The sequence below is a fragment of the Nelumbo lutea genome, chromosome 5 (assembly GCF_056320005.1).
Source record: "Nelumbo lutea isolate HS-2025 chromosome 5, American lotus-T2T, whole genome shotgun sequence".
NCBI lineage: Eukaryota > Viridiplantae > Streptophyta > Magnoliopsida > Proteales > Nelumbonaceae > Nelumbo > Nelumbo lutea.
This window is the reverse complement of record NC_142688.1, coordinates 19575569-19645715: the sequence shown is the minus strand read 5'-3', so window position 1 is coordinate 19645715 and position 70147 is coordinate 19575569. Positions and strand designations below refer to the sequence as shown.

At 37.0% G+C, this 70147-nt stretch overlaps 6 protein-coding genes and 2 long non-coding RNA genes across 18 annotated transcripts in view; 2 read left to right on the top strand and 6 right to left on the bottom strand.

The window, feature by feature from the left end:
* The window catches only part of LOC148850794 (BEL1-like homeodomain protein 6), a 9057-nt gene extending 2277 nt beyond the window's left edge, over nt 1-6780 (bottom strand). Inside the window, exons 1-2 of the mRNA XM_088947925.1 lie at nt 6124-6780; nt 3979-5197 (exon numbers count right to left, since the gene is read on the bottom strand). Of these exons, the coding sequence (XP_088804051.1) occupies nt 3979-5091 (1113 nt within the window). The 5' untranslated portion in view covers nt 5092-5197; nt 6124-6780. The remainder of the gene's footprint in view (nt 1-3978; nt 5198-6123) is intronic.
* A 6795-nt stretch (nt 6781-13575) lies between these two features.
* FOLT1 (folate transporter 1) lies at nt 13576-27370 on the top strand. 2 transcript variants are annotated; one of them, XM_088944406.1, is made up of 11 exons: nt 13576-14017; nt 14159-14235; nt 19597-19673; nt 20363-20456; nt 20704-20797; nt 21698-21771; nt 23245-23358; nt 25852-25923; nt 26009-26029; nt 26267-26334; nt 27123-27370. In XM_088944406.1, the coding sequence occupies exons 1-11, from the start codon at nt 13897-13899 to the stop codon at nt 27253-27255; spliced, it is 945 nt and encodes a 314-aa protein (XP_088800532.1). In that variant the 5' UTR covers nt 13576-13896; the 3' UTR covers nt 27256-27370. The 2 variants fall into 2 exon arrangements, with proteins under 2 accessions (XP_088800532.1, XP_088800533.1); XM_088944407.1 differs by having other exon boundaries at nt 13688-14017; nt 23248-23358.
* A 1267-nt stretch (nt 27371-28637) lies between these two features.
* On the bottom strand, nt 28638-38115 carry LOC148850792 (Tetrapyrrole (Corrin/Porphyrin) Methylase). 10 transcript variants are annotated; one of them, XR_016099941.1, is made up of 12 exons: nt 37830-38114; nt 36656-36723; nt 34509-34605; nt 34291-34419; nt 33988-34096; nt 33737-33881; nt 32550-32592; nt 31565-31738; nt 30093-30217; nt 29935-29981; nt 29222-29273; nt 28638-29129 (listed from the first exon to the last, which is right to left on the bottom strand). XR_016099941.1 is itself a non-coding variant. In XM_088947766.1 (10 exons), the coding sequence occupies exons 1-9, from the start codon at nt 38061-38063 to the stop codon at nt 30105-30107; spliced, it is 1116 nt and encodes a 371-aa protein (XP_088803892.1). In that variant the 5' UTR covers nt 38064-38115; the 3' UTR covers nt 28638-29052; nt 30093-30104. The 10 variants fall into 10 exon arrangements, 2 of the variants coding, with proteins under 2 accessions (XP_088803892.1, XP_088803893.1); XR_016099935.1 differs by having other exon boundaries at nt 30093-30221; nt 37830-38113; XR_016099939.1 differs by having other exon boundaries at nt 28638-29052; nt 30093-30221; nt 37830-38113.
* A 2683-nt stretch (nt 38116-40798) lies between these two features.
* Nucleotides 40799-43681, bottom strand: LOC148850791 (epoxide hydrolase 1-like). The gene is made up of 4 exons (XM_088942937.1): nt 42925-43681; nt 42654-42836; nt 41258-41499; nt 40799-41141 (listed from the first exon to the last, which is right to left on the bottom strand). Exons 1-4 carry the CDS (start codon nt 43204-43206, stop codon nt 40892-40894), a joined length of 957 nt encoding a protein of 318 aa, XP_088799063.1. The 5' UTR covers nt 43207-43681; the 3' UTR covers nt 40799-40891.
* A 4529-nt stretch (nt 43682-48210) lies between these two features.
* On the bottom strand, nt 48211-51026 carry LOC148850790 (epoxide hydrolase 1-like). Its single transcript, XM_088942936.1, has 4 exons — nt 50177-51026; nt 49877-50056; nt 49395-49636; nt 48211-48708 (listed from the first exon to the last, which is right to left on the bottom strand). The coding sequence occupies exons 1-4, from the start codon at nt 50456-50458 to the stop codon at nt 48459-48461; spliced, it is 954 nt and encodes a 317-aa protein (XP_088799062.1). The 5' UTR covers nt 50459-51026; the 3' UTR covers nt 48211-48458.
* Nucleotides 51027-53861: 2835 nt separating this feature from the next.
* On the bottom strand, nt 53862-59607 carry LOC148850789 (putative ubiquitin-conjugating enzyme E2 16). The gene is made up of 6 exons (XM_088942935.1): nt 59296-59607; nt 59046-59149; nt 58788-58890; nt 58637-58700; nt 54385-54473; nt 53862-54294 (listed from the first exon to the last, which is right to left on the bottom strand). The coding sequence occupies exons 1-6, from the start codon at nt 59452-59454 to the stop codon at nt 54199-54201; spliced, it is 615 nt and encodes a 204-aa protein (XP_088799061.1). The 5' UTR covers nt 59455-59607; the 3' UTR covers nt 53862-54198.
* A 6147-nt stretch (nt 59608-65754) lies between these two features.
* Nucleotides 65755-66698, bottom strand: LOC148850788 (uncharacterized). Its single transcript, XR_016099151.1, has 2 exons — nt 66567-66698; nt 65755-66413 (listed from the first exon to the last, which is right to left on the bottom strand). It is a non-coding gene; the product is annotated as an uncharacterized LOC148850788 (long non-coding RNA).
* Nucleotides 65876-67217, top strand: LOC148850787 (uncharacterized). Its single transcript, XR_016099150.1, has 2 exons — nt 65876-66062; nt 66611-67217. It is a non-coding gene; the product is annotated as an uncharacterized LOC148850787 (long non-coding RNA).
* The last annotated feature ends 2930 nt before the right edge of the window (nt 67218-70147 follow it).

Below are 70147 nucleotides of genomic sequence, written 5' to 3'. Positions count from 1 at the left end.
AGCTTAAATTCAATATAGATAAAAAGGCTTTGTATCTTAGGCATGGGTGCATGGCCAAGTTAATCTTAGCAAATTCTGATGAAACGAAAGGAACCCTAAACATTGGTGTAGAAACATAATATTACTGAAAGATGCACTTATATAAGGTTTGTTAATTGGGTCAAATAGAAAATCCTCCCACGACAACTTCAACATTTTATGCCATGCAAAATCCTGTGGTCAATCAGATCTTTTGATAAGATAGGGGACACCAATAGGCCATGCACATCAACCCTAAACTCAACCTTGTATTGAAGTTTTTCCCATTTGATAAGTAATAATAGCCAGTCAAACTTTCAAATTTTTAAATTAAAAGATGCCCCTAAAAAAGGCTTATCTTGAACATGTGACAATATGTTTTGGGCCAAAATTTGTTCTATGAACGATAGATAAAAAAATGTTCCAAGAATAAAGGGTGGGGGCATGAATTATATAGGGTCCTTTTTGAACCCAAAGTTACCATGGAAGATTCCTTCACCAAAGAATACAACAACCATAACCATCCCCATCATAAAAATATTAATTTAAAAAATATATGAAATGCACCAAATCTACAAAATGTTTAACATGATGAATGCAACACATGTGACTTAACCTTTTTAAGTTCCTCTCAGCAGAACTCAGGGCTTTTATGAGTTGTCTTTTAAATTGGATTTGGCAGAGCGTTTAGGTTTAGAGTGGATTTGGAAATGGAAGCAGAACAAGATTTGTCAAATTCCACATATTTCCAGTTTCCATCATTTGGATGCACTTTCACACAATGGAATTTGGAAAAACGTGGAAAAGGGCAGTGAATTCAACACTCTAGTAGACCTTCAAGAAAAAAATTCGGGGGATATTCATTTCATTTCTTCACAATCAAGGCAGGAACAGATTTAATTTTTTTTCCTGCAATCCAAATGCAGCCTTAATAACAATTCCACCAACAACATGAAAAGTTCTTCTTTCTATGAATAGGATGATCGTTAATTATCAAAAAGAGAAATCAGAGGCCACATGGTGGTAGAGTCCTCCAATCAAACCACTCTACAATATTATTGATAGATCAGTAATCGCTAACAATTTATCTAGGCAGCTATGAAATCCTGAATATTTTGTAATTGGTAGAAAGAAACCATGAGTTATTTTCTCCATCTGAGGGTAATCTAGCATAACAGCTGCCAAGGAATGAGTAGAAGAATCATCATAATATGCTTTTTTCTAGGAAAATTATCTTTTAATATGTTTTGAATTAGTTAGTCAGAGAAATGTCAATGTAATTTTTACAAACACAAACAGAAGGATATTTTTTCTTCATTTTCCTTTTTCTTTTCAGCCCCTACTTACCTGCCAGGAAAGGGGGAGGGATTATTGAATCCTATGACTTATCTGTTGTAAAGAATACAAGGAATGCACATTTTATTTTTCGTGGTCTTAGCCTCCAAGGATTCTGACAAAAAATGAAACACTTGAATAATTCTAAAAAGAAAAGGTTTAAATTGATTTAAAGTCTAAACAACCATTCACATTTACTACAATCAGTTTTTAATAGTGTAACTAGCTAAATGATATAGTTGGGACAAGGCAGGGCTTAGTTAAGTTTTGAGTTGAAATGTCAATAGTGTACTTAAACTAGAAAATTGAAACATCATTAAACAGTTATTTATCCAAACTGTGGGTGATACCAGATATATGGAGGAGAAATTCAATATTCACCTAAGGATGAATTTTGTAGTGAAAAAGTGAATATTTCAGGGTGAATAAGGATTTTTTATATGTCTAGGATGGTATGTGAAGATAAATGTGAGAGAAGTAGTAACCAGATAGGGATACAAGGATGAAATACAACTGCAAAGGTTTATGGATGATCAAGTAACATGTCAGATAATATGGAAATTTTGAGCATAGAAACAATATTTATCTGATCAGATGACAGAATAGAAACAGGAAAGAAAAAGAAAAAGAAAATAGAAGACAATCAAGAAAAAAGAGGACATAAAGATCTTTAGAGAAATTTCTGACAAGAGAATTCACCAACACTAATCATTATTCAGCAGATCAACATGAAAACGCAATTATAATGCATTTTCCTTCGACTCTAAAGGCTTTAATTCCCTATAACTAAGAAGAACTATAACTATAAAGAAAAAATGCATATGGAAAATCCAATTTAAAATAAAATTTTATTACTTAATATTCTCAAAATTGATATTCTGTTTGTAAATAGCCATTTTTTCTAAATCACATCAGACATGCAATATCGTGTCCTTATTGTATAACTAACTGAAAAACCTTTCCATTAGAATAAAAACAAGCAAATTTGACCTTCAAAAATCAGGTCAGAAGTTTTTTTTTTATCAGAAAATCAGGTCAGAAGTTTTTTTTTTTATCAGAAAATCAGGTCAGAATTATTGAGCTTATAATTTCAATTGTCAACTTCTCTAAGAACAAATATTTACTATAATGAAATTCTCTTTTTCGGTAATATACTATAATAAAATTCTTAAAACCAAATATGATTCTTTAAACCAATTAAACCCATTCCTACAGTAATAATGAAATAAAGATCAACCCAAATGCATCAAAGAATAGAAAGTGGATAAATCAGTCTTTTTTTTTTTTTTTGATAAGTTGGATTTAAATCAATATTGATTTGATCTAGTTTGAGTTATGTTAAAACATCAGAAACCAGGAAATTCATCAGAATGTAACCACTATTTATCTTTCTATCTAGTGGACTTCAAGGCTTATAATGATATTAAGCATCAGTAATCATAGCAACTGAAGATGGATTCCAAGGAATTTAAATCTCAAACAGCTGATTTTTTGGCTACATCTGGTATAGACAGGGATTGTTTGTACGGTGCAAATAATCTTCCATCCTTTTGGTAGGGCTGTTGTTTATGTACTTTTTTTTGCTCTACTGATTTGTATGAGGGCTCCTCATGTACATCCCCTCCCCTTTTTGTTTTAGGACATATGTGGAATAACTTCAGCCAATAACAGCAGTGCAACAGTTGGTTTCCATTACCTAAAATAAATGTTTGACTGTTTGTTCCATTGGTAAACTTGAAAAGCACAAGATCTAGTACTAAAGGCAACGAACTTGTGCTTTCAGATTGAAAATGGTAAATTAATGCCTTACAAAGTCATCCCAAAGTGAATAATGGAGTCGGAATTAGATTCATAAACAAATGTTTACCTAGACTATGAGTCTATGACTACCTGAACATCTGAACTCCGGTTGAAATCTCAAATTCAGACACAAGAGATCAAAAAATAGAGATCATACCATTGAGTAATCACTTCCACTTTGGGTTTTCAGGGACACCAGTGTAACCTAAAATAAATTTAGCTGGCACTCTGATAATAAAACCATTGTTACTGTTGAAACTTTCAGATCTTTTCTTATCAGTAACTTTAACAACCTAATTTCATCATATTGTACTCGATTGGAGCAAATCATCCGCAAATTCTTTCTTATCAGTAACTAGTTCCATTTGCACCTCTAAACTTCTTTCCCCTGAAATAGAGCAGAAAATTTCTTGCCTGTTGTGTGCCTAATTTCTCGCAAAAGAAAATCAGAAACCACAGTTTTTATTTACTACCTAGATATAGAGCTTCTTGTACATATTTATTCTTTCCTAGAAAACTCAAAAAAAAAAAAAAAAAGAAATTTTATTCTCACTTAAGAGCCTGCACATGTGCAGGAAATTTACTGCTCTAAAAACAGATTTATTTTAGACAAGTGATAAGATGATACTGCTAATAAACATCTCCTCTTGTTAAATAAACCTGAAAAACTGTTTTCTATTAAATTTGCATCCTCAGTATTTATACAGTAGAATGTGTTGACATACATGAAAAGGAAATAAATAATAATATGAACTCAAGTGTCAAGCGAATGGAAATACTAAATAGGGAAGCCAGTAAATAGTAGAACAAAGGTGCTGGACTGACCTCATCCGACATTGCCAAAAGCTTTGTCATTTTGTTCTGCAAATCCTGCCTTTCAGCAGGTGAAAGGTCTGCAGAGGAGCTAGTAGATGACTCTTGAGGGTTTGAAGGAACCCCAGTTGTGGAAGGTAATGAAGCGCCACCCTTTGACTCACCTTCAGTCTCTTTGGATCCTTTTAAACCAAATTGATTTAAGCTTTGCTGTTTGTCAACCTCCGCCTGTTTCAAGGCCTTACGGACATTAACAACTTCATCAAGAAGTTGTTGCGCTGCTTTGAGGTATTTGGAGTTGGGAATGACACTTGCAAAGCCTGACATTCCATAAGGAGATGGATCGGAATTGATCAGTTTGGGGCCCATTAAGCATTGAAAGTTATTCAATCCTTCACCCTTGATAACATTGCTACTGCCTCCAGGAATACCGGGTTGCAAGTATTCAGCATTTCTTGATTGTTTGCTTTGAGAGTTCTCGTCATCTCTACACGAGCTGGTCCTGCTGCCGCCATCTCCTGATATTGACTGATGGGAACTCAACAGTGAAGACAAGGCCGGGTTATGATTCCGGTATTGGAATGAAGGCATTGGAATGGCAGATGGGATCTGCGTGCTGAGACTGAGGGACAATCCCTGTCCCTGTAAGTTCTGTCCACCAGGTATCATGCCTACCTGCTGGGTACGCATACCCATGTGAGGATCTTCAGTAACAGAGCTACGAACCAGATCATCTGCCCCACTGTTTAATTGCGCACCAAGAGATTGCATGTTTGTTGGACCACCCGCCGACTGCATGAATGGCATCTCATTCTTCCCATCCCTCCATACACCATACGTTTGCTCCCCAAATTGAGAACCAACAAAGTCCGACAGAGTTCCTTGCTGTGATGGGGTTGACTCAGAAGCTCCCACAGATGGGAGCTCAAGACAATTTTGCTGTGGCTGAGAATTTCCAGCCAAGGCATCCGTATAGGACCCAGCAGAAGAAGGATAGTTCAGATACATCATCATGTTACCAGGAAGAACAGGCGCATCAGGAAACGAAGCAGGCACAGGGTCCCTTAAATAAAGGCTCGGCATGACTTCTCTTTGATTGCTCGAACTGGGGAAATAAGTAGCCATCGTTCTACTTCCTCAACGTCGGAAACTTCCGAGTCGGGGAGCCAAAGATGAAGGATAGATCATTTACCAGCGTGCTGTGATAAGGACTTTGTTGTTGCTCCACGTCCTGATGATGATGATGTCCAAGAAAAATATTATCAGCTAAGAACAACTTCCAGAAAGATCTTCAGAAAATCAAACCATTTAAATCTTAAAAATTTGATTGAAAATGCTTAAGACTTGTTTTTGTCTTGGCTTTTTGAATAAAACCACCTAGAGTTTTATGAAAAAGAAAACATGATAAAAACATAAGAAAGAGAATGATTGAACACATGAGCAGCTACAGGGACCTTCCGGAGCTCTCACAAATATAGTTGGGGAGGATAATTATATCGATATAAACAAAAGAGATCACTCAAATATCAAAAGATAGGCCTCCAGCAAACCTTTTTTTATGATATTTTCTTTTTTTTATCTGCTTTTTTAAGGAATATATATCCGGGTCTCTGTCAGAAGAAGTTGTAAGATAAAAAGTATCCAGAGGGAGGGAAAACCCAGCTGCTATAACCCAGGAAACCCCTATTATGAACAAATGAAAGAAAAGAAAGAGAGAAAGGAGCAGATAAACCCATTTCTCGAATCTCCATCAAAGCAAAGAAAACTGAAATTTTAAACAAATATATAAAAGCAACAATCCATAATCCCCGCTATCCTGAACTTTAAAGGGTAATGAAGAAACCCAGAAACATTCAATCCAAATGCCAGATTCTAAATAATCCCAAAACAGAAAAATCACAGACAATCAAACTGAGCAGGATACCTAGCGTTTCCCCAAACCCAATATAGAGACGCGCAAACACAAAAATTTTTTAAAAGAATGCTAGAAACACACTAAAAGAACAATATTTTTTTCTGCCTTCCGATGATCATCAGCATCATCATGTCGTTAACCAGTAACCCACATCATAAACTCAGAAAAGAAAAGACATTTTCACGTAAACTATGAAACACAAAACGAAAATAACGAACAAAAATATTAAGGAAAAAAATTACCTGAAAACCCGAAAGCGTTGTGTCTCTCGTGGGGAGCAGGAAAACTCAAAATAACAACCGGTGCGCTGAAACAATCCTCCCAAACCGGAGACAACCCAATCCCGAGATTCAAAACAATAACCCCTTTTCATCGAACAGATACAACAATCAAAAGAAAAATATTTGAAACACAAAGAATTTTAAAAGAACAGACACACCAATTATGTTGATGTTCTCTTGCTTTAATTTCTCTTTTTAAAATTCATATATTCTCTGTCCATCATTCCATCTTTTCCACGTGAGCCAGCCAAGCCCCTCTCCCCACGAAAACAGAACACCCCCCCCCCCTAAAAATGCTCCCACATATCATAGACTCATAGAGCAGTAGAGCACCCGTAAATCAAAAACTTTCTTTTTGTTCTCTTTCCCTCTTATCTTTCTCTTCTCCGGTTGTTGTTGTTCTTGCCGTTGTTGGTGTTGAACTGTTGGTGTTGTTGCAGTTAATGTGTTCAATCTCTAACTACCAGTAGGTAGACCTAAACCTCTCTTAAACCTCCTTCCTCTCTCTCTCTCTCTCTCCCCGTTGCTTCTCTCTTCTTCAACCTCCCTCCTTTCTATCTCTCTCATCCTTAAAAGCATCGGAAGATCTGGAAGACCACAGTGTACACCATATAATATATTTTTTTCCTTTAATCTAAGCTTTAATATAAAGCATAGCTAATAATTGAGATTAGCACAATAATTAGTAATTAACCACTTGAATTAACTGTTGCCACTTGAGTCAGCCATCCCGTTTTGGCTTATTTGGATTGTGACGTCCTCACATACACACAATTAGTAAAATAGAAGCTGGAAGCAAACTCCACCTGAGTCTCAACTCAAAAAGAAATAATGGGTAAGATGGTAATTATACACTGGCCCGTAATAAAAGGAGAAGGGGAAAAAAAGGGTAGCCGTAGGAAATCATCTGATATACTGATATACCGTTGTTTTTTTAATGATAAGTTGCATCATCTGATACGCTTATATCCTAGGAAAATGACCTAATCAACATCACCATCACATTGTTACCGGAGGGTGTGATTAGACAGTGGGACCAGCAAACAAGGCAACAAGTACACATTTTGTGCCACCGCCGTTGCTTCTGTTGACCCAACTTTGTCAAACGATGACCGGCATCCGTGTCTTGTAATTGTATAATAATGTTTTGCTTGCAAGCTAAAACGATGGGGGTTAATTATTTATTTATTTTATTATCTGTAGGCTGTGTAGGTGTAGCTTGAAAACAAAAGAACCCAAGCGAGTGGCATTTTCGTAATAACGAACAGGAAGAGCAAATGCAAAAGTGGCTACAGAGGTAGCCTGACGAGGGGGGCTTTATCCAACACGCTAGGCAGAAGAGTTTCAGAGGTGGAGATGCGAGAAGAACAGGAGAGGCCTCGAGATAGGTAAGCCCCTAGCTTAATCAACGGCGGGATTTGATTGGATGGAGTACGAAACTTGGGCGAGAAAACCCAAGAAAAATCGACACGTGGATCTCGAAAGAGGTTTGGCTTTCTGACAACCATCCCCAGACGGCTGACTTACTCTGATTCCGATCGTTGTTCCATCTACAATCATTACCCTTCAATTAAAGTAATCCATTTTTCCTCATTTATTTATTTATTTTACCAATTACCGCTGTTTCAGCCTTCGCTCAGGGCCTCCGGTCTCCAGACCTATTATTTATTTATTTATACATTTAGATTTTATATTAAAATCCATACCAAATGATTATTTAATTAAGTCTGTTAGACTATAGTTTAATTTGCGAAATATGATAATGATTTGAATGACTAACACGTAGTCGGAGCCGGATATAGCTGGCACTATTGAAATAATGGCTGAAGTGACTTAATCGAATGGCTTATTTCGCTAAAATATCTTCGATGTATGATTAATCAATTTGTCCACTAAAAGACAAAGAACAAAAAGGTCGTTTAATTCAGCCACTGAAGTTGCTAAGAGTCTATGACTTATGAGAGAGGTCTCTAGTAAGAGTGTAAGACGACCCCCCCCCTGGCCCCTGCACTATGGGTCCATGCTTCTTACCTCATTTTCATAGCTGGGTTGAGTTTGAGTACACCAATAATTTGATTCTCGCCAAAGCTTTCGGTTTGCCACGTGTACATGAGACCCTGTTCTGAGTTCTCTCATTGGACTGAAAGGGAGATTGCTACTTGCTAGTATTGAAATGTGAAACTGACCATGATGACTGATGAGCGTTTTAATCCAGTATTGGCTGTTGCACAAACCGGACTGGACGTCGAACTGGAAAGCTGTAACAATCACTGGTTTGAGGTTTGAATGCCCAGTCAAACCATGCAAGAGCAGTAGCCAGAAAGCTGTCTGGTTCATAGGTTTGACCGCCCGGCCTGATCTGGCTTTTCCAACACCGATTGATTTTTAATCGCAAAGGACAAAGCTCCAGCAGTCTCTAAAATGCCTCTCTTCTGTTTAGCTTTTGTCTTTAGCTCTCAGCCTTACTTCAAATGGAAATAGTTACGACCTTCGGGAGAATTGATCAGAGTAATTATTTCGGTCCAATCCAATAAAGAGGACTGTAAATTTATATATACTATATTAAAAAGCAGTACTACGATATTTTGGCTGGGATTTGATTTTAGTACATGAGCAAACCCATCAATGCTGCTACCTCAAGCTTCTTGATTGATGGGGAGTGGGGACCAAGCCCAACTTAAGATAAAATGAGCTTTATCCCAAGATTTAAGTCTGGCATATAAACGAACTAGGCTTTGGCTTGAGGATGTTGGTCCTAGTGGTCCTATATCCTAAGGCTCTCATTCTGATTTTAGTATTCCAGCCTATAAGCTAATGAGATTAAGGGCCAGAACTGTCAACTGCCAAGTCTGGGAGGGCTGAACTAAAGATTCAGTAAGCTGCTTTTAATTAAGCATCCTGGATTGGATTCAAAGAGCCAGTCTGCCCCAATTTGGGCTGTCTGGATTTATCACCAAACATGATTTATAGGCAAGTTAGAAGTCCACCTTGGGAAGTTAGAAGCTGATACGCTTCAGTCCTCCCAAACAGGCACTAAGCCGGTTCACAATGTATAATCAATGTTTTTAAACTTTCGTTGATCCAGGCAACCGGAATATTCAACCCGGGAATCGTGTCCATTTCACTTTTAACCCATTTTTTGACCAAAAACTGTTGATTTAATTAATAATTCGTTAATTCAGGCGGTCCAATCATTAACATGTTTGACCCGAACAACAGTTTTAACCTTTTTTTTATTTTAATTGCTTTTTAATTTTTTAAATTAAAACGGGCTATTCATTTAAACCAAATGGTCAAAAAGCCAATGACTAAAACGATTCCAATTCCGGATCAATTTTTGAAACATTCTGTTATAGGTGATGGGCTGTCGCCTGTCATGAATTCAACCCAGGCAGGGACAAAGTGCAACCGCTAGCAGCTGGCGCTGGTGATTTCGTACATCCAACGCAGGTTACCAGGAACGCAAGTGTATTACAGCTTGAGGGTTGGATTGTAGGCCCCAAGTCACCGACCCTATAAAAGGATCTCACAACTGAAAAATGAAGGATCAAAGAATGAAAATTAATGGACTGAAGCAGCTGGTGACACAAATAAATAACGTAGAACTTAGTTGGTTACTACTTACTACATAGAATCACATCAACTTATCAAATAATCTATTGTTTCCCATGATAGGTCTTAGAAGCTAAGGCAACAACCATATCTCCGTGTTTTGTTGCTTCGTCGCTTACCCAAAAAACACGTTTGTTTATAGTATACAGTTTGGTGTGGCCTTTTGTACCATCTCAATTAAATAAACTGCGTGGCCCATATCCACGGCCGGCTCATAAATATGGAAACAAACCAACCAAAGAAAAAAATAGATCTTATTATTATATTATATATAACAAGATTATATGCGACAATTTATTAAATAATTATTTCACAATATATTGGTTAATTTAGAGTTTCTTGTAGTTTAAGCGAATCTTTAAAATATACCTGTTTCTTAATTCATATTTTTCGACTATTGTTTTAATATTAATAGGTCAGGATTAAGAGTTAAGCATCTAGAATAACCGGGAACAGGAATCAGAATTTGTCTAGTGGATGCAAAACAGGAATTTGAAAGGATATAATCCTAAAAGTAATAATTAATAAAAATGTTAGGTGCATTATTTGGACAGTTGATCGAATTCCCATCCAGTTGGCTAATGAGATAAATGGCGCTTAGGTTTTACGGAATATGCCTATTAAAATTATTTATTTATTTCTTAATTTTTGGACGGTGACGATGATTCTAAGCTGTTGCATGCATATGTATTGATTTCGTTTTAATTCAACTGCCGTGTGGAAAGTCTTCATTTTCCATCGTTGCACCTTTACTCAACTATATTAAAGTTTTTATTTTTAGGTTTTTTTTTGTGTGTGGGAATTGGATTATTTTGCTATGAAGTTGTTTTAAATGGAAAACTTTGAAGTTGCAGTTGCAACTGCAGAAATATATAAATGCCATTGGCTTACATGTGAATGTCCAGTGTCCACCTCATCAAATATAGTCTAGGGAATAGAGACCCGATTTGCTCCTTCACACCAATCTTACAGCATATTCCATATTAATTCTTACATTGGGAATATCTCCCTACATGTATTTTGTTTTTGTTATCAATCCGAAATTGTGATGTGATGTGAAAATGGCTTGAGGAATGCTCTATGGGAACTCCTCTTAGGTGTCTACACCCTGTTTTTGTACCCAAAGGCTACGTTTGGGTTGATACAAAATAATAGCAAAACACAAAGTTAGGGAAAGTTTTTTAAGAAATTTCAGTGTTTAGGCTGTATTTGGATAAGATGTAAATTAAGAATGGATGTAAAATTTATATCAATTTGGTTTTGTAGGCGTTTGAAAAGAGAGTGTAATTATTATCAACATAAAACATCACTCTGATTCAGTTTTGTATACGTTTGGATTGAATGGACCATTAGCTCTCAAGTTTTACATTGATAACGATGTAAAGACTATATTGATTTTCTCAATGTAAAACTTTACACTTTTACACCTATCGCCATTTTCAAAAAGTAACAGTTATTTTCATGGTTCAGTGTAAAATGTCATCATCGATGTATAGCCTTATGGACTAAGTCTCGATCTCTTGCAAATAAAAACTCTGCTTCCATAGAATCTATTCATACATTGGAAATATTTCCCATACATTTATCTTAAATTCATAGGAAGATATTCCCAATGTGCGATGAAATTCCCCTATTTTCATAACATGCATAGGGTTTTTGCCCGCAGAGAATCCCATTGCTTAAGGATCTTCATAAGCCACCAAATAGCAAAGAAAATTCTGTCATCCTTTGCACAGAGCTTTCTCTTAATCCAGTAAGTTAGAAATCATTTAAATCCCTTGTGATACCACCACAAGTCCATGAAGAAAGGTATCAATGGTTATAAAGATGTCTCGGCATTAAAGTTGTGCAATTTAATTTTTCAAAAAGGTATTAATCGATATGGAGGACATTGGATTGGACCAACCTAAATCTAACTCCATGCAACCCCAAAAATTAGGTTAGGTTGAGTTAGGATCATGGTTGAAAAATGCCAACCCAATGTATAGTAGGGTTTGATTAAAAAGAATGTATAGTAGGTTAAATTAGGGTTAATGCCTTGGGGAATCCCCCCTGAGCCTCATTGTTGCACTTATACATAAAGGTGGTTTATTGTAAAATATTATTATAATATGATGTTTATGTATTATTTTCACATGCAATATGTATTGTATGAATAACATAATGCAAATTCATGCATGTATATATAAATTTGGTTGACAAAGTTTCAACTCAAATTTAAATACGAATCTGATCCAAAATATGATATATATCCTTTTATTGTCTTAAAAAAAATTAAAAGTTGTAAATAAATTAATTACTTTTTAACTTAGGAAAAATCTATGACACCAGAAAAGAAAGAAACGGTATCAAGAAAAGATTTGACCAATCAAAGCACTCCCATAAATTCGATGAATACCACATAATTGGTCACCTCTTTTATGCCGCCCATTGATTGGTTGCAAGTTTTTCTAATATTATGTCTTTCCAGTATAATAATCAAACCATTTAACTTTATACGTATGTGATAAAATTTATTATTTATGAACTTTATATAAATATATTCATGCATAATAAATTTTAACTGGGCTTAAATCTTAATCAGATTGGACGGGGTCATATCTACATCTGATCTAGTCATTAAGTAAATGCATGTTTTAAGATGTGAATCTGGCATGATTGGATCGACTTTTGAGCTTTTAGAGTCCATTGACAGTCCCTGGTTATTATCAACACATTGAGTTGGTCTATGGTTGACCTTAGTGTGAAAATAATCCTGCATGTACAGTTGAACTGTGCAAATACAAGGGTTAGGAATACATAATACATGGTTTTACACTATACCCAAGGCTGTGTTTGGTTGCAATGCAATTTTATTTGTACTAGTACAAATGCATGGGAGTAAAAGTGAAGAAAATGTAAATTCTCATTTAATTTTGTTACCTTATTCTATTTCATGTCTTAATTTACTTTATTTTTACTGCAATCAAACAAAATAAACTAAAATTTAAAACAAAATTAGGTCAGAATTTACAATCAAACCATTTGCATTGCCATAGTTTTGCATCAATACAATTTTGAATCTATCAAAATGTTCTTGAACTTGTGTTCAAAAACATGCTTTTTACTTGTGTTTCCATACTATATTTTACAAATACAAGATAGAGATTCTAATTGAATGGATATTAGCTGTTTTTTTTTTATTTTTATTTATACCTTAATCATCCATAATTTAATAATTGATATAGCATTGAATATAACATAATGATGAAACAAGATTCCTGTAACCGACCCATATGATTGAGATGAGACTTAGATGGATTCATATAGCAATTGTACCTTCGTCCCCGTCCCAAATTCATTTAGGCTGTGTTTAGTTTGAAGTAAAATGTAAAGAAAGGTAAAGATTTGTAAAGGTTTCCTTTCCTTTCTCTACCTTTTCCTTCAAACCAAACATAGCATTAAAATTTTAAACATGAGACTTAGATGATCATGATGATGAATTGTACCTTCGTCCCAAATTCATTTAAAGTTTTAAACTTGAGTTGGCGGGACCCGTATAAGCTTTAATGTAGCAATCGTAAGAGATTGATAGGAGATTTTGGTTTATTATGTTTACCATACGCGAAATATTAATTGTTCATAATTTCATATTAGATTATCAGGTTACAGGCTTACTGCTCAAAGCTGGGCTTGCGCTGGAGTCAGGTTTTTGGGTTGGGCCTCTGTTGTCTCTAACCCGCTTTAGTCCAAGTTGCACCGCCCCTGAAGAGTAGGATTAAGAGTATAATCGTAAGTGGGAACGTCCTGTAACTTTGCCCTCCCAAACGGAAATCGGATTCAGTCCTCCCAAACGTGGTGCTTGACGCTTGAGACTTGAGAGAGAACGTTGGTTGTGCCACACAAATCTCAATCATCTGTCCGTTCATTGAGCATCCATAATAGAAAAGCTCGTATCTACGACAGAAGATCTTACATCCATTGATACCACCTATTTTAAGACGGTGTCCCACGAGATACCAAAATCTTCAGTCTTCACTGCATGTTTCCTTCCTCAAATTTCGCGGGGAGACATCAGCTCCCTCCCTCTACTGTCTCTGTTCTGTACACGCACACGCGCCCGCGTCAGTGTGCGGGAGGCAAATGTCCGGTGCGTTAGATAGAGGACAGTGGCAATGGGAGAACGCGACGGCAGGCGCTGTTGCTGGATTCGCCACTGTAGCTGCTCTGTATCCCCTCGACGTCGTCCGTACAAGGTTTCAAGGTTTATTACCTCTTGCTTACCTTTATGTTTTAATTTGTAGTTTGAATTTACTCATGGAGGATTCGTGTTCCAATTCTGTAAGTTCGTGATCGATGTTCTCACTTCCTTTTTCCCCCTATTGATTGTTTAATTAATTATTAGTTAACGATGGCCAAGTCACCGGACTGCCACTATACAAGAATACTGGACATGCAATCTTCACGATAGCTCGAACGGAGGTTAGTTCTTTTCCCTGTTTTGCATTTTTCCGTTATCTCCCTTCTTGATTTTAGGGTTTACGTAAGCCTTCCGTATTCAGGTTTGGTTATTTATACTGAATTCAGTTAGATAAACATATAAATCCTAGATATTTCAGCTTGTTGTCAATGAATTGTAAGATCACACCCTTAATCAAATTTGAGAGATTGAGTTCACGTTTGCCAAGTACAAGGGCATCAAATAATCTTGCTGTACCTCAAATTATTTTTAGTGTTCTTAGTCACCCAAGTGATAAATACCTAAGTGGCTCTACTTTGGAAATCTATGTTAAGCATTATATAACCGAATTCTCTTTTTTCTGAACATGATGTCTTATAAATTGTTGGAAAGTGGAAATACTCAGGTAAACATTACTACCTTGGTCCATAGGGAGTCGAATGCTAGGGCTGCTTACATCTAAAATTATTGCATGCAAGACCTTTTGATGTTTATAGTTTAAGTCAAGCTATATCTTGCATTTTCAAGCAAATGCAATTTTACCTGGTCAATATTTAAAGACAAACAGCGTAGAGGTTTTTGCCTTTATTAGATAATTTAGATGCATTAAGTGCTAACTTATTCACGTGAAAATTGAAAAGTAGAATGAAACGTGATAAAGATTTAACAGTTGAGTTAGACTGAACCTTAGCCATTAATGTTAAGATTAACACAACTATTGATTTTAGAGAAAAAGATTAGGCAATAAATGGCTAAAAGGGCAGCCCAGTGCATGAGGTTGTCATTCTTTAATAAAGATTAATAAATAATCAAAGGCTGGGCTAGTCAAGATAAAATCTGAGCCATTAATGCTGGGTTTATTATAGAGATTGAGTTGCCAAAGGAGTTCTCTCAATGTCATCTATAGTAAAAATAGAATTTCCCGCTGCAAGGTACCCCTGAATCTAACTTCTCAACAAGATCCTTTTTTTTTTTGTTTCCTAGATTTCTTGCCTTATTGCTTTCTACTTCTTGGATTTTTAGAATTTTTTCCTCCATAGTAGCAGTTAAGAGCTATTAGTGTTCATTTTCAATCAATGGAGTTCAATGCTTTCTTTGTAATTAACAAGTATTCTGTTGTGACCAGTGGTACATTGTGATTTAGTTAATTATAGCATTGAATCTATTTGGTTAACATTACTTTCTATCACTAATGCTATTTGGAATTAGTTTGGTTATTGAACCTATCCTGAGAAGAACCCCAACTTTCAACGTTAACTGCTTGATACTCAAATTACAGTGATTGAAAGCTTTCTTGGCTACATGTTTAAAGAATAGAATTGGAACTATCACTGATTAAAGGCCTATGGGTTCCCAGGTTGACCACATTAAGGATTAGTTGCACCCACATGACTTGACACTGACCTGAAATGAATCCTGATCAAAGGCTCATGGGGGTCTAGGTCAACCAGACCAAGGATTAGTTATGTCCACATTACTTGGCATATGACCTCACCTAATTTTTTTGGTTAATATCAAGGTTCAAAGTATTGACACGTATCAGCCCGTATTGGCCGATACGTATCGTTCTGGGACCTCTCTGATACGCCCCTACAGTGGGTGTATCGGGGTCTGACCGGTTCAGGGGGTGGAGGAGCTCTAAACCGGCCCCCCTGAACCGGTTTTGAAAAAGATAAAAAAAGCAAAAAAAAGGTTTCGATTCGCTCGATACGCCCCTACCGGCGTATCGGGCGTATTGATATTTTGAACAATGGTTAACATTATATTTTTTTATCAAAAATAGTTGTTGATTGGATTTTGTGATAGTGTCACATGATCACCACCTCTTCATGCATTGGTAAGGCTATTGATCGAGGATAGAAGGATGAAAACTCCTTATCTAAGTCAATCATCACTTAATAAGGAGTTTGGGTAAATTATTTCAAGTTGGGTCTAGACAAAATAATTGGGGATGGACAATGCAGGTAAAGATGTTTAAATGCTTCAGGAACAGCAGGGGGAACTCTAGTAGTATGGAATTCCAATACTGTCATGATCAGTGACTCCATGGTTGGAAATTACTCGGTCTCCATTGAAGTTGTATGGACAGGAGATTTCAAGGGGACAATTACTGGGGTGTATGGCCCAAATGATGATGCTGAAAGGCAGAACTTCTGGGAGGAGCTGGGCAGAATAAGGAGTAGGGGTAATATTCCCTGGTGTATAGGTGGAGATTTTAACATTATGAGATTCCCACAGGAGAAAAGTAGAGGTGTGAGAAGGACTACGGGGATGCGGTCTTTTGGTGAGTTTGTTTACAGACATGGTCTGGTGGACTTGCTGTTGTCTGGTGCTAAGTTCACTTGGACTAATAACCAAGGCGATCCTACTTTAGTTCAGCTTGACAGATTTTTGGTGTCAACAGAGTGGGAGGAAAGTTTCCCTAACTTGTTTCAGGAAGCCCTACCAAGACCTGTGTCTGATCATAGGCCTATTCTTCTTAGGGGGAGGGCCTGAGGAGGAAGCCAGGTCTTTTTCGGTTTGAACACTTGTGGTTTCAGGAGGCTGAGTTTGAAGAGAAGTTGAAGGAGCGGTGGTTATCTTTTGAGGTAGAAGGCTCAGGATCTCATATTCTTGCAAGGAAGCTACAGATGTTGAAAGAGAAAATTCTAGACTGGAAGAAAAACAATTTTAAGGCAGTAGAACTAAAAAAAGGAGAGTTGTTAAGCACCATTGAAGAGCTGGATAGGAAAGAAGAGCTGGTGAACCTATCTGAAGAAGAGAAGGCAGCTAGGACTGAGTTAAAATTGTGTTCTGACAAAGTAGCATATCAGGAAGAGATTAAATGGAGACAACGGGCTAAAATCTCTTGGCTGAAGGCGGGAGACAAAAATACAAAGTATTTCCATGCAGTGGCTAATTGTCGAACAAGGGAGAATACTTTGAAGAAGCTGCAGGTGGGAGACAGGATTATTGAGGAGGAATCTTCTATTAAAAGGGAGGTAGTGAAATTCTTCAAGAACCTGTATAAGGAGGTGTGGCTGGTACGTCCAGGTCTGAATGGGAGCTTGTTTGAAGCCCTCTCCAACAATCAAAGAGAAGACTTAGAGAAACCTTTCTCAGAAGAGGAAGTTTGGGGGGTTATTAAAAGTCTAGAGGGAGAGAAGACCCCTGGACACAATGGGTTCACAATGCTATTCTTCAAGAAATGTTGGAGTTTCTGGTTGTATCTTATGTATCTATTTTAATAAAAGTGTTGTTATTGATAAAAAAAACAAAAAAAGAAAGAAGAAAAAAGAAACGTTGAAGTTTCATAAAGCCAGAGGTGATGAAGGCTATGTCGGATTTCCACGAAAGAGAATCCTTAGAGCGTAGCTTAAATGCTACGTTTATAACTTTGATTCCAAAGGTTCAGAATCCGATGCGTATTTCTGATTACAGACCCATAAGTTTGGTAGGAGGTTTCTACAAAATTCTGGCGAAAACCCTTGCTAATAGAATGAGGAAGGTACTTCCTGAGATCATTTCAGAGGTGCAGGGGGCTTTCTTGCCCAGTTGACTATTACTGGAGGGTGTTCTTATTGCTAATGAGCTGGTAGACTCGAAGTTAAGGAGTGGCAGCAATGGGGTGGTATGCAAAATTGACTTAGAGAAGGCTTACGATCATGTAAACTGGAGGTTTCTTGACTTGGTGTTGCAGAAAATGAACTTTGGCCAGAAATGGAGAAGTTATGTCAGAGTGTGCATATCCACTGCTAAGTTTTCTGTACTTGTGAATGGGTCATCTTCTGGTTTCTTTAGAAGTTCGAGGGGTCTTCGACAGGAAGACCCCCTCTCTCCCTTGCTGTTTATCTGTGTGGTGGAGGCCTTAGCTGGATTAGCTAAAAGAGCAGTGGCTGAAGGTTGTGTGGAAGGTTTTAGAGTGGCAGAGGAAGGAACCGTGGTCCCTTTACTACAGTATGCAGATGATACTTTGTTCTTTGTTCGGGCAGAAAAGGAGCAGTTAAGTAATCTTTGGATGATTCTGGTTTGGTTCAAGGTGATCTCTGGATTACGGGTGAATTTTCAGAAAAGTGAAATTATCCCAGTTGGGGAGGTCAATAACATCCAGGATCTTGCTGTGGAGCTTGGGTGTAAAGTGGGAAAACTCCCTTTCAGGTTCCTGGGTCTTCCAGTTGGAGCAAAATGTCACTCCAAATCCATGTGGGACCCAGTGATTGAAAGGATAGAGAAGTTGGGGGGTTTGAAGTCCAGGTATTTGTCCAAGGGAGTTAAGATTACTCTGTTGAAAAGTGTCCTAGCAAATCTACCTATCCACTTTTTATCTCTGTTTCCAATACACAGGTGGCTGAAAGGATGGAAAAGCTAGAAAGGAAGTACCTATGGTGTGGGAAGGATGGTGAACAAAAGATCTATCAGGTTAAGTGGGATTCCATATGCAAACCTGTCTCAGCAGGGGGTTTAGGAGTGAGAAATTTTAGGCAGATAAATACTGCTCTCCTAGGTAGATGGTTGTGTCTCTTTAATTCTAGCCCCCAAGCACTCTGGAAGCGGATAATTGCAGAAAAGTTTGAAACTAGAAACTATGGATGGGACCCTGGACCTGCACCCTCGCCTGCTGGCTGCTCAGTTTGGAAAGGAATTGAGAAGGTTTATCCTCATTTTATCCAAGGGATTAGGCTAAATTTAGGGGATGGCAAGAGGATTAGTTTCTGGTGAGACACCTGGTGCAATGGTGCCTCCCTAATGGAGACTGTCCCGTCGCTATTCCTTAGTTTCTGGCAAGAGTATTAGTTTCTTATGGGTGCTGTTGATGGTCTTCTGTGCACATGGCCAAACCAACTTAGTCTACTTTCTTTCATTTTATTACCTATTGGAGTTACTCTAGGTTCCTTCAAATGACTTCATTTCTGATCCTATCCTTTCAAGTTTTTCCATTCTCCATCTTAGCATATGCATTTCTACCACACTCATATTTTGGACATGTTTCTTGACTTCCCAACACCCTGCTCTGTATAGCATGGCTAGCCTTACAACTGTTTTATAGTATTTTCCTTTTAATCTAAGTGATGTTTGCCTATCACATAGAACTCTGGATGCACCCCTCCATTTTGGCCATCCTTCTCTAATTCTATGTGCAACATTCTCCTCAATCTCTCCACTGTTTGTTATATTTATCCAAAAAAAAAAAGAAAAAAAATCTCTCCTTTGTTATGGATTATTGAACCAAGGTACTAGAGAAGGTCACATTTCCAATCCTAAGTGTACCTGGTTTTCACTCCCATCATCATTAAATTTTCATATTATCTTTTGAAGTTTTCAAACTACAATTTACCAATTATTGCCTAGTTAACGTGTTGGACTGTTGGATTCTGTGGCTCATAATATGCCAATGCATGTTTCAGGGGTTGAAGGGGCTCTATGCAGGTTTCTACCCAGCGGTTCTTGGCTCAACCGTTTCTTGGGGTTTATATTTCCTCTTGTAAGTGCTTTTTGGTGCTTTTGAGTTTCTAGAGTGATCTAGGATTATATACCTTATACAATTATTACGATATCATTAGTTTAGCCATCAAGAGAAAGTGGGATATTCAATTGAATTTATATGCAACCTATTGCTAATCATTATTTATTGTTTGCTGGGTGCCTTTTTTTCAATGGGTGACTCCCTTTTCCACATTACTTGTATATTCTTTACCTATTTGTCTGTGCATTGAGTTTAAAACAAGTTGGTGTGTGGATCGCAAGCAACTTATTGTGATAATCATGGAACAAATTTGAGTCAGCAGGCTTTTGAATGTTTATGATCAAATCATTGAAGAAATTTATATGAGAATTCCATGGAAAGGAGATATTCTTGTGGTTAGAATACTTAACATATGATTCTTGCTTGAATCTTGTGCATAGCTGCACCTGATGTTCATCCTATAATTTACATGATAAGTCCCAAACCATTTTAAAGAACAGTGAATCGATTGTTCCAAATTATTCTATTTTGTAGGTTCATTTTAGTCCATTAGGAATTTTTCTCTGGTTTATGGTTAAAACTAAATAAATTGAATGGTAAGCTACCTCCACTTTGATTTTCTAATTTGATTTCTCTGAGGATGTAAAAGACCTGGGTGCTATTATTTCATTATTTCTAGTTCATAACTTAGGCTTTTTCCTCTGTAGTTATAATAATGCTAAACAGAGGTACTCTAAAGGCAGTGGGGAGAAGCTTAGTGCTGGTCTTCATCTTGTTTCAGCTGCAGAAGCAGGTGCTTTGGTTGGTACTTCAACTGCTTGTGGAATGAATTGGCAGGATTCACTTGGATTCCCCTATTCAAACAAGGGATGTTTTTAGTTTTTCTCGTGTGGTATCAAAATTCTTGTCTACTTTAGCTAAGCAGCTGAAATCTGCTACTGAATGCCTGATGGGCTGCTTCTTTTTCTACCCTATGTACTATATCTTTGGAGTTGACTAATGTTGTAAGTTGCATATTTTGAGTCCCATATCTGTATGGCTTTGTCAGGTCTGCTTATGCACAAATCCAATTTGGCTTGTTAAAACAAGGTTGCAACTTCAGAATCCTCTTCACCAAACTCGACCATATTCTGGGTTTCATGGTATGTTCCACACTTTATGTTTAGCACTTTAGCTTGATAAAGCTACATATTTCCACATACATATGTGATATATGCGTATTTGTTTGTTTACATGCACAATTCTTAGAAATTTATTAAAGAGAACTGGGTCATTCCCATCACCAAGTTGTATAAACTGTTTCCTATCTGAAATTTAAATAAAATACATGCTTACTGATATATATATATATATATAAAACATGGCTTCTGCTAAAAAAAATTGTAGCATTGATTATTTGTGGATAACATAATTTTGATTGATAAAATGAGGGCCAGTGAAGCTTAAATGGTATGCCCATTTAAAATGAAAAAGAAAAACTACTAGGTTTATGTAGCACAAAAGAAGGCTCTTTCTTTAACAGAAGATGTGGGTTTAGTTCGTTCGTAATAGTAGAATAGGATGGCTTATTTTAGGGATGATGAAGGAAGTAGGTGGTTGCTTTTTTTTTCTTTTGTTTTTATTTCGAAGATTGATTGTACTTTGAGTGTGGTGAAAGCCCTTCACCGATCTTGTAATCATTTTAATTTAATGGAATTTTACTATTATTTACTATACAAAATGGGGTACTAGAAATAATTCTTAAAAAACACAAATGGATCAATTATCAAGTCACTGCCAAAGATTGCAACATTGCCGTTGTTGGATACCAGAAAAACTTTTTTTCTTCTTTCATGGTTTATTTCTCTTTTCTCCACTATTTGCATCAATTGTTTTGGGTATTGAGACATGGAAGAACCAAGCCTCATTAGTCTAAAACCATCACAAAGTAAAGGTAAAAAAAAAAGAACAAAAAAACAAAAAGTTCTAATGCCCAACAGTATTATGGGCTATCGTCAATTGGTTAATGTCTAATTCTTGTGGCACATGCCCTCTCATGTCAGATGCTTTAAGAACCATACTGAAAGAAGAAGGATGGCGTGCACTTTACAAGGGACTTGGGCCTGGCCTTTTGCTTGTAAGCTCTCTCTCTCTCTCTAATGATAAGTACTAGCATGAATCATGTTACATGACATTTGGCATATACATTCTGCTTCAGTTCAAGCATATAAGCCTTTATATATTGACAACTATGATGCTCCTTGAGTGTTATATCCCTTTGCTGCATTGCAACCATATTTTCCTGTAATCGATGCTAAAGTCGGAGATACTTTATGGATACTCATGTCAAGAAAACACAGATGGGAATGCTATGGAGTCTAGATATAAAAGATGCATGGATCCAGGAATAATAGAAGCATGCTAAGTGATTCATGTCCAAGAAAGATGGGGGAATCATACCCCTAGTAAATTGAAGTTTAGGAAGTTTTAAAGTTGGAACTTGGACAAAGTGCACCTGGAAAAATGGGCCTTAAGTGTAATAACTTGCTAGTTGTTACATTGTTTCTACCTTTCTTGTTGTTAGTTTTCTCTTTGGATACTATTTCCATTCTAGTACAAGGGTGCATTGTGGCCACATGACCCTAAAATATGTCATGTAATAAATATGGCTTCTTCATTTTTCCTATGTTAGAGAAATCTATTATTGCTTTAAATGCCCCTTGGGTTTTCCTTTGACTTTCCTTTTCCTTGTTGTTGTTCTCACTAATTGATGTAAAACAATAAACATGGATTTACTTCAGATGGTTATAACTAAATCTTGAGGAATAGATCTAGGCCTGGAAAAAATGAAGAAAACAAATAGCAAATTGATTATGGAACCTTGGGGTAGGGGGGTGTCCTTCGTTGCCAGGATGTGCAGTGTGCTCAAATGGATTTCCAGATAGATCAGTTTCCTTTCTGGCAGTTTATCCAGAAGGGAGTAGTGTCAGAAGACTCAGAACATGCTTTGTACTAGGGGACCACCGTACTGAGGTAATTCATTTATTGCTTTAAATGATATTTCTTGATACGAATTTTCAGATTTGGAGGCTGTTCTCTACTACCAAACCCTTTAGGAGCAGGCTTGTGATTTGTTTTTTACATCAATAAATAAAGCCTACTCGACTTTGCTACTGATCCAAAAAACAAAAAATGCAAAAGAAACTGGGAAACCAATTTGGCCATGCAGATGTTGAAACAATTTTATATTTAGTATTTGCAGTGGACCTGACCTCATTGATCAATGTTCATATGGGTTTTTGAAAGAAAGTGAATGCTTTCTAGTGGAAAAAAGACAATCGTAACCTGAAGGTGTCAGCAAGCTTGCTGGTAAAGTCTTTAGCTGGTTGTAGTGGAGACCTGGGATTGATTCCTGTCTTCACCTGGGTTGGGGAGCTAGGGGTTTGGGGGAGGGCTACCCCCTGTTGTGTAGCCCATTTACCTACCCCTCCCCTAAAAATAATAATAATAATAATAATAAATCCATGAAAAATCTTTTCTCTTAGTTTACAAGAATCTTGTATTCCTTATTGCCTCTAGTGGTGCAACTGACTCATTTTTATTGTTTCAGCAGGTTTCTCATGGTGCCATTCAGTTTACTGCTTATGAGGAGCTTCGTAAAGCTGTTATTAATTTTAAGAGTAAAGGAGGAACAAAGAATCATGCCACTGGTGATAAATTGTTGGTAAATCTTCTTTTTGATCAATGATTTATTGGTGGATATTCACAAGTTTAGTTTAGACTACACCATAATTTGAATTTCATACCAATGAATGAAGACCTGGTGCAAATTTGAGCTTCTAGGAGGCCAAGAAAATCAAGAACCTAGGTTCAGATAGTAGGGAAAAAAGTTATTTTTTTGGTTTCTTTCCTGATCATTCTATAAGAAAAGATTGACCTTAGATAGAATGGAAGAGGAGGAACTAAACTGCTGAATCCACTTAAGAGTGGAACGAAAGTTGTTGTTCAAGTATTTATGGTTTGGTGCTGATTTCAAGCTTGAAGGTGTTGAACCTGTCTCTAGGTACCAACTTGATTAGATTTTATGCTTCTATCTTTATTCTAGGTGGTTGGGTAATGGCTGTTCATTAATATTATGTACATCAATTTAGTCTTCTCGTCGCTCACTCTTATCTTCTCTTCGTCACAAACAAAAAGGGCAGCCCAGTGCATGAGAGGCTCATGCCAATGTGGAGTCTGGGGAGGGACAGATTTATGCAGCCTTACCCCTGCACATACGGAGAGGTTGTTTCCAAGATTTGAACCCTGGTCATCCAGGTCACAATGGAGCAACCCAGCCATTGCACCGAGGCCCACCATCTTCTCTTCATTACAAACTGTTTCCCTTAGGCTATGTTTAGTTTGAAGGAAAATGTAGGGAAAGGAAAGGAAAGGTAGGGAGACCTTTACAAATCTTTTATGATTTTCCTGTTTTTCCCTACCTTTGTGAGCCTAATTCCAGCTGGATCAAACTCCTTAGAACTGCCCCAATTAGCTGCTGTTTTGGGTGGATCTGGAATAACTTGTGATAGAAGTTCATTATCCCTCTCCAATAAGATTATTCTAGGTGCTTGGGTAATGGCTGTTTTTTAATATTATGTACATCAATTTAGTCTTTTCATCTCTCTCTCTTATCTTTATTCTGTTTGACACCTATTGGCTGTTAAGTTTAAGCAGTGTTAAACTAACAAGGTAAGTGCTTTGGGTGGATCTGGCATTACTTGTGATAGAAGTTCATTATCCCTCTCCAATAACATTAGCCATGCATCACAGAAATATCCCTAAAATCTCAGTCAAAAGACAGCTTCCCAAGAGCCCTCTGCTTGAACTAACTACCCTGCAAATAAGAGAATTGATTCCTAGCACCCTATACCTTATCTTTTTCATGATAATAGATTATAAACAAGGTTCAAAGTATCGATACGCCCCTGTGTATCGGCAGGGGTGTATCAGTACTAAAAACCAAGCGCTCAATGTTTTTTTTAGTATTTTTTTTCAAAATTTGATTTTTAGAGATGTGTTTTTTATTGAAATAAATGGGGGTCCTGAAACACCTGTAAATAGGTGTATCGAGACCAAAAGATACGATACGATATGCCCGAGACGGGGCGTATCGTATCAATACTTTGAACCTTGATTATAAATTTCTGGCACAATTTCCTGCTCCTTATGTTTAGCAAACAACTCTTCTGATTGAAAGTTGTCTGAAAAATGTTTTAAAAACCAACTTGGAAATGGAATTGTTTTCCCCTTTGGTTTCCAGGTCAGCGGTTCAACTGTTCAGATCGAATGGGTTGACCCGCAATTCCATAAATGAGTTAATAAATATATATATACATAAATAATATTTAAAAATAGAGTTAAATGTTTTACAGTTTTAGTGCCGGGGTGACAGGAGAGAGAGAGAGAGAGAGACCGAAGAGAAGCATCTCAAATTCTGAAACAGAAAAGTATTGAAAAATAATAGCGGGGTTTGTCGAGATGACAATATTGTCATCTTTTTTGTAAATTTGAAAAAAAACGAAGTTGATTCGATGAGATATGACAATGGTGATAGTTTTTCAAATAAAAAATTATATTTGATTTAATTTAAGTGAGCTCATGAACTGCAGCCCAGGTCAAATGTTTCAATGGTTTGACCATCTGGGTCAGTGATTCTTTGACCAAATCAACAGGTTTTTGTTTTTTGTTTTTTTGTGAAAAAGTGATCTGTGTGATAAGAGAAACCAGTAATGTGACTGGTTCTCAGGTCAAACGGTCTGACTGCCTGGGTCAATGGCATTTTTAGGACCATGGCCTGAACTTCATTGGAGTAAGCTTCACTTGTAACCACATTAGTAAGCAAAAATTATTACCTTGTAACCTGTGGTTGTGGGTTTAGTATTATCCTCTGATGAACATATTAGATATAGATTTCAGATTTCACAAGAAATTAAGCCTGGCTTATATTTGCTGCTGCTGCTGCTGATGTGGATCCTGAAATCCAGTGCCATGTTTGAAAACTGTTTCCTTGGTTGCATGTTAGGCTGAAATATAGTACACCTACAACTGGATGACTAAAGTTATGGACGAGTAATTGAATATGATGGCTTTCCAAACTTCTAGACTTCTAGTTAAGCATTTACTGTTTGATCTATTCTATGTGTTGAATAGGTAAAATATTTATTTGTTTTCACAGAACTCAGTTGATTATGCTGTTCTCGGGGCATCATCTAAACTTGCTGCCATTCTTCTGACATACCCATATCTGGTCAGCAATTTGTTTGTGTACAACTATACAATGGTCATGTTCAGTGTAACAAATGAGTAACTCACCTTTTCTTCATTTATGTCAGGTCATTCGAGCACGACTACAGGTAATCAAATGTCCTTCCTTTTCTATATCAGTTCTTAATTTATTTATGGTAAGTAGGAGAGCATGTTGTGAACTGGTAGGTTCAAGATGACAACCCAATACCATTATTTGACCTTAAAAGTTCTCTTGTCACTGCATGTCTTGTTTTTTGTTTTTCAAAAGTAACTGCATATATTGTTTGCTTCTCTCTCTATTCTCGAGGTGTGCATTTGATAAGCATATCACTTGTTTTCTGCAGCAACGCCCTAGCAATGCTGGAATTCCTAGATATCTTGATAGCTGGCATGTTGTAAAGGAAACTGTACGGTTAGTTCTTTTCTTCCTCGAGTTAACATCTTATTAATCTATCTTGTTGCTCTTTGATAGATAAAAGAATATTTTTACCACAAGTGGGATGGAGTTTCATCTAATCCATGGTTGGATTGACAACACCTGGAGATAGAAATTGGACGACCTAAATGGTGTGACAGAAGTTAATTATCTGGGCTAAGATCTCCTTTCTCACACACAGACCCAGAGATGAATGTGCACGTGTTATACATGCCTGCACGCATACTATTTTCCACTCCAATTTATCTGTTTGTTTTCCATGTCATGTTTATACTTAGGAATTAAGTTTCCGCCCCGACTGTCATGACCCAAAAGGAGTTTCCTTTGTTTAAGAGAGTGAAACCTTAGTGGCGTCATGCAACTCCTGTTCCATTTTTAGTGACAAAGTGATTTGATTGTTCATTATTTTTAAAGGCTTGCAATTTTTATGTCATTTGGTGTGTCTGAACCAGAACCAAGCAGGTCACAAACCCCGCTACAGTGCAGTTTTGACCTGTCTGTGGCTTGCGAAGCAATCAAGCAAATATAAAATTTTTTTGGAAAACCCAAACTGGACCATTAAGTCATCCATGGATGCGAAGACAGACCTTTTCAGGAGGAAATGGAGTTTTATTTGTGTGTTTATTTTGTTGTTGTTCTAGTACTCTAAATTCAACAATTTTACGTTGCATCAATAAAGAATATTAAATGTTACATTAGCCAGTCATCACCATTATTCTCTTTACCTCACTTTTTCTAATACTATTTTTCCCTTGACCATGCAGGTTTGAGGGGCTACGTGGGTTTTACAAGGGTATCACATCGCATCTACTTAAAAACGTCCCTGCTTCCTCTATAACATTTGTTGTTTACGAGAATGTCCTTAACCTACTAAGACCGTCAAGAGAGAACAAGTGAAAAGCTCTTTTTCTGTATTTCTCACTAAAAAATTTTGGTAGTAGTTGCAGATTATAATATTTAATTATTTATCAAGAAAAATTAATTGATATCTTAATATATTACTTTTCAATCAGCAGTCATCTTAAGGGCGAAGGGTAATTTGTAAAAAATCGGGGAATCCTTAAACCTTTAAAGCTATGTTTGGTTGGAAGGTAGGGAAAGGAAGGGAAAGACAGGGAAACCTATACAAGGTTTGTAAAGGTTTCTCTACCTTTCCTTTCCTTTCTCTGCATTTTTCTTCAAACCAAACATAGCCTAAATGTTCCACCACATTAAATATTAGATTTTTTGTGGTGGTCAGTCTATCAACTAATCTCTGATTGATCTTTACACCCCACCCCACCCCCCAAAAAAAAAGAAAAAAAAGAAATCTCTGATTGATCTTTCTTACCTCCCCATCGCACCATAACAAATGAAGACATGAAAGGGAAAATCTATGATGTAGGACAGACAATATCGGAAGAGATTTGACCAATCAAAATTTTAGTTGCCATGGAAAATGGCATTGCAGGAATAACGAAATATAATTTCTTAAGAACATTTTCCCAAATTCCCCCTCCTGAAAAATGACCCCAAGGCTCAAACTGTAAGGCCTCCAAGTCGATCATTTTGATGTTTTTAGCTGGTTTCCAGATATTCACAGGCAATCAATGATTCAATATCTCAGGAAATAGCTGCGTTTGATTTCTGAGGAAAGGAGTGAAAAAATATAGTGGGTATTGGGTAATGCCTTTGGTCTGACTTTCATGGCAATCAAAAATTTAGTTGCCATGGAAAATGGCATTGCAGGAACTACGAAATAGAATTTCTTAAGAACATTTCCCCAAATTCCGCCTCCTGAAAAATGACCCCAAGGCTCAAACTGTAAGGCCTCCAAGTCGATCATTTTGATGTTTTTAGCAGGTTTCCAGATATTCAAACAGGCAATCAATGATTCAATATCCTAGGAAATAGCTGCGTTTGATTTCTGAGAAAAGGAGTGAAAAAATATAGTGGGTATTGGGTAATGCCTTTGGTCCAACTATGGTACTGAAAAGGCATGATGATACCTGAGAGTTACAAACAATCAACCACGGGTATTGTAGAGGTGGTAATCGATCAACTGGTATTCATCAAATTTGGTCAAAGTTCTTCCAGTATCATATCCCTCAGGCATCTTGGATATTGCTGTGAGCCCGTGCCCTTAAAATTAAGGCATTTTCAGAAATCAAATACAGCCTTACGCCCTTTGTATTTTCGTCCAATCAAACAGAAAAACACAAGGAACGCAATCTGATATTGAGACAAGTGGGTGTAGTTTAGTTAACCTTTCAAACCTATGGTAAGTACTCTGATTCTCAAGCCCAAACATTCATACAAACGTTAAAGAATCATTAGTTGATACATCCGAGAGGTGTTTTTTCGGTAAGGATACATCCAAGAGTGGTTAAACACGTCAAAAACGAAGGCATCATTTCTACTGACAAGACACTCATTTGGCAGGACATGAAGCTGCAAGCTTTTCTATAGGAATCATACAATGGTAAGGAAGCTGGATCATGTACAAGAAGGAAAAAAATCCATGTAAATACAAACATGCATTTTCCAGATTAATGCAGTTTGGAATTCTGGAATAAAAAATTAGTAGACTTCATGACCTCCCTAAATCCGCATACTGGTCTCCATGGTTTGGATCATATTGGCAATTCTTGCGTGGCCAAGAAACCTTTTCTGGCAAATTATTTAAAATAGACCAGTAATCTGGTCCCTCGTACTCTGTTAAAGCAGCATCAGCAGTCAACTGTCAGTTCACCATAGCCAGTCCTTAAGTGTATTGGGGTAATTTGAAAGTCCTGACAGATTTAGTTGTATATTACTATTTTAAGCACAAATAGGTTAGATTCGTTAGAATGACTTCAGGAATTTATTCTGAAAGTAAAATCACCAGAGTGCCGGTGCCTATGTTCAATGTTCTTGATATCTTGCTAATTCAGCATCTGCATTTGAACCTCAGACGCCTTAGTTTAAATTATAAGGTGAAAAGACCTAGTGTTATTGTTCATTAAAACATTGCTACATCTGTCTCCTCATGTAAAAAGTGCCTACATAGTGGCTATTTCGGGAGATGGGATTCAGTGCTCACAAGACCGCACTCAAACTGTTCTCGCAGCCTTTTACAGCCGTGCATTGGGAATATTTCCGTACTTATATGTTTTTTTTTTCATGGGGAGATATTCCCAATGCATGGCTGCAAGGGACTTGCGAACGGTGTGAGCATGGTCTTGTGAGGACCAAATCCAGTTTCCTATTTCGGCTTATTACCGCAAAAGGTAAAAAGCAGAAACCAAAGCAGCTATAAGTAATTCCTAGTCAATTGTGGGATGATAACCCCTTTGGCACATGGCTGCTTGTGGTAACTTCCCAGAGTATAGATCTCCTCCCAACAAAAAACATTCCAACATGATCTGTGTCAGCATATCTCATACATGGTGGGTCCCAGTCTTATGGCAAGATGTGCAGACACAGATCACGCTGGAAGCGTGTTGAGACAGTTTTTGTTCGGAGGACTGAGGAGATTCCAACTCTTTTCCAAAGCCGATCAACTAGCCTATAGAATAGAACAAAGCAATTCAAGCATAGTTCTTAGTAGAAGGATACCACGCAAACAAGTCAATTATCTTGATTTGAGTCATCCGCTGCCTCAACTGGCTTTCCAAATTTCCTCAGTGCAAGTGAATATATTCCAAAGCCAATCAACTAGCCTATAGAATAGAACAAAGCAATTCAAGCATAGTTCTTAGTAGAAGGATACTCACCACGCAAACAAGTCAATTATCTTGATTTGAGTCATCCTCTGCCTCAACTGGATTTCCAAATTTCCTCAGCGCAAGTGAATATATTGTTTTTCTTTTGACTGATGTTCCCTCAGATACCAATTTCACTGCCTAAACAACCAAATTATAAGAGAGGAAAAGAAAAGTAGCCCCCTAACAAGCATGCTAGTATTACATTAGAAAAAAAGATGGCTAAATCAGATGAAACTGTATGACTCAGATAAATTTCACCAAATGAAAAACAAAACTATATTTAATAAAGAACATTTTACGTGGAGTGTTTGGTTATATTATTGAAAAAATATTTCGAGAGTAACTAGCTTCATTAAAAAGAACCATGCTTTACCATCAAAAGCTATGCTCATTCAGCTAGAACAATAATACAAACAGGACGTTTGTAGGGCTGCCAATGGCCCAGATCCAGTTCGTATAACCTGGATATGAGCTTGATCCTAATAATAATTTGGGTATGAATTGAATCCTATCCTATCTATTAAATTTGGTTGGAATAGGAGCAAATTCATATATTATATCATTAATCAAATAAGCAAAATTGATCTGGATAAAACATTATTAATAAAATTGAACTGGAAATGGTTCTACATTTATTATTAAATGAGTTACAAATAAGCTGGTCCCCATTGCCGCTTGTTGGACATTGTGGAAAGGGCGCAACAGGATAATCTTTGAGGGTGCAGTGACGCCAAGGGAAGCTATAGTGGACAAGATTGAGAGGTGTCAATGTCATTGCTTGGGCTGGCTGCCATGAGTTTCAGAATTTGAAATATATAGTCACTTTAAATACAATTGAACCAAGTCATCTTTATGATCTTTTTGTGCCTTGATTAGATTTTTTGAAGCCAGGGCTGTTTTTTGTCCATATTTCTTTTCTCTTCATGAACAGCCTCATCTACTCTTGTACATGCTCTGAGGGAAGCTCACCCTCCTTTCGAATACAATCTTACACCTTTCTTAAAAAATGAATAATTTCCAAGAGGCTTGTACTTAAACACATTAGTAAAAAATAAGATGGTAAAATCAACTTTATACAAGTTACTTGAATGCAAATAACATAGATATGGTAATGTTAGGTTGTAATGGGGTGGATCCATATTTGGTCCAATTATATTTGAGATTTGCAATTGGCATAATCAAATTGGATTAGGGATTTAGATTTAGGCAGTCAAATACTGATGGCATCCCCAAGTCTGATCAACTTCAAAATGATTTATGATATTTCCACATCATTTCTGAAAGAGATGCTTAAATGTAAAATCCAGAACCTAAATGGCACATTTGATTATAACGCCTCCAGTTTATAAAGACCTATATGGTTTTAAGTAATGTAATTATCAGGAACTACCCCAATTTATGCCCATGATTTGTAACCAAAAAAAAAACACACACAAAGTAAAAAAAATAAATAAATTTAATAAGCCAAAAGACTTGATTACCGTGGAAAGGCTATGGCCATGGGAGATCAGATCTCTCAGTTCACACTCCAGTTGAGCTTCTGACGGAGCTTCAAAAATTGATTTAGCCTTTCCTTCAATCAAGAGTGTGATTTCTCCCTTTGGTTGGTGAGTTGAGAATGCCGCTTTTGCTTCCCCTAAAGTGCCCTGCCAAAACTGGGGCATTATCTCTATTAGTTCAAGAACCACATAAAAGGAATATTTGTCATTGCAATATATGTGATGTGAACCAATCCATAGGAGATGGACCTCTAACTCATTGAAGCATTTGAAATAGCATGTCAAGCTTGCTAGACTAAGGACTCAAGGATCCTCAAATAGTGCAGGAAAATTCATTGATTTGACCAATAATGTTGATAAAGAACTTCGACTAATACTACAATACATGTTTCCTCACACTTTTCAGATGAAGTTTCTTCAAACTACTTTAGGCTTATGGTTAATGACTGAAATCTCCACTAAGCTCAACTCAGCCTTAATCTTATTTAGGGTTGGTTATATATTGTCTTGGTTGAAAGCTTTTATATGGCTTCCAACCTGACACAACTATTCAGAGTTGGCTATTAGATGCTAAAACATTATTTTCTTGTTCATGAATGGATACTGCTCCATGCATCATCTAGCTGTACAGCCTGTTCAAGGTTAGTTCTAGAACTAGCGAAGTGCACCTAATTTGCAATAAAAGATATCTGGCTCTCTCAAAATTGTATCATCCTAGGATCTTTATAGAGAATGTTAGATACATGTCAAATTATCTCAACAAACCACCAAACCCAAAAGAATGACCGAGGATGGTTAAAAGAAAATAAATAAGCTCCATAATAAATCCGTCTATCATGTAGGTATCATATGAGATATAGGAAGAACTGAACTTCACGATAGAACATCAGTAAAAATGTTTAATAGATGATGGCATTCAAATCTGTAATAAACAGATAAAACACAAGAAATGGGGGACCACATTTACCTCTTCATGAAGTTTTGTGATCTCTCGAGCTATGACACATTGTCTGCAGTGCAAAAATCCAAAAGAGGCCATCATCATAAATTCTTAGTTGTGCATCTCTTACTGATATTGATTGCAAGAATATGTCATAGTTGCACATGTAGTAACAAGTTCAGGGAAAAAGAAACAAAAATTTTTGTGCTGTTTATCCCCTTATCACTCTTTCATTCTTTTCATTGAAACCTGTTTTGGAACAGCCTGAAATTATAGAATCTAAATATTACAAGACAATATCAAACGCATGGAGATCTGTCAGGGTAACTCAGAAATAAGCATATCTCCAACCCTTAGGCTGTTTTCGGTTTGAAGGAAAAAGTAGGGAAAGGTAGGGAAACTTTTACAAACCTTGTATAGGTTTCCCTGCCTTTCCCTACCTTTTCCTTCAAACCAAACATAGCCTTAGTTACAATTCATCAAAAAAACATAGCCTTAGTTACAATTCATCAAAAAAACATAGCCTTAGTTAAAGTAAAGGAGTGTAATTTCATTTTGTGCTTTCACATGCTGAGGAAATGCCTTTATGGTTGTCTTGTTTTTGTATTGTTTCTGCAATCCAGTTAGACCAGTGACCAGTCTAACAAGTTAAGCCACCTAAAAGATTTTTAGATGGTTATGGTTTTCCAGACCAATTACCAAGTTTCTAAAATACTATATAGCTAGATCCTGTCACTAGACAAAAGGTTGCTCATAATTGCAAGTTTGCAAATGGATACTTATGAACTTGGTGATATCTATATTAAAAAAGACCAAATTTAATATCCAATATGGCAAATATGAACCATGGACAAATATAGCTGGTTCATGATACATCCAGAGAAATTTTAGGTTAATTATGCATGAATTTTACGTGAGGGTGGGCCTTGGTCCTGGGTGACCAGGGTGCAAATCTTGGAAACAGCCTCTCTGTGTATCTACAGGAGTAAGGCTGCATACATCTGTCCCTCCCCAGACCCTGCATTGGCAGGAGCCTTGTGCACTGGGCTTCCCTATGCATGAATCTTTTGTATAAAAATGTGATTGTGTATTTATTTGATCAGGAAAAATTCAATTTGAAGTATATAAAAAGATAATTCAAAACTTTTGGAGGTTTTGATAAAAAAAAAAAAAAATCAATTTGAAGTATTGATCAGCAAGGCCTCACATTTTACCTTGAGTCACTGAAGAATGAAGAGGTTTCTTCAAGAAATTGATGAAGCTTGTGTGGAGGAACAAAGAATATCTGTGTTGCAGTTTCATCAGCACAAACCTGCAGTTTCTCTCTTCTTGATCTAGCTTGCTTAGGAAGAAATCCAACTGCAGCAGTAAATGTGAAAAAGGTCATCAAAAAGAGTTTTATTAATAGTGCCTCTGGGAAATTTGACAGTGCCCAATATAAGAGTCAAGTTCCTGAACATATCACCAAATTTAAATCCATCAGTGTCCAAACCCGAGGCAGACAGAGCTGCTATACAAGCAGAAGGCCCAGGGATAGGAATAACAGGAATTTTCTCATTTATACATAACTTTACCTGCACCAAGTGGAAGAATTTATTTTCAGAAAAGTATTCACAATAAATGAACTTTCCGAGTTCCAATTTCACTCATTAACTAACATGTAAGGCACTGCAAGATCCAACAAAAAATAGAAGAGTGCAGTGCAAGCAATTTCAAGTTTGTACTACAATATTACCTTGAGGAAATTTAGAACCTAACAGATACTCACCAGTTCTGTACCAGGGTCACTGATACCTGGTGACCCGGCATCACTGATCAGTGCCACGACATCACCCTGTTGCAACCTCCTCAATATTGTTTTTTCTCGTTGAGATTCATTGAATTTATGATAACTCAGCTGAAAACCTAAAAGACTGCTATTAGAAGAAATTCAAAGCTATATAAATGACCATTCAATTACATAAAACAAGTCACATGAGTACTTACAAGGGGGGTCTTAATATTGTAGTGCTGAAGCAACTTTCCTGAATGTCTTGTGTCCTCTGAAAGTATAACATCTGCTGATCTTAAGATGCGCAGAGCACTGCATCAGTGGTTTAGCATGGGTAAGGAAATGACAGTCAGAAAAACAAGACAATTTATTAAGTTATTATGTTTAAACTTCTCCGATCATATATTTTTCCCCTGATAAAGAGATGTTATTGATGAAAAATCAAGAGAATAGATACAAGAAATCATTCATATAGGCTAGAGACCAGCTTGATACTCCAAATATCAACAAACCAATGTTTTAAAACACAGAGGCATGACACGAGGCATTCCACTACCTAGAGGCATGAGGTGTAGTTCAGAACGTAAGAGGTGTAAGCCTCCCGAACACAAGGAGGCACAAGCCTCCTTAAGAGGAGGGGGGTCAAAAGGAAGAAGGAAGAGGAAGAGGAGGAAGAGGAGGAAGAAGAAGAAGAAGAAGAAGAAGAAGAAGAAGAAGAAGGGGGGGATCTCATTTTTTTCTTTACTTTTAATAAAAACCTTTTATATTAAGAAGAATAAAGATGCACAACACTAGTTGAAGGGGCTGGGGGCAGACCAATTTCTTTCCCCTTATCTTTTCTTCCCTTCCCTTTCCTTTTCTCTCTTTTTTTTCTTCTCTTTCTTTTTCTTTCCCTTCCCTTTCTTTTCTTTTCCTTTCCTTTCCTTTTTTCTTTTTTCTTTTTTTTTCAGTCTTTTTATATGAGGTGTGCATGAGGCGTACACCTCTAGCACGCCTCATGAAAAAAGCACATGAGGCATACGCCTCAGAGGTGTCAGCACCTCTGGCATACGCCTCAGAGGTGTCAGCACCTCTGGCATACGCCTCAGTGCGTTTTGGGAGCACCTCGCCTGGAGGCATGCCTCCCACGCCTTTTAAAAACTGCAACAAACAGAAGACTCCATGAATATGCAGCAAAGCCATTAGTCCACCCTCTGGAGATAAGACCTAAATGCGTTTCATCCCTACTAGTTCCCTGTTCCCTATCTAACTAATAAATCTGCCAGGGACTTAGCAGACCTTCTAAAGGAGGCCTTCAAGCTGTGGATGCTAAAGACTGCACCTCCCTCATAGTGTGGGGATATAAACAAGGGGTTACATTACTCCCCCTCATCCACTTCATTACAACTTGAGAATCCACTTCAATTTTCAATCTGTTATAACCCATTAATACCACTATTTGCAGTCCTTGAAGCAAAAATATTAGTGTAACCTTACTTGAATTTCCATTGCCATTATGAGTTGAATATACAATCAACATCTAACCATCATGATCCCTTAGTGCCCTTTCTTATACCCGAATTTTGAGGATTACCAAAGATATGTCAATCAAAATTAAGTTTCACGGAATTAAATGGAGTGGTGACTAAGATGGAAGACTTTGCACTCATCTAGTACTAGTAGATGAAGCAACAACATGCTGCCAACCCCTTACATCATCATCCATGCTGATGCCCCCAAATACTTCCCTTGACTGGATCTAGTGAACCATTCTGCTATAATGATATAAGTAATGGCTACTTTAGTGATCATTTTGTTATCAAATATTTCAGTCTCTTTCTTCCCATATTGACCATAAAACTACAGCTCTAAGGCATCTCTAATATAATCTTTTTCCTCCAAGAAAATGAACAAAGGCCTGAGAAAGTTGTAAATAGTAACTGGAGGCACCAACCAGACACCAAATAAAGAAAATAAATGCTCTTGAATTAGCTAAAAAAGAGCATGAGGTTAGCAAATGAAAAGTGAATTTACAACCATCCTTTAGAGAATGTCTTTTCTTTTCTTTGGAGCATCTTTTCTTATGTTTGTTAGGAAAATAGTATCTTTGATCCCTATCAGATAATGAGATGGGAATAGTAATATCCTTCATCCATAAATCTGTCCAACAAATTGACATATACCTGTAAGGAAAGAATTTCAGATGTAAGACTAATGAATTTTTTTTTAAGTTTGTCTTTATGCATGCATGCATGTTGAAAGTACATACATATTATTTATGCAAATATTATTGTGGCCAATAAGATAACTAACAAATAAGTAAATAATAAACATATCTGACACTTGCTAAAAATTTCCCACATTCCATAAATACAAAATATACCGTAAGGTAATGTCTTCAAGGTTGCCAATTGGTGTTGCTACAAGGTATAAACCAGACTTCAGAGGGCTCTGCAAGAACATTATTCCATACCAGCATCACTTAAATTGAAAACTACAATAAAATAAAATGTACAAAAAATAGTAACTTATGCATCAAATATGCTCAGCAAGAGATGGATGCCAAGTACTACAAACCTAGTAGGCCACATAAGTATCAAGTAAAGATCAATTTCAAGAAAAGAAAACCTCTTTTGAACTTTGCAAATGCAAATATAAATGTCAGAAAGGACTACATTGAAGCTCCATCAATATGGAGAACATTGATAGTTTGAGACTCATGGTAGGTCCATCTATCAAATTATCTTCTTTGTATCATTGTGCTTAAATTTGAAGTTCTATATCTGTTTGTAAGCCCATAAAAACGACCAATAAATAGTGTTTCATTTACAGGGATGTAACCAATAGCTTCCATTTTTTTGATAGGTTGTCAAGTTATCTGTATGAATGAAACTTTACTTGACTAAATTTAGAACTGAATGGCATTTGGTTGCATTTTATCAAGCTCTTACATCATATCCCTGATCTATTCCTGGCCTACCAAGTGTTTCAAAGAGAAGGTAAATCTTCTGGAACTGGGTAGGCTTTACTATTTATTGGTGTATTGTGTATATGGAAGAAATGAAATAAAAGAATCTTTAAAGAGAGAACCGCTGTTATGGGCAGAATTGAATGCCTCGTCTACTTTTGGGAATCCATATAGAGGAGTTATAGGATTGAACTTCAACTTTTGTAATGACTGGAGAAGTATTATTTTTGAGCATCCAAGGCATGAAAAATTGTATGTAATGTATATGTGGCATTGCTAGTAGGCCATGTAGATTTTGTATAGGAGTCTTTGGTACTCTCTTATCCTTTCTCGTTAATGAAATCACACTATCTATTAAAAAAAAAAAAAAAAACAGAGCTAAGTGACTTCCAATTTAATTTTCTAACAAAATATGTAAATAGTTTTCTAGGATCACATGAGTATTGAGAAGAAAACAAAATTCCAACTAAGGACTCAATGTGTTCCAAGTGCAGTGCGCATGTATTGAATCAGAAACATTGTTTGGAGTTCATGAAATAATTCAGATACCCGCAAAGATGGAGAATATGAATAAAGATAAGTATCTCACCCCTTTTGAGGTTTCATCTGAGCTAAGTACGGTGGTTTCCGTGGGGTTTTGCGAACTCGAACAGAAGGATAAGACGCCATTTCTACGGTACAGAGTAGAAAAGTAAAGGAGAGGGAGAGGCGTAGAAGTTGCTACTGTTACATCATAAACGAGGTTGGGAAATCTCGAACGCCATAAGAGAACAGTTGGAGCCAAAGAAAACATCCGTGGAACTCGGAGGATGAGCATCGCCATTTCTCTCTCTCTCTCTCTCACATACACACACAGTGTTTGTTCAATGTGCGCTGAAGTGGCGCGGGCACGGATTAAGGGGTGGAACTTGGATCGGGCGAACCTAACCCAACCAGGCCCAGCCCAAAGTAGGTCCCTGGCCGAGGGACTCACTTTCAGGGTTCAGCATTGAGTTGTGGTTTGGTTCAGACCCACCAAGGCACCGACACCATAATACCAGGTCGCGGCCCAAATTAGTATAATAATCGCATTAAGCATGTAATAGGCACCCTCTGATTTGCCACGTTTTCACTCTCCTTGTCCATATTAGCCTATTCCTACATTTCTTTATTGGAAGGAGACTGGTTTAATATCACCAAATCATGGTTTTAAAAAACAACCCAGAAATGGAATCGTTCCGGCCACCAATTTTTGGGTTGATGGTTCAACCGTTTGATTCAAATGGATGGTTTGTTCTGACAACAAAAATTTAAAAATAAAAAATAGCCAAAACCGTTGAACGAATTGACAATTCGACTACCCATGTCAACATGTCGTTGATCGATTCAATGGTTTTTGGCTAGGGACTGATTCCCAAGCCAAACGATCTGACCATCTGGGTCAAGTGCAATTCGAAAATCATGCACCAAATTTAAGAGGTCTATTGTCTATACCTGCTCAATTATCCACCAAAATCTGAAAATACTGAACGCATATGAACATTGAGACTCTGTTTACTTTGCAATTTCATTTGCACTAATAGCTCGATTTGGAAGGAATAAAATGCAAAACCTTATATTTTGTATTATTTTATATTTGTATTTATATTCTTTTCAAATTGAGCCAATACAAAAGTATGGGAGTGTAAATGAAGAATTTGTGAATTTTTAAAATATTTTTGCTTTAATTTGTTTCAAAATTCTCTCTTATCACCCTATGTATACATATTTAATGTATTGATTTTTTGGCTAAGTACCTCCTCATTTGGTCTACTTCCAAGTGGCCGATGACTCAGGCCGAAGTGGAGAACTTTGACTTCCGAGCTGAATCGAGCTGGGCAGGCTAGGTGGCGAGCTGACTATAGTATCGAGTTTCCTATGAGGTGTCGAGCTGACCAGGTGGTGAGTTGCCTGTGAGGTGTCAGGTTGACCATATGCCAAGACGTCTGTGAGGTGCCGAGCTGGATTGATGAGCTTCGTTGCTCTTTAGAGACCTGCAAGGAACCAAATGTCAGAGGACCCGGGGTGGCTAACCCGGCGTGGTCGCTCTGATGCTTAAGTCAGTACTCTCATAGTAGACTGCAAGCTAACAATCACAAAGTATGAGAGCTAGAATTTGCTTACTTGCCCCTATGTCATTGGGGTTGGTGCCCTTATATAGGCATTGTTTGGCATGGGCTTCATGCACCATATCCGAGATTTCTGAGAAGTCGTCTGAGTGGTCCGAGATTCTCTGAGGTAACCGCCATGCACGTTGACCATCCTCCGGATCATGTGGACCAACTTCCAATGATCGTGGGAGTGTTTGGATATGCATGCCGAATTCGTCGACAAGCATGTCTTGCAAGTCGCTAGGTCAGCGCATGTGCCAAGTCGCCAGGTTGGCACCTGTGCTAGGTTACTAGGTCATGCCTGGGCCAGGCCGCCAGGGCTAGGCCGCTAGGTCGCGCCGGTGTCAGGCTGCCAGCTTGCGCTGGTGACAGGCCACCAAGTCTATGCCAAGTCGCGCTTTTGCCAAGCCGCGCCTGTGCCAAGCCGCCAGGTGAGACACCATCAACTTGGCTAAGGCAAGTTGTTGTCAAAGTGGCTCCAGGTGTCACCTAGTTGTTCCGAGGTACCATGTGTCACAATATCATTGGAGGGTCAAATCCGCCCTCATCAATATTCAAGAGCATAGTGCCATATTTATCTCCATCCTAGCTTATCTATATGATACGTGATACCAATATTTTGACTCTTCGTTTTATTTGGACAGAGTGGATATGGCTAAATTCAAGCATAAGGCTGGCTTATTAAAAGAAAGAAGAAGAAATAGGGGTTGGCTTGACCCGAATACCAGCTCGAATTGCATCGAAAGTCTGAATTAATCAGTTGAATCTAGAGTCCAATGTGTTTTTATCAACATTGCATTCTATGATTCCAAATGCTACAACGAGCAGTCGGCCCCATATAATATATAATAAATTAATAATCGAGTGAAATGGCGAAGGGAAAATTCTAATTTAGTACCTTGAATTTTGGGGTAGTGTTATGTTACTATCTAAACTTTTAAACATGTCAGTGGAGTATCTAAATTTTCAAAAAGTGTTAAATTGGTCATTGTTATTAATCGTTCATTAGTTATTTGTTGAAAATGTCAAAATTATCCTTCAAAAAAAGACATTGTTCATTGTACTCTACCTTGAGACTGAACCGTTTGAGGTGTTTGAGATTATGGGCTAATGAAGTCATTGTCTTGTACCTTTAGATCTGAAATGCATTCTTGTGTAGTTATTTCTTTACTTTCGGTTATTGTTTCCCCCTATCAAATTTCATGTTTTTTCTCTTTTTTTCTTTGAAGATAACCGTTCAGTCTCAAGGTGGAAGACAATAAACAGTGTCTTCTTTTGAAGAATAGTTTTGACATTTTCAACAGATAACTGATGGTCGATTAACATAATGACCAACTTTAACACTTTTACGTTTAGGTACTGCAGTGACCCGTTTAAAAGTTATCGGGTACTAATTTGACACATTTGAACAGTGTCTTCTACATCTATGTTACAGAATTTTAAGAGTTATGCTTTAACAAGGAGCAAGAGAAAAGCAATATATTCTAACAGACAACGCCAAGATAGCGAAGAAAGAAATCAGTTACATGGGAGAGAAAGAACTGAAAAAGGAGAGAATTTCACGAGTGACTTCTTCAGCCTTCTCCTGTTGAATATAATGGTGACCGTCGATGATAACAACTTCAAGGTTTGGTACCAATGCTTTGAATTCTCCTCCCTCTATGTACTCCTTCATGCCGAATGCTTGAAACCCAACATCCTTATTGCCAACTATAAACTTTGTCGGAACTGTAATTTTTGATCCTTGCCATGGTTTAAGAAGCTCCCAATTCCTACGGAGACAGAGAGGTGAACTGAGTTCTTTTCCACACTGAAATCTTTCAGTTCATGTGGTGACTATTACTAATGGGTTGAAAAAACAGAGATACAAAGTGTTCGGTTGTCTTACTTGTCCATTGCTCGATAGTAGTTCAAAGGGCCAGTGAAGCCGGAGCTTTGGAACTTGCTGGCAGGACGTCGGAGTTCTTCCTCTGTAATCCATGGTGGGAGTGATGCTGGGGTGTCGAGAAAATCAATGATCTCAACACCAGAAGGAGCAGTGAGAAGATCAGGTGCACCCAGTAGTAGAAGCTTTTTCAGAACTGTCAAACAATCATAACGAGCAAAGGCTAGTTCTGCCCTCCCTGGCTCCTATAATGGCGATCATACTACAAGTCAGTCTATCAAATAGTCTCCCCAAAGCCCTATTGAGGAAATGCACTTGTCCATTATAGAAAATTTATTAAAATGGACAATTTTGTCTCACCCAATATTATCAACTTCTATTAACTGGGAAAATCATTGGGCTTCTAGTCGATAACTTAATATCAATAAAAATAATAATTTTCATATAATAATTAAAATAAGATAACTTTTTAAGAAAAATATCAATTAAGAGCATTATACATTACTCTTATTGGTCTTCCTCCACTAATAAAGAAAGAGTTCCCTGTGGCAAAGAAGAGTTTCAATGTTTTAAGAGATTAATCGATATAGCTGCACGATTCCTCACCATGAGAAAGAAAAGTGAAAATTCTGAAATAAAACCGGTAAAAATCATGGAAAATCTTAGGATCTGGATATCGACCTCCCTGAAGGTTCGAAAACACAGTTGAAACAGGCTGAAGCCACTCCTGTTATAAGGAAAATAACATAAAAAGGATCTGACATTGACCTCCTCTCCAAACTGCTGTTCCAACACCGGAAAATCAGGAATTTCTGGTGATAAACCGCCTAAAATGAACTTCCCTGAAACCACTCCTGTTTTCTTCTCTTCTCTTCTCTCCTCTCTCAAAGCAATCAATGAGATGGAAAACAAAAACCGCACTCCTTACGGTTCATCGATTTAGCTCCTGGCTTCACTTCGCCCAGTCTCTCTCTCATGGAAACCTCCAAACCCCCACCGCCATTGCGACCTTCAAGTAACGAAACCACTTTCGTCTCACGATTCTCTTTTCTCTCATGATTCTCAATGTCTGTGTTTTCGAATCCAGATCATGAGATTTTCAGTTTGGCACAGGGAATTCTTTCTTTGTTAGCTTAGGAAGACGAGCAACGGTACTGTCTACCCTTAATTGATATTATATGAAAACTATTACTTTTATTGATATTAAGAGCAAAAAATTGCTCTCCCAAAATTATTGACTTACCTCGAAAATGGGTATTAGAAAAAATAAAATTTTCATGGACTCTACATAATCTCATTAGAAAAAAAAAATATGGGTATCTTGATCAATAGAAAGTTTAACTAGACAAGCTGTGATCACTCAACAATGCTTATCAAATGGTTTCGTGGCTGTTCTTACTTGGTATTGACAGAGGTAGAATCCTTCTCCAAACATGTGGCTTATCAACTCAACGGGCTTGGCTGTAGGGGAACGTGGGCGAAAAGGGACGCCCAAGTTTACGAGGGCTCTGACTCTGTCCGGCCTGAAGAGACATAGATGCCATGCGACCTCAGCTCCCCAGTCATGACCAACCACAAAAGCCTGTTACAGAATTCATCAACAACGTGAACAGAGAGTAGATCAGTCAGTAATTGGCAAAAACCAAAAATTGCTAAGCAGAGTTAGTTACCTGTTCTTGGCCAAGTTCATCGAGAAGGCCAATAAGATCCCCTACGAGATGGAAGAGTGTGTAGGAGGCAGGATTGGGGGGAGAATCTGTACCACCGTAGCCTCGCAGATCAGGTGCAACCACATGAAAACCGTGTTTGGCCAGTTCAGTTATCTGGTAATTCCATGAGATGCAAAGCTGTGGAAAGCCATGGAGAAGAAGAACAAGAGGCCCACTTCCTTGCTCTGCTATGTTCATCCATATTCCGTTTGTTTGGACCTTTCGCTGCTTTGGGTCACTCATGATTTTCCTTTTCTTCTTCCTCCTCTTTCTCTGTTGCTCTTCTTTCTTTTTTTCCTTGTATCTATCTTCACTTAAGTATACGCGAAAGACTCTTTAGTGTTCAAAGTTGGCGCCTTTGTCTACTTTAATTTGGAAAAACATCTCTTATTTGCAAGTTGGTCATACTTGGGATTAATAGTCGTGGCAAGACATTGAAACTTTTGCTTCAATAGGCAAAATAAAAATAAAAACAAAGAAGAAATAAAATGGATCACATTCTCACATTAGATATGGATTATTGAAGAAAGAGAGAATTTCTTTGAACTTTTTTTTTTGGATATAATTGTAGCGATCAATGAAAACATCTTCCATTGTTTGGTACCAAAGTTTTTAAAGCTCCTACTAGTACTTAGTCTGCCTAACTTGTGAAATCCCACATCCTTGTCACCGATTGTCAACTTCGCCCCAACTGTGATTTTTCAAGACTTAGATCCATAAAGATGGGCATAGGAGATTAGTCTTGACATATTCCCAATTCTATTGATATATATCTAAACTTCACAAAAGAAAAAGGGATTTTTGGCGAATTTTGATCCTACGTTTTAGAAAATATCTTTTTTGACCTTTAACTATTGAGAAAATGCCACCATAAGGCCAAAAATGGACGACATCGAATCCTTGATGGTTCCGAGAGAGAGAGAGACGTGAACAAGTGGGAATTTTAAGTGAAACCCACCTGTAATTAATATTTTTATATATTAATTATTAAATAAAAATAACTATGTTAGAGAGAGAGAGAGAAGTGAATAAGTGGGTCTCAGTGAGACCCACTAATATATATATTAAAATCAGGCCAAAACCCCTTATTCATTTCAGTTTGAAGGCCACCAACCTAAATTGTAGGAAGAGGGCTACAAAAGAGAGGACACATGATCACTAACTTGCAAACTAACAAATCCCAAATCCTAAAACAAGCAGAAAATGCAAATCAGTTAATCACTAACTCTAATGAATCACAACATCTAAACTGTAATTACAACTGCCCAAGACTGCAACTGAGAGACTGAGCAAACCAAAGCCTCCACAATAACCAGACCTCTGCAATGAGAAACATCCTCTGGAAGAAGTAGAGACTACCTCCACAGTGAGAAAAGTACAACCTGTACAAGAACCAGATCCATCCTTGATCATGTTAGTTGATTTCCTAATACATTTTACATTTTATAATTTACTATTTGAGTTTGTAATACATGCTTTCATTTTACAGTTTATAGTTTATTGTTCGTAATACATGCTTTGATTCATTCATGTTCAATCAGTTTTGCGTTTCACTTCTCTATATTCCTTCATGTATTCTGTAGCATTAGAAGTTCAACGTAGATTAATGTGAATGTGTTTAGAATGCAAAGCCATTTTTGGATTACTGACAGTGGTCAGGAATGTTATACAGTCGCTGTTGATGAAGGCGTTGGTGGTCGAATTTCAGATGATCGGCTATTTTTTGAGCTTTGATGAGATCGCCGACCACTGACGATCATTTATGTGTAGCTGACAATGGCCGGGACCATCATACCATCCATGTGGATGAAGCTGCTGGTGGTCGAGTTTTAGCTAGACAATGGATGTTTTTTTTTTTTATTTAATTTTTATAACTGAATAGTAAACTTCAAACTAAATTATGAACACATTTAGTTACTCATAATTAATACGGGGTCATTCACTAGTTATTAATTAAACAAAAATAATTATTCTTGCCCATATATGAATAAGTGGGACTCACTTCCAATTTCCTAGATTTATTTTAATGTGATCAATGTCACATCAATAAGGCTTATTATTTTATTATTTTTATAATGGAATCGTCGATGACATCTCTAACGCCATCCATTTTGGCCTTGTGGTGGCCTTTACTCAATGGTTCAATATCGAAAATGGCCTCTTTTTAAGTTTAGGATCAAAATTGACTTTCTCCATAGTTCAAGGGTCATTAGAACCAAAATCCCCCCCCCCCCAAAAAAAATAAGTATTTAAGAAACATGTTTTGGATTATATTGCATTTTTTAAATTTTCAATGAGCGTGTTATTTTTCTTTAATTATACTAAATTAGAGGTTTTATATCCAATATTAAATTATGGGCACTTAAACCATTAAGTTATGGGCATTTAAATCAATTCTTATTACTTCCACCCAAGTACTTTTCAGTTTGTCCCTAGTTTTTCTAACCCCTTCAACTTATAACATATCATTTTTCCTAATAGGTATTGTAGATGGTTTTCTATGCATGTGACCAAATCATCTCAATTTACATTTTCTCATTTTATCACTTATTTAAGTTAGTCACAAATCCCTTAATATCATTTTTCCTAATAGGTATTGGAAACATTGTTTCTTAATTGTATGGCACTCTATTCCATACAACATAGCTGGTATTGCAACCTTCCTATAAAAATTTCCTTTTAGCCAAAGTGGTGTTTGCCTATTACATAAACTCTAAGGGGGCGCTCTTTTTCTGGATTTAGAGAGGGGGGGAAAGTTGGTCAATGGGATTTTGATTTTCATTGACCAAGAATCCCATGTTCTTTTTTCATATTTATGTGGGGACTAGGTAAAGTCTATTTTCCCTAGGTATCCTAAGTGGTAAATAACTTTCCCACCTTGGGGGAAAGTTGCCAATACTTGAATTGGACAAAAATGCCCCTTGTAATAGTGAATTTTTATGATTAAAATAGTCTTTGCCTTATTTATATGAGAAATAAAAAAACACGGGTAAATGCAATTACCTAGATAAGTCTTTCCTGAGAAACACTTGGGTAAGTGTATTTACCCAGGTAAGTAACTTACCAAAAAGCAAACGGGACCTAAATGCATCCCTCCATTTTGCTCATCTTGCTCTAATTTTATGAGCGACATGCTCCTTAGGTGTCATTCTTTTGGTATGAAGCATCAATTCATTTTACCCATCTTGCTCTAATTTTATGAGCGATATGCTCCTTAGGTGTAAAAAGGATATGAAGAAAGTACTTTGAAAATTGGTATTTTTCACTTTATGAATACAAAGAATGTAGGACTGATATCTCAATGTTGAATGCTTAATAGTTACTTTACAACTTTCCCCCATGATTGACTATGAGAATGAATTAATATTAAGCAACCCTACTTGTTTTTAAAACCTTTGTTTTTAATGCAGTTGTCCATAAACCTAATTTTGCAATTAACTCCTCGCTAGTTTCATCAACTGATATTATGTCATTGGCAAACATCATGCATCATAGAACCTGCTCTTAAATATGTTTAGCCAATTTATCTAAGACTAGTGCAAAATAAACTAGAGGTTTTACATATGAATGTAAAATCATAAACTCATGCTCCCTATAAAGTCAGCCTAGTATTCATGATAATTGAGACGACTTGTCTATTTGACATTGGAAAGAAAAAGAATGATAATCTATTTTAGTTTATATAATAAGTTTCGTAGTCAAACTAATAATACCATCCATTTTTTACTACCAAAATAAGTCACTAAGTTTTTTTTTTTTGTCAGAACTAGAACATATTATTATTCATCAAGTAGATCCAACAACCAATCCTGCCATCCCTGTCAAGAGGAAAGCGAAATATTCGTTAAGACTGTTTTTTGTCTTGATAGAAAATAAGACAGACAGAAAGCTGAGGGAAAGTTCTTCTGAATTTCACAGAACTCATTAATAACTTTCCCTCAACTTTCTATTTCCTAGCCTAATCATGCCTCAATTTTCTTTTTCTCTATCTCTATCTGGCCCAAACAGACAGAAAAACTTTGGTTGTTGGGGACCAACAGCATAGGCTGTTGACCGTGTTTTTGGAAATGCGTTGATAAAAAAAAAAAAAAAGAAAACAAAAACAAAGACATGGGTGTGGTGTGAATAGGTGAGCGTGCCCAGCCCAAAAACACTCTCAACAGCCTATGCTGTTGGCCCCCAACAGCCAAAGCTATCCCCAAACAGACTACTTGAGAACCCCAATCATGCCTAACCACAAAGGCCTGTTACAAAGTTCACAAGAGCAGGTTAGTACAGGCTCTGGGGTTCAGAGCAGAGTGAAAAAGGAAACAAGATGTCGAGATGTTGCCTGGCCTTTGCCAAGTTCGTCAAGAAGGCCAATGAGGTCAGCATTGTATAAGAAGCTGCAGGATCAGGTGGAGAATCCATATTGCCATGGCCTCATGTCTGATGCAACAACATGACACCCATGGTTAGCCAATCTGTTATGTTGATAGTTCCAAGAGAACCAAAGCTGAGGAAAGCCATGAATAAGTGTAAGTGCTCCCCTTTCTTCCTCTGCTATGTTCATCCAAATTCCATTGGTTCAGATCCTGAGGTCACTCATGTTACTTCTTCCTTTTTGTTGTTGTTATTGGTGGTTGCTTCCGAATTTGCATTTAAAATAAAGTGGTTGTAAAAGAGACTTGATTTTTCAAAGATGGCGGATTAATTAGCTCATTTTCAGAAACAGTTTGGAATGCTTAGTTCATCATTGGAAAAGATATAGACTTTGAAAGTTGACATGTTTGATATGTGCGACGAGGCTTCATTTCCTTTAATTCTCATCCGAAAATGAAACCCACCAACAACCAGATTAGGAATGGTTATCTGCAATTATAAATTCCTATTTGAAAATTTTCATTGTTTGATCTTATATTATAATTATTTGATTGGCTTTGAGTTGATTTGAGGACACAACTTTTCAACAAATTAGGGTTCAGACATTACCAGTTCTTTCCAAACCCCTGCCTTTTTCCACCATATGATAATTTTAGATCCAGACATCTTAGAAAACCTTTCTACCATTTGGGGCCCACTAATTTTATGATGTTTTGGCCATTCATGACAGATGGGAACTGGATTGAGATTGGAAATACAGGACAAAAGCTCCATGCTGGGGAAATTTGGATGATATTAATATCTTAGTTCCCATTTCCTATTCCAGAAGTTGAACATAAAGTCGTGATACTGTCAACCAATTGCTTGGGTATATAAAACAACATATGCACAATCACCATTTTCTCTTCATTATAACTACTATATATGTATGACATTGTACAACCCTTTGCAACTCTAGACATTAGACTTTTCTGGCCAGAACAACTCGCAATATTCTTTACAGTGGAACTAACAGCACCTCTGCATTAGCTCCCAGAACAAAACTACATCTCAGCAATGGCTTCTTCAACAGATTTGTTTTAGCAGAGGAGATTATACTATACTAGAAAATAGAAAGGAACAATGGAAGTTGATTACATGAGAGATGGGTCATTAAAAAAGGAGAGAATCTCATGAGTGACTTCTTCAGCTTTTTCTTGTTGGATATACCGGTGGCCGTCGATGAAAACAACTTCAAGATTTGGTACAAAATTTTTGTAGACTCCTTCTTCCATATACTCCTTTGTGCCAAATGTGTGGAACCCGACATCCTTGTCACCAATTATCAATTTTGCTGGAACAGTGATTTTTGCCCCTTGCCATGGTTTAAGAAACTCCCAATTCCTATATGGGAAAACCAAATTTAAACCCAAGACATATAGATTGGTTGAAAGACATTCAGAAAGGGACCTACATTTTGTTCTTGTTCACCTATTATTACAATTTTGGGAATTATTCTTATACCGACATCTTGGAAACTAAACCAGAGGCTGCCCTGTAAAGGAGATCGGTCAGTCCAACCTATTCTGCCTCTGCCCTGTAAAGGACATAGACTGGCCAGTAGGCTGAAAGGTGGACTGTCACCAACTCTATAAATCCAAAAATGCCTTCTTAGCTTCATTCTCTATTAAGTCTATTTCATGGGGCTTCTTTTACCCAGCTGGTTTGATTTTTAAAACACTGCACTGAAAAATAAGAGTGCAAAAGTATTTTAAGTTTGAAAAGAAATTTGCTGTTGCTTACTAGAAATGAGAGCAAAGAGAAAGCTTCATTCATCACTGTCAAGTTGAAATAACTCACCAGGTCATTAGCATTCTATTATCCAGAATTCAATATTGCAGAGAGGAAAAAAGAAAATTTGATGGTTGCCTTATATTATATGCCACAAAAAAAAAATATGGCTTCGTTGATGCCAGAAGCAATCATTCAGGGCAATGCGAAAATGAACCAAATCATCACCATAGGCAATATCCCACGCTAAAAAGGAACTTACTGTAACAGATATTTTAATATCAAGTAAGTTGTCTTACAGGTCCATTGCTCGAAAGTAGTTCAAAGGGCCAGTGAAGCCGGATTTTCTGAACTTGCTGGCAGAAAATATGAGCTCTTCCTCTGTAATCCATGGTGGGAATGATATTGGGGTATCAAGAAAATCAATGAACTCAACACCGGGAGGAGCAGTTTCATAATCAGGTGCATCAATCAGTAGGAACTTTTTCATAACTGTCAAACAATCATAGCGAGAAAAGGCCTTCTCCGCTCTTCCCGGTTCCTACAATGAGAACATCAATCATACATCTGTTCTTTTATCAGAGAAAACCAGTCTTACATGTAAGAATTGAAATTGGACTCAGATCATAAAATTGAGAAACATAGATGGAAGTGGTCAAGTGGAACTGAAAATTCTCATTATTTAAACAAGGAACAAGTGCCAAGCTTTGTAGGCCACAGAGCCCCAGACCCAAGATTTGATGCTTTAAATCAGACTGATTTATCAGGAGATGTTTCTTACTTGGAATTGAGAAAGGAAGAAACCTGCCCCATACATTTTAGTGATCATCTCCATGGGCTTGACCGCCGCGTATGGCCGGAAAGGGACGCCCAAGCTGACGACGGCCCTAACTCTATCTGGCCTGAAGAGAGACAAGTACCATGCAACCTCGGCACCCCAGTCATGGCCAACCACAAAGGCCTGTACGAAGTTGAAGAGATGAGCTCAGGGTAGGCATTGAAAAGTACTGAAGATGTGAACAGAAGAGAGAGAGAGAGAGAGAGAGAGAGAGAGAGTGAGATGGGGAGGAGACAAAGTTACCCGTTCTTCGCCGAGCTCATCGAGCAGGCCAATGATGTCCCCTACAAGATGGATTACTGTGTATGAAGCAGGATCGGGTGGTGCATCTGTATCACCATAGCCTCGCATATCAGGAGCAACAACACGATAGCCGTGTTTAGCCAATTGAGTTATCTGGTAGTTCCATGAGAACCAGAGCTGAGGAAAGCCATGGAGGAGAAGCACAAGAGGTCCCCTTCCTTTTTCTGCTATATTCATCCATATTCCGTTGGTTCGGACCCTTCGCTGCCTTAAGTCGCTCATGCTTCTTCTTCTTCTTCTTCTTCTTCTTCTTCTTCTTCAGTTGCATATATAGATAGGTGTATGTACGTATAAGTCTTCGAAGGTGAACGGAAATTTTTGGGCATTTGCATATGTGTGCGAGGAAGCTTCATTTTCTGTGTCAACTGCAAATTGAAAAGAGAAAAAGAAAAGGACCCATTTTGTGACCTGGTTGCGATATCTTCTTGTTTCAATACAGATTTTCCATTCAAAGAATTCATTAATTTGACTTGAGGTTGGCACCGTTTGATTGGATTTCGCCAGGATCAACAAATTGTTGTAGTGCTTTAATCTAACCAATTGGGTATTGGCATTTCAAGCAGCCACTCCTTTCTCACGATATGGTGGACTGGTGGCCCAACTCAGCTCAGGAAACCTTATCCCATCTAGTAATTTGAGCTTTGGTGATAAGGTTTCATGACAGCTGCCAACTTTTGTCCTGGCTTGAGTTCGTGACGCAAATATGCAATCGTATTACATTTCTTTCCGACGTATGTAACTCCTTTCACACACACAGTCATGCTCTAGAGTCTAGAAGTAGAACGAATTCAGACAAGGTAAGGTCTTAACTGGCTGGGCTTTATGCTGGGAAAAGTTGGCTCCAATATAAATCTCTGCCCACAATAACCCTATCCACAGTATACAGCTGTACATTTGGAACATCTCTCTGTGAATGGGTGTCTAGTGGAGTTGATGTCAATTTGATCGTAAACTAAGGTCAAATTTGGATACAATCCAGTTACTCTTTGCCCATTCTGACCTAAATCAGTGAAAAAAGAAAACAAATAAATTGGCATCAATGAAATAATGTCATCTTCCAATAGGTGTGGAGAACCTGGACCTTCTAGAGATGAGGGAGAAAATATTAACTATATACTCCGGTCCAATAAGTATGGGGGATTCACTTAGAGCAAAAGTACTGGCCCTCCTTCAAGGGTTCAAATTGGCAAAGCGTTTGGGTATGCAACAGCTAGAAGTGGAGGAAGACCCAAAGTTAGTAGTAGAGTGGGTGCAAACAAGTAGTCTTTGGATTGTGTTGTAACTTGCTCTTTGTAGGTGACAGTTTGTAAATTCTGATGTTTTTTTTAATAAAAGTTACCGTTTTTTATTAAAAAACATAAATTCCAAACCATTTAGGCCTATAAAAACTACTTCAACGATTTCATTTTAAAAATATTGCATAACGCATGACATCAGTGCTAAAGTTTTTAGACCATGTACTTCATGTGGGAAAACCCTTTTGATGTGAACAAATAAAATCAACTTAAAAAAGGAGAAAACAAAAAAAGGGTAAGAAAAAAAATGTATGGGAGAGATATATCACATTAAAAATCAATGTAGTGTATTTTTTATTCCTTTCCCTTCTTCGTTTGATGTTATGTGGCTTCTTATTGTTGTTATTCCATATTGCATTGAGGAAGGTTTGAATCGTTTCGTTTTACAGCAAGTTAAATCGTGTGTAGGTTTGAGCAATATGAAACAAAGTATTACAACTCTGGAATACTCTATTTCAAGGTTTAAATTGAATCGGACAATAAATCAGAAAGGGTCTGGTTTTGGGATTAAATGGTCTGACTATTTAAATCGAATGAATGGCTCCGGCCAAACCGTTGGACAGTTCAATCGCCTGGATCAACAGTTTATTGACTAAATCAATAGTTTTTGGCAAAATAACAATTCTAAGGTAAACATAACCGATCATCTAACCGGTTCCCAGGTTTTCCAGTCCGATCGACCAATCCGGTCCAGCTTTGAAAACTATGCTCTATTTTTTATAAATACAGCTTGTTCGTAACCCCCAGATATTCTGTTTTTGAAAAATACAATGTATTTCACAAGTGACATCCATCCAAAACTATTTTCTGTTTGCTTTAATCACATTTTATTATGTATTCGAGACCTGAAATCATATTTTATTAACCAACTGACCTGTACATATTACACTTTTTTATATAAAGTTATCTTATGATGTTTATATAGTATGAATGTACGATGTAATCTGTTAATCCAAAGTCGAGAGTCGAATTAACTTGAAACTCGTCAATAAAATAAGAATGAATATAACCTAGAAGAAAATTGATAAACTTTCACCAAAATTTTTGACAATTTTAAAAGCTTGTCATAAAAGTTATTGAAATATCATTGTTCTCATATAATGAGAATTTTGATTTACTTGAGTTTCAAATTTTGTTTGTTTGTATTATAATTGAAATAAAATAAAGGGAAAATTACTGATACGGACAATTTTAAATTTTCACTTAATGTGAAATAGAACCATTACAAAAAATTTCCCTTTAACTGAAATTTGTGCCAACTAGGTCCTCGTTCTGTTTAACTTTTGCCCAAATACTCCTTAGGTCCTCTTTCTGTTTAACTTTTGCCCAAATGCTCCTAAAATGGTTTTTCAGTAGCATTCAATTTATAATCTTTGTCGTTTAGGAAAAATAAGAAATTTAACAAAAATTAAGTCGCTTTTGTCTTATTTTTTGCAATTTTATAAAGCTAAAATTAAAATTTCTTTTTGTTATATTTTATTGGATAAATTACAAAGACCAGGATCAGTGAAAAGACCCCCTACATTATCTTTTGCGACAAATACCCCTTGAACTTTGGTTGTTAGACAAAGGCCCCCTCCATTAGCATTTTGTCAGCGAAAAAAAATCTCACCCGACTGCTTAAAGTTTTCTAAATAACCAAATTATCCTTTTTTTAATTTAGTTTACCTTTTTCGTATGGGAGGATCCCTATTTTCTCTGACGTCACCCACCGGGAAATGGCTGGGATTTGTAATTGCTGTTTGGATTCAGGCCATTTCCGGCAACAATTACACCTTCTACAACTACTTCGATGTTCTGAAATCTCTTATGGGTCTTACTCAATTGCAGCTTAACAATCTCTCTGTCCCTAACAATGTCGAAAATCTCCAACTATTTTCTTATTTTTAAATTTACTTCTTTAATTTAAATTATTACTTTTCACCTTATTTAATTTTCCTTTATATTCAAGGTATTAATCTACATTCCAATACTTTAACAATATAAAACCCATGTTTTTTTAATTAAATAATAATTGTTTTAAAATAAATATAAATATAAAAAAATTATAAAAAATTGAAAACATCTCTAATATTATATATTCACACATTAAACAAAAATAAATATAATAAATAACAAATAATTTTATATACATAAAAATATAAAAATTGTAGAAAAAATTATACACATTATCATCATCATCATCATCATCATCATCAACTAAAATCACCGTGCATAAAGCATGTATATATTTACTAGTCCCTAGAAACACACGCAACATTCCCATTTTTTTAAAGCACAAGTATCAACCAGAGAAGGAATACTGAATCGACTATCATGGAGAAAATAAATAAGGAAAAAAGGAAGTAGAACATTAAAAATGAAACAAAGATGGGCAGAGTACCACAAACAACTAGCTTGTTTCGGTCATACATTTTCCTGAACAATAGACTACTCATCCTTTACAAATACCAGGCACTGCAACTTTACAGAAGCTCTTCGCTCTTAGCCCCTACTTCTCAAGAGTCGGGAGGCCATCGCAGATGCTTTTTCTTTTCCTTTTCCTTTTCCTTTTCCCCCTAATTTCTACATTTCCTTTCAGAAGAAAATGAGATATATCACCATCAGCTTTCTTTGGTTCAACTATAAACCAGCAGAAAGGTGTCGTGGCAGTCGATCATTTTGTCATCACACTTTATCATCGTGGAACCACCATCTGGTCTCCTTGGGAGATCTACCATTCCTACAGTTTTTCACGTAGCGGTCATTATCCGCAGGGCGTTGCTGCAATCGAAACCAAATTCTGTCAGAGAAGTCTGTTATCTCGATTGGAGACAGGATGCAATTAAAACACCTAATGTATTGAATCCAAACCTTCACAGTCGAACTTGATAGCATGGAGAGAATGCTAATACAGATTGAACTAACAGTCATCGCCGGAGACCAAGAATCATACAAAATATCTGCTTCACAGAAAAGACCGGAGTGGAATTAGAGATCAATTTGTAGAAAGGGTAGGGTGTCATAAATTGGAACCTCAAGTGCATGTTTAAATACCACCGATGGATACCTATAATACTCTGCATGGATGCTTTTAAACACCTGCAAACATACGCATCACAGCATGGAAACTATAGGTACTTGCGCACTGAACTAATTGGTAAATGAATTCGGTCTTACACACACAGGATGAATTCTTTCTTTTACCACGTAGGAGCTGTGCAAGATGAAAATCTCGTGCACAGTTTTGAATGAGAAAAAGAAGGGAGGAATCCTCTTTTTTATTCTGACTCTGATTCCCCCACTCCAGCCATTGCTTTTCTTTCTTCTCATGAGAGCACAAAAAGCTCCAATTTTCTCTTTGTGGAGAAATTATTCTAAAAGCATGAAGTTAACATAAATTTAATTGGCATGGTCCCTCTTCTATGAGCATCCATTCTAACTCTTAAAAAACAAATAACCATCTTGGGAATGAATGGAGTTATTTGCATTCATCATCTTTTTTATATAAATTATATTTATATTCATAACATTTTTTAATGTAAAAAAAAACATTAACAGGGAAAAAATATACAAGATAAATATAGACTTTATATTAAGTAAAAAATTAACCAAGTTTATAGACATCACTTGAATGCTCTTTCCATAATAATTCAAGAAACTGAAATCAACGCAAAATTTATATTACCATGCCAGCCAAATAGTACTGCAATATGTCTAAGTTGTGACCACTACAATCAGTTTTATAAGGTCTATGCCATGAAAGTATCCTTTTCTTGTTTTCTTGTTTCCTTTTTCTGTTTCTTCCATCAGTAGAGCATTCTTATGTTTCATCCATTGATATGAAGTTCTTTGAATTCATTGTTTCCGTGTGGACTAAGCAATCGGCCATTTCTGAACATTGGTTCTAGTGCGGCAAACCATATAATCCAATCAACCAAACAAAACACAAAATTTATGTCCAAGTTAATCTAGCCATCAATTATCACTTCTATTAGAGGCGGTGTTTTAAAAGGCATGAGAGGTGTATCATGTATACCTGGAGGTGTGCCTCCAAGTGAGGTGCCCCCAAAATACCCTGAGGCGTATGCCAGAGTTGTTGCCTCAGAGGCATATGCCCCATACGCCTGTTGCTTGAGGTATGCTAAAGGCATATGCCTCATGCGGCTCATGCAGACCTCATACAAAAAGATAGAGAAAGGAAAAGAAAAGAAAGGGAAGTGAAGGGAAGGGGAAAAAAGAACGTAGTTTGCAATCTAAAGTATGCCTCATGCCTCCAGGTAATGGAACTCCTCACATCACGCCTCTGCGTTCTAAAACATTGATTAGAGGCACCATACTATAATTGGAGCCATCTCCAAATACTCCATATGAAAAAAGGTCACTGATGAATAATAATTCTACGACTTTCTCATTTTCAAGGTGGCACTTGCAAGTTGGGAATAGCATTTCCAGTTTTCTGTACCTCTTTTTTATATGCTAGTATATTTTATAATAATTCTAATTTGCATTTAAACTTCTGGACAAACTCATATAACATATAATCTTCCCTCAATGCTACCCTAAGTTTGTCGCTTATGTACAAGAAACATTCTAAGAGACAAAGGAAAGAGGCAAGAAAATGCAAGCCAAGGGATAACATTTAAATTTGAATTATTACTGATAAAAAACCATCTTAACCAGAATTAACCCAGAACTTGTTAGAATGAATCACCACTAGAGAGAACAACCATAAAAATATGAAGAAAAAAATCCAACTCAAAGAGCAATCATACAAAATTAAGCGAAACAGAGTTGAGGAAGTACCAAGATTTTCTTTGCCATCAGTCTGCAGGAAGAAAAAAGGTAAAGAAAAGTGGGATGATATTGTGGACTGATCCAGGCCTAAGGTATTGGGCCAAGGCCTGGGCTAGGCCTCAACACAAAACCTAGGCCCAAGCTAGGCTTCCAGGCTGGGCTACAAATGATCACCCCTAAAGAAAAGCAATGATGTGGCTTTCCATCTATTTAAAACCTGATGATATTTACCATATTTTACACAAAAAGGACTTTGAAATTATTCTTGTCCTCTTTTAGTTATTTTGCAATACTATTTTCTAGAAGTACCCGCCTATCTACTAAGATTAATCTTCTAGAACATCCATGGGATTTCCTAAGGTCAAAGAAGCTGAAATTCTCCTTGTTGAACCAGCTGAGCTTTTTCTGGTAATAATTGGACAATCTAAGCTGACCAAATGGAATTATTCAGTTTACTTCATTCATCAAACTGTTTCGAGCATAAGGGAAAGTTTCCCATGTGAGCCCACTTACAAGCATGGTCCATTCTCCTCTCCCAATAGGACTGTACGTCAGAGAGCCAATCCAAGGTATTTACACTGCATTCAGGACTGGGCCCTTGGGCTGCATCCCTTCAAATTCTAATAATTGCTTAACATGAGCCTGCCCAAGTTGTGACCCTACTTCCAATGCTTTGGATGCATGAGCGCCATTGAACTCTACTTTGAAGAATATTAAAAATCCTATGAAACAGCACACTGAATGGAGAATTATAGTGGGTCCTCTCCATGTTGGACGGTTCAAACCTGCCCCAAGTTGTGACCCTACTTCCAATGCTTTGGATGCATATGCGGCACCGAACTCTACTTTGAACAATATTAAAAATCCTATGAAACAGTACACTGAATGGAATTCAATGTGGGTTCTCTCTCCATGTTGGACAGTTCAAACCTCTGACCAACATCTGTAAACACCACCTTGCCCATTCTATGTCCTTGCCTTATTTAGGGTAACATAGCTGGTCCACATCAAAAGAAGAATTTCTCGTACAAGCTGCAATATGAATTCTCATTGACTTGGTAGCTGAGAGGGAATTGTTACATTTTTCTTACACTACATTTAGTACAACAAAATTTTTCTACATAATCAGAATCATATGAATGTGATCTATCCAAAATATCTCAAATCTGAGGCTACATATTTCCATGTCAAGTTTGGGTCTGTCTGTCTTAACTCCATCTACCTCACTAATACACCTTGGTGCTTTAATTAACCTCAAAAGCACTATATGCTAAAGAAAAAAAAAATCCATTTGTGACATTCCTTACTGATCAGTTGTGTGTGTGTTTGTATTGCTTCTTCTTCTTATTACATGTTCTAAGAACAAATCTTTTTTTTTTTTTGAGCTTAGTCCTATTTTCTAAGTAATGCATCATCAAAATGCTCCTAAATCTTCCATACAACATATTCTACTCCTGGGTTCTTTGCAGTTCCTCTTTGATCTATTGTGTCCTTACTGCAAGAAAGATAGTCTTTTTTTTTTTTTTTGATGAATAGATAGTCTTTTTTTCTATCAATCAAGAAAGACAGTCCCTCAAAATGCAGATGTGGAACAGATTGCCTAGCAGTAACTCTATTGGATGAATTGCTCTGCACCATGCAGCAAACTGACATTAGGTACATAAACAATATTAGATTTCCATTCATCTTGGTTAGATTAAGTTCTTCCCAGTGCGTCTCCAGCTTTTCCATGAAATTGTTTCCCGCTCCCTCCCACAAATGTCTACATACAGAATAAAACATAAAATGACAACTCCTGTGTCTATTGTCAAAAAAAATGCCCGTCTGTTGCAGATATCCCTTTCAAAACCATAAAAAGCAGCATTTTACCAAGAAAAATGATTATGAACACAATGTCAACACGGCACAGATAAAGGAGATAAACTCCAAATAGTTTTCTATTTCAACAACTGAAATTGTTGTACCAACAACTGTTATTACATGACAGTTTAGGTTTATCTTCCAGTCTTTGTAAAACCGAGCATCATAATGGGGATATAAAAAAACAAAAACTTAATAAGCACTATGAATTAGAGCAACTAAAAACAAGAGAATCTAACCCACCACAGTTAGCTTGCATAGAATGGAGGCAAAGAAGTGCATCATCAGAGAACACAAATAGATTGTTCCATTCAAAGCAAAATTTCCCGTCATCATATACAGCATAACCAGAATAATTTTCCAAGAAGTCCAATATAATGGATAAGGCCGTCATCATATACAGCATAACCATAATCAGCACAAATATGATTATATTAGATGTGGAAGCAAACAAAATCCCCAAAATTACCTAGACATATATGTCCGTTGCTATAAATGTGAGGATGCAGAGGAGCAGGAGAGAGAAAAATAACCTGTCCAACCAAAATAAGTTATCAAAAAGAGAAATTTCATGAAATTTACCCCAAAAGATACAAAAAAAAAAAGTTGATCTTATGAACCTGCGGTGCTTCCATAGGGTAATGCTCGGGGAAATCAACTTGGAGTTGGTATGTCTCGTTAGCATAAAGAGTTCCCGCGGCTCCATTTACTTCAATTACCCACCTATAATCAACAAAAATGAAATACCACAAGGTCCACAACTCAAACTCAAGCAAGGAAATAAAAATAAAAACAAAAATTGATCTAGAAAAGAAAAATCTTAGCAAACGAAGAGAAATGAAGTAAGAAAGGAAGAACTAAATAACCCTAACCCTAACCTTTGGAGGTTATCAGTGACTTTGTGTTTGAACCCAGCGGGAGGATTAACCTGCCACTCGACGAGTTCCTTCTGGAGCCGATTGCATGCGATCTTGCTCAGAGTCTAAACAATGAATTCAATATAAAAAGTAAAAAAATAAAATAAAATAAAGAAATATCAAATGAGAAAAATAGATAGGTCAATTGATTCAGAAAATGAAAATCTGGACGAAATCAGAGATAATCGGAAAAAGCGAGAATGTAAAGAACCTTGCGAGCAGTGGCGGAGGAGCTGGTCATGCTTCTTGGACGAGGCGGAGATGGGTGCGGTGGGTTAAGGAGGGAGAAGGGAAAGCGCGAACCGGAGTGCGAGCGCAGCGAGTAAACTAGGAGGGACCGTCCTCGTTGTAAGGCTCTTGTCCTCTTCATTTATTTTATTTCTGATAAGGTATAATTACAAAATTACCCCTACATATTTTTTTCTTCCTATTAAATGGCGATATTGTCCTCCTCCTTTTCTGTGTGCCTGTCTACCTGACTACGCGATCTCACTTTCCCAGCATTGCAGTTACGGGAATGCCCATTTGTTCATTCGAGAAAGCGGAGTGAACTTTTGACCACTGGATTGGTGTCAGAAGTCAGATGGGACTTACAAGTTACAACGACCAAGCAAGATGGGGCCAGCGGCAGTGGGGCCCTTTGATTAGAGGTCCCATGATCCCAATCCGATCCCCCACGCACATACATGGTTAGGAATTAGGATGGGGCGCGTGTTCCATATGAAACCAGAGATTTACACAGTGTTGGTGATGGGGCGCGTGTTCCATATGAAACCAGAGATTTATACAGTGTTGGTGGCCTGGTGAGTTTGATTTTTGCTGGTCCAGTTGGTCTAGTCTCCGGTGATATTTTCTTCTTTTTCGCTAGTCCAGGCCTCCAAGTATCAAAGCTTAGGGATTTAAGGCTATTTTTGATTTGAAGGAAAAAAATAAGGAAAGAAAAGGAAAGTAAGAAAAACCTTTACAAATCTAATATAATTTTTTCTGCATTTTTCTTCATTTTCCTACTCTTTCTTCAAACCAAACATAGTATAAGAGACTGAAATTTATAAATGTGACAAAAGTTCTTTCAAATAGCGTCTAGGCTTTCTTATTCCAACCCCTAAATGAATACATGGATTCTTTCCAGAAAAATTTGATGCCCGAATGACATGATACCCAAAAAGGCTTTGACCAATTAAAACCTCTCATGAATTTTGAAGATATTGATTACCATAATAATCCTGGTTGGTTTGTTATAAGTCTTTCAAGGAGAAAACAGTAAATCAAAGGAAAGTTCTTCAACTTTTTATTTTTTCTCTTATTTTCTATTAAAGCAAACATAACCTAAAGGACCCTTTTTCTTAATTAGCCACGTCTTAATTCTTTTGATCATGACCATGTAATTTACCAAATGAGAAGAGGGTGATGTGGTGGCCAATAGATCATGGGCAGCTTTTGATCAGCCAATAGAGATGCAAATGGATCAGATCAGATTCGAACCAGGGTATGCCAAATCTGATCTAACAGCACATATTCGAGATCGGATTCGTTTAGATCTCACAAATGGTGATTTGAATATGAATTGATTAAGGATGTCATAAATTATTAAAAGAAAAAAAAAACATACAAGTTTATATAAATAAAAGCAAAAAATATATATTTTTTTTCAATTATTTTCATCATATGTATTAATATATACATGCATTTTTACAACAAATTTACAGAAATACAATATAAATATATTTATAAACAAATATATGAATGTCTTTTTATAAGGTCAGATCATATAAGGAGTGGTCTGAATCCAATTCAACTTTCAATGGATTTAATTATCCAATTGAGGGATTATCCGAATCCAACAAAAATAGGATCGGATCGAATCATTGATCCAATCCATTTGCTCCCCTATCAGCCAACTAGCTAGCCACCCGCCGGAAGATTTCTAATTCATCCAGATCTAGCTAGTTGCCAAGTGACTCCAGCAGGTGCTGAGATACCGCCGGTGAAATGGAAGAATAAATAAAGAAGTGAATGAAAATATCAAAAGAAAGCGAGGGAAGAAAGAACAAAGCATAATGGAATGGAAGACATTCTTCTTCCCGCTGTGGGCTCTTGGTGCAAAAAGAAAAGAACAACCTTTCAATGCCATTTCTTATAGATTCTCTCTATAGTCCAAACTTTGGATTACTTTTTAACTGTATAGACGAACAACCAGCTATAGACATTATCAACAAGTTAGCTGGCAGCCTAGTGACACCTTCAACTGGACAATAACGAATCCCTCACTGAGGAGACCGTATCTGCTCCTCACACCTGGCGCCTCACACACACATTCTATCATGCATTGGGAACATCTTTCATACTTATTTGTTATTATTTATGGGAAATGTTTCCAATGCATGGTGGATGTGCCTATGAGGTGCCCATTTGTGAGAAACCTGTCACCTCCCGAGACCGAATCTGCTCCTCACACACACATTCATATATTGGGAACATCTTCCGTACTTGTTTGTTATTATTCACGGGAGATGTTCCCAATGCACGGCGGTTGTGCCTGTGATAAAAGTATATGTTGACTCCAGCACCAATGCTTAAAAAACAGCGGTTCACTTCTCTAATTGTACTTCCAGAAAAATAGTATCCTTATTGTTTTCATCATCATCTAACCCTTGTCCCAACTATATGGGTTTAGCTACATGAATCCTATCGGGCTTCTATTCTATTATGCTACATGAATCCCGTTACACTCACCCAAGTCCTTTTTCAGTTTCCCCCAACTCTTAAAGTCCCTTCAACTCGTATCATATCACTTTTTCTAACAAGTGCTTTAGATGATCTTCTATTCATGTGACCAAACTATCTCGATTTATTTTCTCTTATTTTATTAATTATTGGGGTTATTCATAGGTTTCTTTTATAACTTCATTTTTCTGCCCTTTCTTTTAATTTTACCACTCATCCATCTAAGCACTTTAATATTTTTTGGACATGTTGCTTCTTAAATGTTCAACGCTATACTCAATATAACATAGATGGCTTAGCAATTGTTTGGTGAAATTTTCCTTTAGCCAAAGAAGCATCCACCTATCACATAATACTCTAAATGCGCTCCCTTGGTTTTGTCTATCACAATTTAATTCTATGGGCAATATCATCCTCAATCCTTCTGTTGTTATAGAGGATGTTTGCTATGGCTTTCGTTTATTAAATAAACAATTGTACTTGTTTTGTCTTCAGAATTGAGAAATGTGGTTGATAAATGTTTTTCTAGTATCTATTGACAGTTGGATGCCACTAGGTGTCACATAAGCAGAACAGTAAATAAACACATTTATGTTGGGGGAAACGTGGTTAGTTTACACGTAAACCAAGACAAATGCTTATGGGATAAATGGGTCTACAAAATAGCATATTGGGACAAATGCCCACATGGTGATGAACTAGCACCATTTATCAAATAAACGAAAACCATACCAAGCACCATCATAGTTTTTTTATCAGCTTCCTTTGTTATAAACTATTGAACCAAAGTAATGAAATAATTCACATTAAGTCGGCTCTTGGTTTCCAATCATAAATACAACATGGTTTGCATTCCTATTATTATTAAAATTGCGTATATTTTGTATTAATTCTACTCATTTTATAACCTCTTTTTTTGCCTATTGCAATTGTTCATAAACCTAATTTTTATGTTTTTTTTCAGGCACAAAATGTTGTAAGATTGCACATTAAGTTTACTTAGAAAGGGGGTGGGTAGAAGAAGAAAATGATGGGGAAGTTAGGGAAACCTAACAGAGATGAAAGGAATAAAGGGTGTCTAAAAGATTTCCCCACAACTTTTCTTTTGTTCACTTTTTAGGGAAGCCCACTTTTAATGACTTTTAATTTCAAGTAACCTAACCAAGGGTCCGAAAGCGCACTCAAGAACAAAAAGTTTCCACACTTATCTGAGAGATGGTAGTAATTAATTGCATTACATGCACATGTGGTGGCAAGAAAATGGCCAAATGGGGGCCGGAGAACCTTCCCGGGACCCTCTTGAGTTTAAGGCCCCGTTCACTTTTCTATAAGTTACTTACCCAGTAAATGCATTTATTTAAAGAAACACTTACCAAGGTAAGTGAGTTTACCCATGTTCTTTTATTTTCCATATAAATAAGGCAATGACTATTTTAATCATAAAAACCCATTATTAAAAGGGAAATTTTTGTCTCATTCAAGTGTTGGCAACTTTCACTCTATGGGGCTTTTTTTATTTTGGATTTTGAGAGTAGGGAAAGTTGGTCAATGGGATTTGGTTCCCATTGACCAAGAATCTCATATTCTTTTTTCAAATTAATGCAATTACTTGGGTAAGTTCTTCCTGTGAAACACTTACCCATGTAAGTGTATTTACCCATGTTCTTTTTATTTCCCAAGTAAAAAAGAAAATTACCATATTAACCATAAAAAATTATTATTAAAAAGGGCATTTTTGTCTCATTCAGGTGTTGAAAACTTTCCCTCATGTGGGAAAGTTATTTACCCACTTAGGAGATGGGTATCACTTACTCAGGAAAATAAAATTTCACTAGCCCCCACATAAATCTTAAAAAAAAAACATGGGTTTCTTGATTAATGGGAATTTACCAACTTCCCCCTCTCAAAATCCAAAAAAAGAGCACCCCCTAAGTGGGCTTGTTCATATTCCATCTTATCCCTTTTGATTCATTGAAAATAAAGAAACAAGGAGCAACATCTTCCACTTGACTATATGACCGTTTAACCTCCCCAATCTCATTTATTCCTCTTTTACTCAGAGAACCATTATCATGTTTGTACTCATGTTTGATCAAAGATTCAAAATATCAGGTGAATCAATACCTTTTTTTACTTTTTTTTTTTTGAAAACTGGTTTAGGGGGGCCAGTTTAAAGCTCCTCCACCCCCTGAACCGGTCAGACCCCTGATACATCCACTATAGGGGCATATCGGAGAGGTTCCAGAATGATATGTATCAGTCGATACATATCAATACTTTGAACCTTTGTTTGATCTGAGCCTTTTGCATTTGCATCCCTATGCTTGATATGGCATGACACCAACACACATAAATGTTCCTTTACCAAAATAAAAAAGAATTGAATACATTTAAAAACTTATAATAAAAGCAAAAATCAAAATCACTCAAAATCTTGAGGCTGCATTTGTTGAACAATTTTATTTGCACTAATACAAATATGCATGGGAGTGCAATTTTTTTGTTTTTTTATTTTAATTTATTCTGCTTCAAAATTTATCTTACTTCAATATTTATACCGCAATCAACGGATTGCTTAAATTCGTCACAGATGCGATGCTCAGATTAGCCCCATTTCATCTCCTACGGGTACGGCTTGCATGAGAGGAATGCAACTTCAAATCATGGTTTTCAAAACCGGGCCGGACCGGACAGTCGGACTGGAAAAATTGGGAATCAGTCATCTAACTGGTTCCGTTTTCTCAAAAACCGCTTTTTCCTCAAAACCGTTGATTTTGGTCAACAAACCGTTGAATCGACCAGTTAATCGTTCAAACGGTTTTGACCATTTTTTAATTTTTTAAATTTTTATTTATTTTTTGTTAGAATAGGCCAGTCATTTGGGTTAGACGGTCAGACCGTTCAAACCGATAACTGGACCCCTGACCAATTCGGTCACCAGTTCATTTTTAAAAACCATGCTTCAAATATTCAAATTCCCCTCCCCAAACATTTGAGCCTGATGGAGATGGATTTGACAAAGATCAGAATAAGGACCACTATTTTATTAACCCGGGATCTGGAATTCAGTAATAAGCTGAACATCACAGCAGAAAATATGCTTGTGGATCAATCTGATTTTCTGAAATGATTGGTCTGTAAATAGGCTTATTAGGATGAAAGTGGTCCATCTTTTATGCTCGATCTGCTCGATCTGTTGATCAGTTGAGTCAGCCTCATCTCAATTATTCACCTCATGACCTTATGGATACCCTCGACCCAATTCACCTAACCCTTTTCATTTGACCACGATTGGGTTCAGATGGGTTATGAGGGTTGGGTTGAGTGGGTCAAATGGGATAGGTTGGAGATTGCTAATCCTATAAGGCTATAATTGTTCTTTCTAAAAACAAAACTTGTCTACTTCAGATGGTTCAGTATGGTTTAGGGGTCAGGTTCGGGTTAGACCAAGGGTATGTTCGTTTGCTCTGAAGTTTGATATCTGAAAGTGCAATAATACATTAAGAGGTATATTGATATTGGTGAATTTTTCTTTCCTATAAACTCTGAATATAGATAATGTTGCTTTAAACTCTGAATTTTGAATTCTAAAAATTATCAAATATCCATTTTGACCCCATATATAAGAATTTATTTTGTCTTTATGGGAGTATCATTGAAAAACAAAAAAAATTGTATGATTACACTTTAAGAGATAAGAGATAAGAAGAAACCAACAATCATTTTTCTTTTAAAGTTATTCCTATTAAATGATAAGAATTAAGAAGAAACGAACAAACCCTAAATTTAATTAAAATTAAAATGGACTAAGTCTGGAAGTCCGAGCCAATGAGTATATATATTATTAAAATGGTTAATTTTTTTTAATTAATTGACTAATTCCACCTTTATTATTTAACTATTATAAAGTATCTTTACTATTATCAATAATTGACTAACTCTACCCTTACCATTAAATTCGTTAATATTGCGTTAAAATCTGAATACACGTAACATGATATGATGTACAAATAATTTTAGAATACCCTTTTTTCTCTCTCTCTCCCTCACCCTCTCTCACTTTCCTTGACTTTCTCGCAAAGAGATGGAGCCATCGGCTTGAGCTCTGCTTTCTGAGAGTGGCATCTGAACACCCACACCATCCCCTAACAGCCTCGAAAACCCAAAATCCGGCCCCTCTCTCACTCCCTACTTCAGCACGAATTCCGCCTTCTTTCACAAACTAAAGCGGGAAGACCACCGCTCACGGTTGTGGTGAGTCCCAGAGAGAACCTCGTACCACTGCTCAATATGTGAATTTCCTGTCGAATGCTTACCCACGAAATCATAATGAGTATAAAACCATGGCCAGCGCTTACAGTAAGGAGCAACGAAATCCTAGAGTTGGGTTTGTTTCCATTTGAGCATAAAACCATGGCCACCGATTACGGTTAGGCCCCGCCAAGCTTTTTATTTGCCTCATCTCTTGGCTTCTTTCAATTACTCAAGAGCATAATCTTTCTATTTCTCAATAGTAGCTGATCTCTCTTTTGCCTTGTTCAAATCTTCCTGAGCAAGATTCAATTGAACTTGTAGTTCCAATCCCTTCAGCATTCGTGGTTGTTTCTAAAATCCAGACCAAATGACAATGCCAATGAGAAGCCAAAGAAATTCCAAAAAAAAAAAAACACAAAATTGAGGATATCCAACTTTTACATTCTAGAGCTTTTTTGTTCAACTTACATGCTTTTAGATTCTAGAGTTTTTTGTTCAACTTACATCAGGAGTAACTGTAATCCTTGGGGATCACTGATCTACTGCAGGCTTTGAGTCAACTAACTGGGCGATCGGTTAATTGAGACTGAAAGTCGTGGATTTTGCGGATGAGAAGGTGAGTTGGCATTTGATTTAGTTACTCCCCTGCCCAATTTGCTGACCCTTGGAGTTGCTGGTGAGGTCTTGTTGTGTGAACCTTCTTTATTGTGAGAAGCTTCAAATAAATCAGATCTATTCAAGAGGCAATACTCATATTACGTAACAAGATCAAAACCCACCGATGAGAGCAAACGGAAAAAACAAAGACGGTAGCACCTCTTTCTTCTTCAGCTGTAAATCGACGGACGGGAGGAGTTGAAAGTCTGGTTTTAGCAGGCTGATTCCGAACCCTATAAAGATTTGCAGGGTTCTTCCCCTTCCTCTCACCCGGTGTTACTTGTCTGTGATGTGAGCAACGTAGTAGTGACGACGATGTTGCGGATGATGGATGTAACAATGGCGGTAGCGGTAAAATTTGAGAACAAATTTGACATTTTATTTTTTGTCCGTTAGGCTGTATTTGATTGCAATACAAATAAATTTGCACTGATGTAAGATGTAAAACTATAGCAGTACAAATGATTTGAATATAAATTTTGACCTATTTTTGTTTCATATTTTAATTTATTTTGTTTGACTGCAATATGAATGAAGTAAATTAAGACAAGAAGTAAAATAAAATAAAACCCAATATAAAATTAAGGGAGAATGATGGTTTAGCCTAGGGTAGGGTCAGAATTTTTAGACCCAAAGTACAATTGGGGTAGGTGCAAGTTGAGAATTGATGTCAATTCACAAGCAAGCATTGGTACATAGAGTGGGGGTGTTTGACAATTTGAATGTTTATAGGTTTGCGGTGAAATTTAGAAACTTGCATTAGGCCTGTTCATACTTTTCCATAAAATTAAATGAGAATTTGCATTTTTTTCATTTGCACTCCCATGCCTTTGTACTAGTGCAAATAAAATTGCACTGCAACCAAACACACAACCTTATGATTTAACAGTGGTGACAATTGTCAGAAATAATAGGGGTACTTTAAGACAATAATGAAACAATAAGAGTATAGTTTGTCAATCTTCTAAACCTTAAGTGTTGTTTAAGAAAATTTCCCTTTGAAATTGGGTACTTAACTTTGCACTTAATACATTCTCATTTGTCCTGATGTTACTTTTTGTAGGACTGTTCATCAATCTGATGAAGCCGACCAAGTAGAATCAATTTGGCACGAGTTGGTTGGGTTTTTTAGTATTTTCATCAGCTTTGGTTTATAATTTCCTACTTGACCAGGCAAGTCAGTTTTGGTTTGGCTATTTGTAAATCAACCAAAACCGACCTGAATCGACCATAGATATATTAGTATTCTACATTTTTAAATTTATTTATTTTTAATATGGGAGAGTGGAAATTTTCTCATATTTTATGGTCTAAAATATTCTATATTATAAATTTAATTTTTTTATTTTAATTTATAAGAATAATGGAATGGAGGTTTAAGTCTTTTACTCAAAAAATTAAAATAAAGGGTTGCATTAGAGGCAAGGTTTTTAAAACCAAATTGGACAATGAGATCAAGGGTTTGAGTCCTGTGTCGAACAGTTCAACCATTCGAACTGAACGAACAAGCCATATCGACAAAAAAATAAAATAAAAACCGACCAAATCATTGAACGATTCGACCGCCTGGGTCAGCAATTTACTGACCAAATCAACAGTTTTTTTTTTTTTGGGGGGGGGGGGAGGGGGGTCGGTATGACCGTCCAATCCGGTTTAGTTTTGAAAACCATGATTAGAGGTGAAACTCTATGAGTTGGGCTGGATTGAAGGTCAATTAGACCCACCCCTAAAGGTGTAAACCTCAGCAAGGCTAAGCCTAAGCTTATCAACCTAAGCCCAACCTGAGTTTATACTCAATACAACTCAGGTTGGGTTCATGCTTAAGCTAAGTTAGACCATGTTGGGTTAGTTGGACTTGGATGGGTTAAAAAATTTATGTATATATTTGTATGTATTTATCTTTTTGTTAGATGATCCAATTTGAAAGTATAATTAATTGAAAATATATACAAATTTTATTTACAAATATACACGTATACACATATATACATATTTTTGGGGCATACTCAGGTTTAGTCGAACTTGAATTGGGTTGAGATAGGCTTGGGTCAAGCTTAGGCTACCTGAGGCCTTAACCCAATCCCATCCCAAATTCAGGTTGGGCTCGAATTTTCTAGCCTAAGCCTAGCCCACAACATAAAAGCTTAAGCCTAATCTGTGCAAAAAAATTTGAGTTGAATATGATGGGGCTTATGTTGGATCGAACAAGTTGCAGATCTAAGTTAGTCTAGATATGCTGAGTTGGTAACCACAACACATTGATTGACATACTATCAGTTCCCAAATCCCAATGTATGACAGGATGAATGTGGCCACCAGATCCAAACTCGTGTACAAGTTTCTTACCTTTATCTTTTTAGAATAATTTAGTCAATTAATTAAACCATAATGATAGTTTAAGAAATTGGGATTCTAGCACAAGGAGGTAACTTTTACCCTCTATTAGCAACCAAAGGCAGGTCTTTTGTAAAATATCATAGACAAGGCATCTTTTGCAAGCAGTAAAACATGAGGTGCATCCGCCGTATGGGAAATGTCTTTGATGCATTTTTTTATGACAAAACTGCCCCTCTTTCTCTTTTTTTTGCAAAATGTATCGAAAACCCAAAGAAATCTCTCCGCCTTTCTCTTCCTGTTATTCGACTGAAGCTTTTGAAACCCCATTGTTCTTCTTCCTAAAGAAATGAAAAACTATAAAAAATCTTACTCCTCTCTCCAAAATTGAAAATAAACCCTATTATTATAGCCTTCATTCTTCGTATGAAACCCTACTCACCCTTTTGTTGCTAATAAACTCCGGCAGCTGCAATCCAAGAGCTTCTTCCCAAGAAGCTCCTGACGGTGAATTTTTGGGCGTTAGCCTTGCTCATGACGTAAAAACCTGCCCAGTTTTTGTTGCTCGTGACATCAGCCTTGGCCACGCGAAGGCCGGTGATGCTGCCGTAACAGCCAAGAGAGTATAGCATTACGCGACCGACGTCATTGCGCAGGGCGAGCTCGCTCGCCAGGTAGAGGTCTCCTTCTGGTAATCTGATTTCGCTGGAGGAGACATAGACGATGTGGGTGATGTTTCCTACTGGTCTCCCCCATTCCTTGATGCAGGCAAGGCTAGCTTCCAGCGCCATCTCCAGTACTGCTGGGTTTGCTATTTCGAGCCCTTGCTTGATCGTTAGTGAGCCCTCTGTTGTCAGTTATGGACAAGTCTCCTTGGAGCAGCAGCCACCGCCTGAGAGATGGTCTTGTTATTACCAGACCCATCTAGCTCGTAAAGCTGCACTGGGTGATTGAAGAAGCTTTCGATTTGCAGCAGAGACCCATGTCGGGAAGCCATCAGAAAGCAACCGGCGATTACCACCTTCATCAATGAACAGAGCAAAGTATATTTCCTAATTTCTAAGAACAGTCCAGAGTGGAGGTTTTTAACGGAG

Excerpts from the sequence above, each read along its gene's own strand:
- LOC148850791 (XM_088942937.1), bottom strand. The coding sequence starts at position 43,206 with ATGAGTGACCCAAAGCAGCGAAAGGTCCAAACAAACGGAATATGGATG. Across the intron at positions 41,500-42,653 it reads TCTACCTCTGTCAATACCAA|GAGCCAGGGAGGGCAGAACT; the intron begins GTAAGAACAGCC and ends TCGCCATTATAG. Across the intron at positions 41,142-41,257 it reads TACTATCGAGCAATGGACAA|GAATTGGGAGCTTCTTAAAC; the intron begins GTAAGACAACCG and ends CTGTCTCCGTAG.
- LOC148850789 (XM_088942935.1), bottom strand. The coding sequence starts at position 59,454 with ATGAAGAGGACAAGAGCCTTACAACGAGGACGGTCCCTCCTAGTTTAC. Across the intron at positions 59,150-59,295 it reads CCTCCGCCACTGCTCGCAAG|ACTCTGAGCAAGATCGCATG; the intron begins GTTCTTTACATT and ends TTCATTGTTTAG. Across the intron at positions 54,295-54,384 it reads TATCAAGTTCGACTGTGAAG|CAACGCCCTGCGGATAATGA; the intron begins GTTTGGATTCAA and ends TTTCGATTGCAG.
- LOC148850790 (XM_088942936.1), bottom strand. The coding sequence starts at position 50,458 with ATGAGCGACTTAAGGCAGCGAAGGGTCCGAACCAACGGAATATGGATG. Across the intron at positions 49,637-49,876 it reads TCTTCCTTTCTCAATTCCAA|GAACCGGGAAGAGCGGAGAA; the intron begins GTAAGAAACATC and ends TTCTCATTGTAG. Across the intron at positions 48,709-49,394 it reads TACTTTCGAGCAATGGACCT|GAATTGGGAGTTTCTTAAAC; the intron begins GTAAGACAACTT and ends TTTCCCATATAG.
- LOC148850792 (XM_088947766.1), bottom strand. The coding sequence starts at position 38,063 with ATGGCGATGCTCATCCTCCGAGTTCCACGGATGTTTTCTTTGGCTCCA. Across the intron at positions 33,882-33,987 it reads CACTGATGGATTTAAATTTG|TTGGATTTCTTCCTAAGCAA; the intron begins GTGATATGTTCA and ends TTACTGCTGCAG. Across the intron at positions 31,739-32,549 it reads TCACAAAACTTCATGAAGAG|TTTTGGCAGGGCACTTTAGG; the intron begins GTAAATGTGGTC and ends ATAATGCCCCAG.
- FOLT1 (XM_088944406.1), top strand. The coding sequence starts at position 13,897 with ATGTCCGGTGCGTTAGATAGAGGACAGTGGCAATGGGAGAACGCGACG. Across the intron at positions 19,674-20,362 it reads TGGGGTTTATATTTCCTCTT|TTATAATAATGCTAAACAGA; the intron begins GTAAGTGCTTTT and ends TTTCCTCTGTAG. Across the intron at positions 26,335-27,122 it reads GTTGTAAAGGAAACTGTACG|GTTTGAGGGGCTACGTGGGT; the intron begins GTTAGTTCTTTT and ends TTGACCATGCAG.